The 61,645-nt window shown below is 45.3% G+C and overlaps 2 protein-coding genes across 2 annotated transcripts; one reads left to right on the top strand and one right to left on the bottom strand.

The window, feature by feature from the left end:
* Positions 1–5,600: 5,600 nt before the first annotated feature.
* Positions 5,601–7,120, top strand: T265_07384 (hypothetical protein; the record flags this gene model as incomplete). The annotated part of the gene is made up of 5 exons (XM_009172888.1): positions 5,601–5,901; positions 5,939–6,170; positions 6,213–6,332; positions 6,450–6,813; positions 6,854–7,120. 5 exons carry the CDS (start codon positions 5,670–5,672, stop codon positions 7,118–7,120), a joined length of 1,215 nt encoding a protein of 404 aa, XP_009171152.1.
* An 18,534-nt stretch (positions 7,121–25,654) lies between these two features.
* Positions 25,655–39,030, bottom strand: T265_07383 (hypothetical protein; the record flags this gene model as incomplete). The annotated part of the gene is made up of 2 exons (XM_009172887.1): positions 25,655–25,895; positions 38,924–39,030. 2 exons carry the CDS (start codon positions 39,028–39,030, stop codon positions 25,655–25,657), a joined length of 348 nt encoding a protein of 115 aa, XP_009171151.1.
* Between the last annotated feature and the right edge of the window lie 22,615 nt (positions 39,031–61,645).

Below are 61,645 nucleotides of genomic sequence, written 5' to 3'. Positions count from 1 at the left end.
GAAACACCTTACTGCCTTCACACTCCTGTCGCAGAGGACAGTTCGACTTTACCCCCAGACCGCCTCGTAGCACAATTACTCGTAGTACGGGGTCTCGCCGCTCTTGGTCCGGCTGCTCCCCTTTGGCCTTCCTGGCATGGCTGCACCTTGTGGAACGAAGTTCCAGCCAGTGTGGCGGGAGGGATCGCCTCAGCACTCAAGCCCGACCACCACGTCAAGGTGGCAGCTTTAGGTGGCGAGGGAGTCGTGTGTACATTGTTCGAAACCGGTCCACGTCAAGGTGGCAGCTTTAGGTCGTGAGGGAGCCGTGTGTACATTGGTAATTCGAAACCGGTATTCGGTAACCATTTGCATTATTCGGCGCGGCGAAGTTAACGCTAAAGGGGCTCTTCACCTGTCAGTCGTAAGACGAAGTGGCGTAAACTCGTGTCCTACGATTCCAGGGACACACGCGTCCTCAAACGTTCATCCATGGATGCAGCCGTGGAGAAGATCTAGTGAGTGGGTGGGTGCTTCGTGTCACATCCGCTCGTTTAGAGCAATAAATCCCAACTTCACTCGATACCTGCTCTCTGATGACGATATAATGTAGCCTAATAAAGTCGACAGCCCGGTCTTCCTCATCGAAACTATAAACCATCAGCCATATTAGCAATCTGACCAACAAGAGCGGCCTTCTGTGCTTCATCCGTCTCATCGTTCATGTCAAAGTATTGAAACCCATCTTCACTTCTGAAATCATGCTGACTGTATCCGAATAAATGAGCTAGTAAGATAGCCAAAACTGAGACGATTCGACTGTCCCGGATGATGACGATGATCTACCTGGAGACTGCCAGGACACATCCTTCATTAGAAATCCCAGGTGCACAACCGAAAATAGCTGTGTAACTGTCGCTTTACTGATTTGCCTACGTCGACCCACGCGAGCTATGGTTTTGAGATAACGGTTGTCAAACACCTGAAAACGCTTTGGTTCCGCTTCTCAAGCAGGCCAGTTCTAATAGTCACACAACAGAACAACCCATACTGCAGCCTGATACACACGTTACTTGATAATCACTGATATATTGCTTTGAGGCCACAAGCTTTTCAAACTGGCAAACTCAACCAAAGCATTGAAGGCTCGTGCACTTACCTGATCTGTCACACCGCTTCGAATGTATATAAAACGCTGCATGAAACTATCTCTCCAACGCGATCGGAGGAATACCNTCTCTCCAACGCGATCGGAAGAATACCTGCGATCTCATATAGGCTTTGTTCTGCGTCTGACGATTCCCTCGGCCAACCAAAACATCCCGCTCCTCACGGAATCGCACATACCGGCCCAATCACCTCAAAAATGTTGCCCTTACTTCTCTTGACTGTACCCAACCCCCAACTTGTTTCATTACCTGCAACTATGGGCAAACTCGCGTTCATACTGTTTTCGCCCGCCACTTTCAAATATTAATGAACGTGTCTTTTCTCATTTGATGTCACCCATGCCATCTTAGGCGTGACCAAGTCTGCTTTGAATAATGCCCACCGTATGTCACTGTCCGTTTTCCACAAAATTCCCGGTACCCACGAACCCCATGAGCCAACCTCTTATTCTGACCTTAACATGCCTGAAAGTATGCCACCCACTATTTGGGAATAAACATTATTATTAATAACTTGAGATGAGAAAAAAATATTCACCTGGCCCAAGCCGCCTCCAGGACGCGTGCAGTCTGACTTGTCAAACCATTAATTCAGATTTAATCATTTCGGTGAGTGTAGCGACCCAGTCACCCGCATACTTGACTGTTCAACTCACAGTCGCTCACTGGATCGCGAGGTTTGTCTTTTTTCTCATGCGCAAACACGTCGCGTTAATCTGACTCATCGGACATCCATTGTCTGCACCGCCTAGTCAGCGTAGCGACCAATCATGTGACGACGCGCCCACGTATACGCACTGGGACCTAAATAAAGGGAAACCGAACCCAGACAGGATACACAGACTCGCGCGCGCAGGGAGCAGGACGTCAACCTCTCCACAAGTCTACGGACAACCATGGAGTACGTGTAGCAGTCGAACTGCGGAAAAAACACGTTCCCGCCGTCCGGACTTCCACCAAGGGACTCTCATATACGATAAGTTCCCTTTTTGACTTGCTCCCATTCTCGCACTGTATTTATTTTTATGCGTCGCAGAAATACTAAAAGCACACATACACTTTCTGATTTGTATTATGACTATCACTACCTGTGCACTAATATGAGCACCCAGTCTGTGCTTTACAAAGAGGTTAACATTTTCCGCACATTTCGCGTTCTGACTTGTGCGTTGTCACTGTTGGGAGAATCAGCCCTGAGAGTAACGGGACTACATGACTGACAATCTAATAACCGTTTTTCGTTGAGACGGATTGATTTCATTGGTTGTTCTTCACTCGCCATTGACAGATGAGTTGTATCCGTACAACTTTTGACAGCCTGTAAGCAACAGTGATCAATAGAGCAGCTTGCTGGCACGTCCAATGACTTCTCTGGTTTGACCAAGCACACATGCCGATCAAGCGGCTATCCAGACGGAAGTCCAAAGTAATAAAGAGGCATTGAGCGACTGTGACCCACAAAAAGTTAGCGACGGAACAATTGAAAATCCAACTCCACAGTGCCACTTTCACATGAAGAACCAATCTTGATCTTGCAAAAGCACCAGACAAAATTAGGAGAGTCTCATCTGAGGTTAGTCGAATCAACCCTTCACAAATTAGAAATTCGAAGCCCAGCTACAACTAGAAAGTGGAAGTTCTCTGTTGGCGCCGTTGCGAACAGTATAGTTGGATTTCAGTACGATGCAGAATCCAATTTCACCTTCGAACCATGGTTTTGAAGATACGAAGACATTTTCCGACGGAATCTGCGGACTTAAGTGATGGTTTTCAATCATGACTGTCACTCCAGAAAGTGAGAGTAAGCAAGCCTCACAAATTTATTAATTTTATCCTCCCCACATCTCCGAAAGAGTTCTTATTTGATGAACTTTTACAACTTTTGAATGATAATTTCGCGAATCGTCTGCTTTACTGAACGTTCGCGACAACACTGTAGCCGGTTAAATCAGACAGTGGTGAGTATCTTACGTATGCAGGCGTAGTTAACCATTAGCGTGAAAGATTCAACCTCCAGCGTCTGCTTTACTGAACGTTCGCGACAACAATGTAGCCGGTTAAATCAGACAGTGGTAAGTATCTTACGTATGCAAGCGTAGTTAACCGTTAGCGTGAAAGATTCAACCTCCAAGAAATGACAGAGGGCCAATTTAAATGTCTCCTCCTTATCTGTGAGCTACAGTTGCCACGAGATGACGAAATTCAACTCGATTGCCAAGCAAGATTGAACAGTATCCACTGGCGAACCTAAACGGTTAGCACAGACTGCGTATGTTTGCTTAATCCCAAGCACGACACAGCCATGATAGGACACAATAATCTATCTCATTCCGGGCATCTGTACACGGTTTCGAGGACTATGCAAAGGCCAGGTAAAAGAAGCAATCGGTGGAGTTCAGTGAGCCAGTGTATTGGGGCGTGAATTGGAAAATCATCACAGTCGATTTGCATAATGGTTCAGGTATGATGTAATGGCCCTTCGGGATGTTTGACCACATCGACAGGAGGAGACTCGGCGGCATCAATCCTGGGCTATCAATACCATCCCCATGCCGGACAATTGCCGTCAACTCAATTGAAACCGAGTCACCCCTATAGATCATCCAGTTTCTACGTTAAATAAGTTGCACTGGCAGTTGAGATCTACGGTGGTTGATGAGCCTTTGCGGTCATCATGATGGATGGAAAGTGCACCGTCTTCCTGTGCCCAAGCGGAAATTTCGGCTTCAAAGGCTGCTGCCTGTCGGGTTCTCTTTCTGCTTGAGCGAAACCGCCCCGGTTTGAGGTATTTGTGCGTCGAATTTAGGCGAAGAATGTTTTGCTTGCCTCACAGCCCATGTATTCGTGATAACAGATTAGGTGCTATTAAGGAAGAACTCCGAATCTGCCTCGACATCCACAGAAGTATGGCATCTTTATCTGCCCTTTCACCAGAACGAAAGTCATTCCAGGAAACATCTTTATAAGCTGAGAGAATTTATGTGAATAAAATGAGGTCTCCAGCCTTCAGAAGCCTCTCATTGTGTCTTAAAATTCATGCAAGTTAAAATACCAAGTGTTGCGCCAAATCGTTCGGGTGCTTTTGGAATGAGTTTTCGCGACTTGAGAAGCCCGAAATTGAAGGAACCTATACGGAATAGGTTCTTGATACGGAAATTTTGACGATCCCGAAATTCAGAGAGAAAAATTGGGCTCGAAGATCTATGATACTGTTGATACAGTGGTACACAAAGATACGCAGCAAACCTCAATGTCCAATTCCGTGACGACAACAATTACACGAGTCCAATCGGCACAGTGTGGTGTGAAGGTCAGGATACCAAACAGTTACGAGCGGCTTATTGTCTCAGTAGCGACGGACGCAGAAGGGACGGGTGACATGAAATTTAATAAGAACATGCCACTGAATGGTTGGGCTTTGAATAAATATAGCATTCCATATTGAAACACATGAGCCTCAAAATTTAGCAGAAGTTGGAATGTAACACACAACAGGACGCCTTGGAAAAATAGAAAAATACTGCATTTGAAATTCGCTGCTGATCTCTGACTTGTATTAGCATGTCCACTCACAGAGCCACGTTTTTCCAACAAGTAAGATTCAAAGAGAGTCAATGTTGCCCAACCAAGCAACCGATGCTTTTGCATCTGTGTTGAAGAACTTTTTTCTTCAATGCAGTGTAAGAAATATCGATTGGAGATTCAGGATATACTGAATTTTTGATCAAAGTATATGCCACCTTGTCAAGGACAGGGGGATAAAACCGAGGATAAGTTGGCAAAAAATTCATTTCCTAAGACCCCATTGAGTAAGGATGAAAAACAAATAAGATTCCATATCAACAGCAGTCTTCACTTTGAGAATATGTCTGATTAGGGAGCATGTCCAGATTTCGAGAAGAGGCCTCTCCCAATCAATCAAAACTACAGTTTCTTGGGCAGTAGCTGGAAATATCAGCAATGGGCGTTCAATTTCTGTCAGTGTAGGTTCACACGGAAGTAGAAATGTGATAAATTAGTTTCGCACGTGTATCGGAATAGCCGGATGAACTAGAAATCCAGAATTCAGATCAGCGCAACAACTAGCACGTATGTATTTGAATTGGCGTATATGTACAGCATATGGAATATTAAAACAAGAGAATAATGAATAGAGCAACGAACAGAGTATCAGTCATGTCCCCCCCGGTAAAAGAATCTACCGAACTATCCCTCTAATTCCGCTCTCTGGAACCTCTGAGAGCAGAAAATCGAGAGCACACTAGTTCTTGGACCTGCATGACAAACAGAGGCTTTTTGCACTACGCGCCATTTGCTAGGTTGTATTTGTTGTTCGCTTGGCACAGTCAGATGTGCCATTTTGGAGGCTCCTGAAAGTTTCTCTAAAGGGACAACTACCCCGCACACAATCATAAGTCGTTTTTAGAAGAATACGACTGAAGTGTCTTTGCTTTGTTAAAGTCATTTCCGTGGCACTGCGATGCGCGCGCGTGCGGTACGCTCGATTCTCGCCTTCTAACCATGGCTGGGGTCGATCATGCTTACCAGTACTCAGTGGAGGTGAAAAGCAGGTTTTCATTGTTCTTGGATGATCCCTTGAGCAATGAAGATCCTGATTTGCTACAGAACCGGATTCTGAACCAGCGGCAAGAGCGGAAAAAGAAGGACAAGCCAGTCACCGCGGTCGAAGAACCGAAGTTGGCTGATTCGTTACAAGAAAACGAAGTAAAGCCAGATGACGCGGGTAGCAAAGGTAGGTTCACCCAACGTTTGCGCTCACCCTAGTACAGTTAAAGGTGCAGGAACACCAAAGCAAACCAAAACATCTCAAGCATCAGTCGTGGTCACCCCAAGCGAACCGGTCAGTGAGCTACCGTCGAAAACGTCTGAGGAGCACATGGAGCCTTCCGCTCCCCGAGGACGCGGAGCGCCACGTGGATTTGCTCGCGGAATGCGAAGCAGAGGATTAGGCCCCCGGGGGTTTAATGAGGGACCTCCTGCAGGTGACTTTCAAACACAAAGGTAACCTTGCATACTGGGTGGGTTATTCTTATCTTTTCCAAGCCGGGAGATGCATTTCGAACCACGTGGTCGTGGACGTGGCCGTGGAGGATTCTCAAGAGGTCGGGGTTCCGCATATACCGATCACAGGGAGTTCGATCGATCTGTGGGTTCGGACCGAGTGTAAGTTTTCCCGTTGGTTGTGATGAATTGTTATCCCTGTCCTATTCGATGCGGAAACGTTTTTCCTGATGCGTTCTACTTTGCAGTACGGACTAACACCGAATTCCTCGTTTTCAGGGGACCTCGTGCTGGTTACCAAAAGGAAGCCGCCCACTTTGCAGACCAACCGACTGAAGGTGATAACTCTCAACAAGCCCCTGCGCCAGAGGGCGGTGACGTTGAACGGTCAGAGGTAGAAGATAGCGAAAAACATGAAGAGTTGGTCAACGGAGAAGCGGAACCAGCTGAGGAGGAACCAAAGACTCTGACGCTTGAGGAGTACAAAGCGTTGCGTTCTAGCACGAAACCAACTGTGGCACTGGCTTCAAAAGGGACCCGTAAAGCTAATGATGGAAAGGATGTTTTCGCAAACATGGTTCCACATAGGAAGATCAACGAGGTTTCTGATGAGGAAGTTGAAGAAGTGGAGAAAGAGCCTGAGGTAAATTGTTCCTTCCGATACTCATGAACGCTTTAACTAGGAGGAGCCGGTATTCGAAATAAATGTGTCATTCACGGACAGGTTCTCCGAGCGAGGCAGAGGGTCTTACGGAGGACGAGGAGCCTTCGATCGCGGGCGTGGGGCCCCCGGGTTCCGCGGAAATAGCGGAAGGCCAAGAGGTGGTCGTGGTGCGCGTTCTGGATTCAGAGGAGCCCCAAGGGGACGGGGTTTTGCTAGAGGCATGGGCTTCGAACATCAGGTTGCCCCTCCAATATACAGTGACCAGGACTTTCCAACTTTGAAGTAAGAGTACACCTCACATTTGTCACAGGTCACTCTTCAATTTGGAGGCTTTGTTGGCTCCTAAAGGCTTTTAGTTTAGCCTTGACTGCTTCTCCTTTGCCCTTCCTTCTGAATAGATGCATAACTTAAACTTCGACGCCAACCATCCCGCGTCAGACCTGTAATTAAGGCAATCATATGTGGTTGCCCCGCTTTGTACATGAATAAATACCGTTTGTCAATGCGTGTATGTTTTCCTCATACGTCGCCCTCTAGTCCAGCCCACTGCTAGCTGCGGAAGTAGTTTCGACTCCTTGTTTCCAACAAAGCATCTGTGGCGTACCCTAATTACTTTTTGATAGTCGTTCAGGCATAGGATTATGAGTAAAACGGGTGAGGCTTTCGCTTCAAGAGTCATGTTCTGCCGCACTGACTTTTTAGCATATGGTTAGTACCGATGGGCTCGCTCAGTTCATCCTCTTGATTTGTTCGAGGTTTCCGAGCCTATGTATATCACTTCCTTCCAGGGTCTCGTTGCTGGACGAAGCAGTCCTAGATGTTAAGAGATCTCGGTAAAGGATTGACATTCTTTTGCGGACCTTGCACGGAGGTTTCCTTGATGTATGCAGTTGAGTCTCAGTCTTACGGTGCGCAACACTCATCTTTGGTGGATTCACGGTTATAAAACCCTCTGTGGCTTCGCGTGACTGGCGAGCAGCATTTGCTCCCTCGCCAACGCGTCTGGTGTCCAGCGTATAACGGCTCTTCTGGTATACGCTGAGTGGTGCAGGTCCGAAAATGGACCGGTGGTTTGAAACCATGCCGTTGAGCATTGGAAATTCACGGGCTCTGCTTGTCGGTTACGCGAGAGGCGTCTAGCACAACGAGGCGCTTGGAAATACGACTTCGGATTCAAACAATCCGAAGTGTTCGTTCCCTAAAGCTGGATGTGGTGCGCGGCTAGCGGAGAACTCCATATTGAGTGGGATAGAGTAGGAGAAGGAAAATACGGGAGTGTAAGAAGGGAGGCTAGTTTTCGCTTATGCGACGGCCAATGTAGCATGAGGGTACTGTTAGTTGTATATGAGCTGAAGTGCTGCCAGGGCACCAAAACCTGGACAAGGGGGTCAGGTTTCTCAACCAAGGCCTTCAAAAGCCGAGCCGGACCGCAAGACCGGGTTTGACGGAAAATGCAACTGGCTTACCATTTTTATGGAACCTTTCCCNAGACGGGTTTGACGAAAAATGCAACTGGATTACCATTTTTATGGAACCTTTCCCTACACATGTTCTAACCCTCAATCTGGGGGGTCAGTAGAATGTTCATAAGACCTCGAAGCATTGACCAACCTGGTATGGTGGATATCCCTCAGTACATTTCAATGTTTCACGGAGACATTAACCTGTACAGAATTTTAGGGTCCGCCGTTTTAGTGGCTGCAGTGAATCACCGGTGTATTAATGGTGATACATTGAGTTCTCGTTCATCCGTCAACAATAAACCGTTTGATGAAAAGAAACCTAGGGCATAAGTACGGCAGTTAAGCATCGGTGTCAATGTTGATGTTGCTGTACTTGATGATAGAGCATAAATCACTAATTGGGACTTTGAAGTAAGTCTATGCTAATAGTGTTCGTAACATCATTCAGCAATCTGTTTGGGAATACACGGAATCTTTGCAGGCGCTTGTTACTTCATAATGATCACTTTTCTGTTGGTCCCACGGGAGATGACTTCCCCGCAGAAGAAGCAACAAGATGAAACTTGGGCAGACAGTGAAAGCCCAGTTCTGATTAGACTATTGAGCAAATCTTGTGGTACATCAGCGGAAAGGTTTGTCCAGTTGACCGAAGGCGCGCGGGGTCACCAAGTCATGCAGTTGGGATGCTCCAACAGTGGGGGCGGGGGTAATTTAGTTTTTTTTCGGGAAGGCTGCATAACACCAGGTATAGCTGAACGCTACGGTGGGTTTCGAGGTCATATCTGCGTGGTAATTAACTACCTTCAAGTGGTGAGAAACATTTCGACCCGCGATACGTAGACGAGATCATTCTCGCTTTTGAATAGCGGGAACCGCAATTCGTATTCAATGGACCCAGTGCTCCACTTGCTACCGTAAGGCGATGTGGTTTCGAATCCGATTTCTGTCTCTCGATTTCCGTTGTCTAGGTCTTATCTGGTAGTATCCCAGCCCTCGTACTTCCTGGTGGCATGGTAGTTGGTCGCTGCAGCTGGACGTAAGGCGACGAAAGCCAAGTGACGTGGGAAGTCGTAAGGACTCAAATCTAGCTGATCACTCGCACTCACTAAGAACCTCTTTTTCCGAAGTACGTTTACCTTTTCTTCAGTCGCCTGGGACAAGCGTTCTGCAGTCAAGCAGGACTTCCGCCCCATCCTTGGACAGTGCGAAAGGTCATCCGGACCTGGAGCTTGGTGGCGCTTTAGAGAACCATGCAGTCATGAATCAACATCCTGTTGCAGTTCTGCGAATCCAGCTGTAACAGCAAGTGTGGCCACGTATGTTCGGAGTGTCCGATGCAACGTTCGAGGCCATCTTGCCCCTTTATATGACCAGACTACGAAGTACGAAAACACTAATCAGTAAATTTAATCGGGTCGTCAACTGTCGTCTTTCCGAATGGGGACCTCCGCAGTCATCTCACTAATAGTTAATTACACTGGCATTGATGGTCCAGTCGCCTTAGTGGCGCTTGTGCATCAATGCTATCGGCAAAGATTCCTGAATCTCGAACTAATTGAACATTCGTCTCCAAAGCTTGGCCTACATTGTCCCATTTCCAGGTGATCGAGACTAGCAGCTGGAACTGATGTGCCTATGGTACACAGTTTATAGTTGTCAAATAGATTGGTTGATTGACTGATTTCGGCCCTTGCCTGTATCGCTCATAGAGGGAGACCCGTCGTGCAGATCAGCGGGAGTAATTTTTGGACATTCTTAGTTTTCTTAACCTCTTCCATCCCCTTATTCTTCCGTTTTCCCCAGGCTTGACAGTCGGTGCGCTCGCTGAGTTTCAGCTGAGGCCTGATTGATAGTCGGCTTGAATTATGTTCAGGGTGGACGAAGACTTTTCTCTGATATCCAGGCTTCGTCGTTGTATGTTCAGGTTTTGAGCGAACCCGGTAGCGTTGTGCAGATGTAGTCGTCTCCACAGCGCCCAGGGCTCCCTAACTTGCCAAGGGCTTGTTCATAGCTTTTGAAGGTGCTAAGCACACAAAGGTGATATTGTAGTAGTCATTTCGTCGACAATGTTTGTTCTCGTTTTCGAATATCGTCCACTTTCTCCAGATTGACGGGTTGAGACCCACAGTTTTACCGCTACTGGATTTCGAAGGCGTATTCGACTCAGTTGACCGGTTTGTGCTTGCTACGACTGCACAGCAACGAATGCCCCGGAGGTATGTGAGCGTAATGAATCGTTTGGTTTCTCAAAATTCGGGGATGGAAAGTGTACAAGGGCCTCCGTCCGTCAAGGTGCCCACCCTCTCCGTTCCTTATTTAGTTTCATGATCGGCGAGGTAATGGGACAAACGTTGTCAGCTGTAGTAACCTTTCAGTGGTTAGCTGTCATGCCATCCGAAGAAAGCACCGGGGTCGAGGTGCAGAGGTCGGGTTCGAACTACGGATCTTCTACTCATTATCAATTAGCCATATCGAACATTGAAAAATCAACCCTGGTGCTCAAAAAATGCAAACGAAAACGATTGTCGATCTGGAATTCGCAGACATCATTCTTGTTTTTGAGAAGGCACGTGTTTTTGGATGAACCAAACAAAGTCATCCTGTCCTCTGGCACGCGGTTTGCACCGAGAAACCTTAAGTCCATGTTTCTGGGCGTGCGGTCACTGTGTACGCCACATACAATCCGAAGAGGCACTCGAGATTGTGGAGCGTTCTTGGGAGTTATGTTCTGACCAGGGAGGGGCAGTTACCCACCCGACTTAGTTTACTGGTTGGTGTTTTCGTATTTCCTCATACATCGTCCACCTCTCGGTCGCTTCCACTCAGCACAGGGCTGGGAGAAAGTTCTGTGAGGCAGACGGTCTTCTGGCATGCGGAGTACATATCCCAACCAGCGCAACGTATGAAGCGTGAGTAATTCTGTCATGATTTTTGTGTGCTTATTCTTATACTTACCATATATACTCGTACTGAACTTTTGTATGTACATTTCAGCTCATGTGTGCTTGTTCTTAGACAAGTAAAGCGTTGCTTATCTTCGAAAACCTGGACTCTGTTCTAACTCGTTCTCGGACACTTTCTAAACGTCTCAAATTCATCTGTCGCGGGAGAGTTCCTTCTTATGACCATCTGTTGTTCCTCAGCATTACTATTCCGATTTTCCCACCGGACTTGACTAATGCCTCCGTGACACCGATGATCAAACATATCTTCCAAATGTCCTCTGCACGTAGGAGTCACGTCGGTTTCGTAGGTAGGGGAGTTATGTCTGTCAGGCATGGCCTCTGCGTGCTGCCGATAACCTTCGTTCGTGTAAGGTGGTCTGGCGGATTCGTAAGGGGACAATAAGAAAATGAGCTTTTGCTTGTTCAACATGGAATTCAGTCGAAGAATGCGTCCTGCACCAGAAACTGCGTTGATTGAGTAATGCGTCCCACAAACCGAGGGGTGCTGTTTTACGCGCCTAGTTCTGAGTGGCGTAAACAGGTGGCCGACCCTTTACTTGGCAGAGAGGTATGCTGCTGTTGGTGTGACTAGCATTTCAGGTTGAGGAGCGCGTTATTTCTACTGCGCTTGGTTGGGAGCGCTGCAAAATATGGCTTCTAGTCTATGTCAGTGGCGTTCTTTTCGTTAATTCCTATCCAGATTGCCTGAATGAGTAAGAGTGTAGGCATCTCGGGATGATTCCGTTTCGCTATCACTAAGTCCCTTCCCCGTCCGATTTTCTTTTCGCAATAAGGTTGTACGTCAGCGAAACATCAGTGTTGACCACCTCCATGACTGGCCCTATTATTTCGTCAAGCGAAATCAGAAAGTGAGTATCGTTGGAGGCACCACTTATTGTGGGGAAGCTTGTACTAAGCTCATCACATGCCCGGTTGCAGGAGAATATGAGGACCAGATTATGTTCGAAAACTGCTGGGACGTCCGCTGTTGGGCGAATGTAGTTAAAAACACTCAGTCGAACATACCTTTGATTTCAGCGAAACCAAAATTTAGTTGTGTGCGCATACACCTGACGGAGTGTGAGCCTATGGCCAACATGCACCTACCCTGTCGGTACCCTCCTGCTATATCCTAACGGGTTAAGGTTTCGCGTGCTAACGTAAGACGTCGGTGACCACGAAACCCCTGTTGCAGTGATAGATTAACTGGCGCCCGTACGTTTACTTTATTCATTGCAAGTACCTTTTTTGAAGTTGGATAGTGATGCTGACGAGCCCAGTTGTCGAAAAAGATTCGTGGAAAATTCCTATATCCTTACCCAAAAGTAGAATACGATCTACGAGAGACTCGGGATTCAGTGTGCAAGGATGCTCGCACGTTCGAAATACAACGGGATAAACGCATCGGAGCAAGATGCCACCACTGACATTAATCCCACATTTTTTGCAAATCCAGTATAGCAGGACCAGACCTCGACAGACCACCTCCAGCTACGTAAGAAGCGACAATACAAACGTGTGGACTCCAGCGAGGAATGCACGATGGTCCCACAGCATACGGCTTGACGGCCTGTCCTTGAGTCCTCCAGCATGGATTGGGAATGAAAAACCGCCTGTGGCAGACGATGGCTGGGCGTATGTAGCACCTGTGTATTTCCCACATGACTGGTAGCTGATGTCGATGTGGTTATTTTGAGGTACAACTGCTGTTCAGTAGAAAGTTACAAAAGGTATCCATCATTATCATCACATTGGGCGTCTAAACTAGGTAGGCCATCAGTACGTACTTCTCATGAACTAAGGCGCCCTGCTAGTGAGTTGGGGCCTCTATGCGTTACGAAGTATAGGAGTTTTTGGTGTCAAGCGAAGAGTGGCCAGTTTTCGATGGATTGCGCGTCGCCGGGCTGCTATCGATTGATGCATACGTTTATAGACTGAGGTAGGGGTTCGGATGATCGAGAAATCGAGCTATAGTCAGTGGAGATTGGGAGGTGAATGAAGTGAGATATATGTGGATTTGGTAGCATTGAAGTTCAGCGAGTTCCAAGCATGACCATTGCTAAGGTCGGTGTACTGGTGTCATGCGTGATCTGAATTGAAGCAGATATTCGAAATGCTCTAAATATGGAGGGTTGACTCACCTGCGAAAGCACGGATGCAGCTAACGACAGGAAGTCGATAAGTGGGATGATTTGGTGGAGAGGACGGAACCTTGCGGCACTCGTGACGACCCTGGAGATTCTAAAGAGGGCGAATCCAAAACGAGTGGTTTGTTGGAATCTATGCGATCCGATTTGCGAAGTCACGATTTTTCCCTAGTATTGACGGGGCGGGACGGCGAATTTACTGACCGGAAGGTCTGTGGTTCAAACCCGATCTCTCGATTTTCCCTGTTTACGCTTCGGCAACCTGGCATTATCCCAGCCCTCGTGCTTCTTTTGGGTGGCGTGGTAGCTAGGCACTGAAAAGGTGTTACAGCTGAGCCATCTATTTATTAGTCCGTTATATCGACAGTTCAGTAGTCAGGCCGTCGTGCCATACTCAGTCGGGGCGACAGAGTAGATGACCATATGTCACATGTTCCGAGAAGTTACTAGCGGGACAGTGACGCCCAAACTTATTTTTGAGCTCGAGACAGCTCAATGGATGAGCTACGAACTCATCAACCAGTAAGTCTGTAGTGGGAACCCGACCTCTGCTTCACGACTGCTCCCGTGTAGAATTGGGCAACTTGCCGTCCTGCCTCCTGTTGGTGGTAGGGCAGCTATGCACAGAAAGTGTTATATCAGAACGATTTCCTATCATTGATGATCTCTCCGCAGTCGTTTTACCGTGTTGGATTACAGAACTTCGACAGAATAAGAGCCACAGAAATGAGTGATAGTTGTTTCGGTCAGCTGAAGAACCGCTTTTAGGAATGGTGAGTGCGTGGGAACCTCCCACTCTCGAATTCTGCTTCCCTCTGGGCCCTCTCAAATTAGCAAGAAGCATGCCAGTCCATTGTCTTCGAAGAACTACCATAGCTAATCAGTACCGATCTGAGATAGCCCATCAACTCTCCAGGGTAAACCAAAGCTGTGGTCGCAGTTAGCATGTGGATGAAGTGTGGCAAAATGTGAAGGGAGCTATGTCAGCGGCGTTCACTGCTGTCTGTCCGACCTCTCCGATTCGACCACACGACCCTTGGATATCGACGGGACTGCTATTCATGGTTGATGCCAGGAAATCCATACTAGCAGGCAACGAGTACGACGGCGCACGCCACATAGTGAAGAGTCTAAGGAAAGACCGAGAGCTATGGTGGACATCGAAAGGTGCGGGAAACAGTCATGCCCTATATCATCTGATACGATTGAAAAAGATGGCTCATCAGTTCACTCTCGACTGGGAAAATGGACCGACCACTTCGAAGAACAGCTTAGCTGGCCTCTTGCAACACAGCCCGTAGAGATGGGGTATTCGGATAAATGGAATGCAAATCTTGATATCCCGTCAGAAGAAATACAGTATGAAATATCCGTGCTAAAACGTGAGAAGGCACCAGGACGGGCTGGTCTGTATCCAGGCCTCTTCAAAGAAGGGGGAGAATATCTGGCGACCCATCTGACAAAGCTTGTTAGTGTTAAATAGAACGAAGAGAAGGTACCTGCAGAATGGGGCATGTCAACTGTTATCCCTATCTTGAAAAAGGTTACGCGGACGCTGTGTAAAATAGGTATCAGCCTATTAGCTGTAGCATCGAAGGTGCTCTCTGGTCTTGTCCTTCGAAGGTTGACTGAACACAGGGAGAGACAGATACGTCAAAACCAAGCTGGGTTCCGTCCTGCAAGAGAATGCATTGATCATATCTTCACCCTTCGACTGATTCTTGAACAGCGACACTGCTTCCAGCAATCATCAATGAATGTGTTTCTTGATCTGAAAGCTGCTTTTGACTCTGGACCGTCAGGCACTATGGAGGTGTATGTGGACCAAAGGTGTCTCCCATAAATTTTTGACCCTACTCAAGGCGCTGTACGCCAACTCCCGCGGCCGTGTGAAGGTCTACGGGCAGCTCTCACCTGAGTCCACCACATCAAGCGGTGTCCGACAGGACTGTCATCTCTCACCTTTGCTCTTCAATTTCGTCATTGATGCGGTCATGGAAGACTCTAATGTTTGTGGGATCGAAGTGCTCCCAGGGTGTCCGCTCACAGCTATCGAGTACTCAGGCAATATAGCTCTCCTTGGATCTAACCCTGTGGTAATTCAAACAATATTAAATCCAAATAATTCTACCTCACGTTTTGGCATGCGCTTCATACCTGCAAAGTGTAAAGTGCTACTAGCCTCACGTTTGCGGTTGAAATGATTTAGGTAGTATTTTGGCAGCAGTATCAATCCCGATCGCCTCGTGAGAGGTGGTATTTTCATCCGGATTGGGAAGGTCAAAGCAGCTTTTGTGAACCTGCGCAGGCGTGACGGGAAGGTCAGAGCAGCTTTTGTGAACCTGCCCAGGCGTGACGACTTCTCTGTCAAGAGTCGAGTTTACAATGCTGCGGTGCACTCCACATCACAATGTGGGTCAGAAACTTGGCCGCTGCGCGCCGAGAACGTCAGAAGACTCAGTGTTTGACCATCGATGTCTTCAGTGCATTGCTCGAGTCTGGTGGGAACACCGGATCAGCAGTGCTGGAGTACGTCGAATTGCATTCAGAAGAAATAACTCACCCTTGATAGATGAACTGATCGCATAGGTTGCGCTGGCTTGGCCACGTGGTGCGTATGCCATTCGACCGAATTCCTCGAAGGGCCCTTTTCGCACAACCACGTGAAGGGTGGAAACGAGCCAGAGGTGGTCAAACAATGACTTGGCAGCGAAGTATTAAAGCCGTTACCAGCAAACTCAGCTGTGCTGGTCATTGCCTTCTTCCTGGATGGGGACCCCGAGACGGGCCACATCAATGGCTGGAGACATTTTCAGACATGGCCCCGGTCGCTCCCTCAATGGCACTCATGCATCCAAGTTGTCTTCAATGCATAGCTCCCTTCCCAACCCAACCCCCACTTGACACTCCACTGACTGCTGTATTTACGCACCAGTTTATCAGCTTCAGCCTCCAGTGTGCAGATATCTGCCCCACCTCCCCTTCGTCGGTGAACGAAACTGTGGCAGCCAAAACCACTGTACGACAAGTACGCGGTTCTTACAGCTGACAGTGATGATGATGACTTTCTCCACTACTTATGAAAGGGTTGCAACCCAATTGTTAAGTTGGACGAACAAACAGCAAAATGGATGAGAAAGTCTCAAGAAATGTGACGATGAATTCTGGAGCCCAAAATCTAAACGAAACTGGAAGAACACAGTTTCGTCCAAGGTGCTCCCCGGTGCCTAGAGGCAGTAAAAATTGGCGAACAGCCCTAGTTATCGTGAGTGGCAGTGTGGGGTCGTAAGATAGACTGAAGCGGAAGTCGGGAGACGCTAGCAAGTGGAACAAACTTTTCGGCAAATCATCAGGTTTTTTGTGGTTAGGGTTCATGACTCGAATGGCCAAAGAGCTGGGGGGCTGGTAGGAGAATAGCACTTTCGGGTGACCGCTTTTGGGAAATTCCCAAGTCCGACTGCGATGGGTGTTCCGAAGGCTTAATCGACCGTAAGATTCGTCAACACATCCTTAGCCTTGTTGATGGTCAAAGTACAAGGTAACGTAGTCCGCACGGAATGAAGGTAAGGCAGTTTTTACACATTCGTTTCTTCTAACAAAACGAAGGCGCGTAGTTACTTCGCCCTGGGAATTAGAGGGTCGTATTTGGAGGATTCCCTCGTTAGGACCGCTTGTGACATTCCTGGCGATTTTCGGGGATCTTTGGAAATAAGTGTTTAGCGCCGTCCCTTTTAGCAGATGAGTAGTGTTAAAAACCGGTCAAACGGTGTTCGAAAAATAGCAGTTGTCAAGAGAGCCAATTTGAGCATATAAGTCGAACGAATACGATGATGGGTTGATGGTTAGCACAAGGCTTAAGGTCTGTGGTACGTCACTCCGGTGGTCCGGAAATCGGATGTGAAAGGACATAAATCAAGACAGCAGATAATAGCAAAGGATTAGGCCGAGAGTGCCGAAGTGAGATGCCGTGAAATTCGGGAAGCTAATCGTGATACATCCAATGTCAGCATAACTGATTAGGGTACATCTGATTAACGCTTTGGTGTTCGACTGGCCCCGCCTTCTGAAATGCAATATTGCTTCCGAATATGTTGAAACGATCTTACCATGCCATGGACACCCTTGAATAATGCTGGTTAGGCAGACCGAAGGCAGCTTAGGGCGGAAACGTATATAAGTACACCATAAATATAGACCGCGCTTAGAGTTGTACAAAGTAAATAGGACATGAAGGCCAAATATACGCGTTGAAAATACTGTGCTCAGATCTTGTACTATATAGCCACCTCTTTTTATAAACAACTCCTGAGAAACAGAGTGGTTCTTGTCAGACAGCGTGGTTGGTTGAGTCCAACCAACTGCAAAGGCAGCCTATTACAAAAAACCATCCGTCGCATTTTAGCATTTCTAATTCAATGTTCTCTTGATACATATAGTTTTGCAGAGGCAGCCTATTACAAAAAACCATCCGTCGCATTTTAGCATTTCTAATTCAGTGTTCTCTTGATACATATGCAACGTTTTGCAGACAATATTATCTTACCAACATTCACAACGACTAGCCGCGTTGTAGTCGCGACAGGCCTCAGAGAAAGATGTGACCGAATTGAATAGAAGCAAGAAGAACAGGATTTCCATCAACTGAGGAGTGCATCGTTCCGTTGCGTCATATTCCTCCGGCTAGCTGACTACTTTTTTTGCATATTTGTGCTCGCTGCTGCTCTTCCAACGGTGTATAATGAGCTATCCGAAAAGTTACTCAAAACTACTTCCCATATTTTGTTAAATTTGTTCGTCAACCTCGGCATTTAATGCACACCCCAAACCATCGTGAATCTTCCTATCGTACAAACCTCTAGAGAAAAAGTAGTGAACATGTGCTGTGCGGACATTGTCAGTTTTTTTGATGTCCCTCTGAAACTTCAGGCCACGGAGAACTAATTTATTGGTAGGTCTGAACAGATACACAGCTCGTAGTTTCGATATCACGGATGATATCAATACACCTAATATTAAGGTGCGGTCAACTTTTTCAACTTGCATCGTTTTTCGATCGTTGGTGCCTCTGTAACATGATAGGCGGCAGTCGATTTCAGCATGTTTGTAACGAAGTCGTACATAACTGAGTTCCTACTCATTCGGAGCAGGCCACGCTCGTCCATTCATTAAAGCACCATTTTCTAGTTCGTTGCAAGCTCAGAAAGAACAGAAAATATCATGGCGATGTAAAATGCCAGTAGCTAGAACTACGACAGGTGTAAAATGGCGTTCACCAACTTAGTGGCGCAATTGACTCATTGAAGGTATCGCAGATCGTTTTTTCATAAACTCAGGAAAAAAGGGCCAGTTTTGTCCGCATCGGAAAACCAAATGCATATTTTTACGTGTTTCAGTACGGTATTTTTTTGTAATCTGGTACAATCCCGCGGTTCAAATCTTAACCAGGCCATTGGGGGCAGCTTATCTAGCTGAGAAGTGCTACTTACTGAGACGATTTCAGTGGAGCTGCTCGTTTTATGATTGCGTTCACATTGTCACATACTATCCGAATTAACTCCCATTTCCCAATTTCACCATTTGAACGATGTCTGGGGTCAGGCGATTATAGTTCACAATTAGGGCCTTTTTTTGGAAGAGCACGATCTGTGAGAATATCCACCAAATTTATCTAACAACTAAGGAGCCTATAATCTTTTCACGAGCCTATTGACCATCAGATTGGGTCGACGAGCGAATACGTCTTTTTCTTCCCAGCTTCTTGGTTTACTCGTTAAACTGTCTTGTCTTTTTTCAAGCAGCAAGTTTTCACTTTACACCGAATGCTTGCTGTTTTTCCCCGACACTTGCAACTTTATATTGCATTCTCACTCCCTGGGCACTCTCAAACCGTTTTTTTTTTGGAAAATAATTCTCATGCAGTATAAGAATGGACTGATATTTCTGTGTGAAGGCTGGAGCATAAATTTCTCACATGGGCCCACCGGTCATCAGAGACTCCGGGTGCATATGCCGAAGTCCCTTTCAACATCGTGCATTTCATGCATCGCTTAGGTCGAGATCCGCTTCGGCCACCAATAATCCCTAGTCCTAAGCCAATTTGCTTGCTCGTTTTTGCGAACTATTCCCCTGCATACGCATCCATATCATTCGTGCTTGCACCAGTGTTGGTTTCTTAAACATCCTCATGGTCTTAGCGTTTCCCGGACAAGTTGTATGAAATTTACATCACCTCATGACTTTGCGTCCGAGGTTGAATAATCACTGTTAAGGAATAGGCTTCATTTTCGGACATTCTCGGGGTTATAATATAACTGCCTGACCCTTACAAACCGGGTTTCACATGATTCTTCAACGTTGGGAAGCAAGCTTAAACTAGAATGGACGAGGTCACTTTTTGGGATCGAGCTAGGCCGACCGCAAGCAAAACGCGACTAGTTGTAGTGGGATTAATCTTTGAACCCGATCAGAATGGCCTGATGTGAAGGACAGAAGTCCCTCCCTTTTTGGTTTATCCACTCCTTGTAATAATTGAATAAAGCTTAATCCAGACATTCGTTTTTGAAAAATCTCGAGGCACCTGAATTTTATTGGAGTATTACTTGCTTGCAGGCGAAGAACAATGAGCTTGAAACCTACCTCATTGGATTTCAGCTTAAGCATGCCTCTAATTTGAATTCGTAGTTAGCAAATCAAGTGACTCATCACAGTGTTTATCACATGCAAATAAACGCGCAACTTCGGCGAGCAATCGACTTTTTCACATCTGTAGCTTTCACCACATACCGACAACATATCGGACAATGATTCCGCGCAACCGTGCAGCTCTCGTAGATCAATCGTCGCACCGGTTTGGTGGACTCCGCATTTTTCTTCAGATCAAACTTCAGGATTTCGTAATACATAACGTCACTTTTCATACAATACTGAAATAGAATGCCCGTTTAACAGCAAATCGCACACCGCAACTACTTTTTTGGGTGAACTTTTAGAACCATTGCATACATCCATTACAGATTTCCCAAACCTCCCCTTGTTTGTTCGGATACTACCGATATAATTTTATGTGTGCAACACTTAACCGCAGTGTTGACTTGCTGATGACACGCTACTGCGACCAGCTGCGGTCAATTCGTGATTCAGATGGTCAGAAGGTTGCGAAAGTTTCTGGAGTTTGACTTTACGGTGTAAAGGACCGCGTAAGGTACGGTAAAATTGCCTAGCAACTGAAAGACTGGCAGATACAGATGTTAGACGAATTTACTAGGATCGTCTTCTGGAGTCTCTTCCAAATGCTCCACTGTCAGATGTGAATTCATACTGGGACGAGATCACCATATCTTTGCACAGTGTTGGGAGTTTTGCTTGTGGTACGGCGCTACCAGCTCACTCAAGCACTGGTTATAAGACCAAACAGTGGCACTGCTTAAATCTCGGAGAACTATCCCTGTTGGTCCCGAACATAACGTGACGAATTATCAGAGGTCAAGCGAAAGTGAGCGTAAAGTCTGGTGGACACAGCAAGCTAAGTAAACGGAAGGGGTCCAGAAAACCGGTAATGCCCAAGTATTATCACAGTTGATCCGCACGACCAGTCTCCAGAAACCTGTGAGCGAAACCATCAAGGATCTGACAGGATTGACCATCTTGAATAAAGAGGAACGCTCCGACTGGTGGGCTAATTGCTTCGAATAACAGTTATCGTGGCTACCAGCTGTCACTCACCTGGAGCCCACAGTTGACGTAGATCCATGGATGGTTAACCTGGAACCCCCTACAGCCAAGAGGTTTACGACTGCATATGTTTTCTCAAGCGCCACCGAGCCTCTGGACCGGATGACCTTCCACCCGCATCGTTCAAAGACGGGGGTGAATTCCTCACTTAGCGCTTGTCTGATCCGTTTGCCTGCATATGAGGAAGGAATCTGTCCCAGACAAAAGTGAGTGTGGTAAGCACAGGGGGGTCAGCCCCCCCGGTTATACCGAGGCTTGGTCGCCCTATGCTGATTCGCGAGACACTGACTTGAGAGCAGCAAGCGGGGTTCCGGCCTGGTAGTATTTGCGTTGACCACATCGTCACACTCCGCCAGGTGCTACAACAAAGCCATACGTACGGAGAGCTCTCCAAAGGCCTCCGTACCCAAAGCGCTGTCCTTCAGGGGAGCCCACTCTCTATTCCTGTTTCCTTTCGTGATCGATGAGATACTGAGACGAACGCTAGAAGGTCTGCAAAACCCCAGTGTTCAAATAGCCTGTGACGAAAACCTTGTCCATCTACAACGTGTAGACGATTTTGTTCTCGCCTTCGAAGAGGACAAGGTGCAGGTGTTTTTGAATGAACTGACCCACAAAATGTAAGGTCATGCTCGTGGACACGGAGTCACTAAACACTCCACTTGCATTCCAGGGAGAGGCACTCGAAGTTGTGGAGCGTTTCATAGTGATTTGATACGAATCAAAGACCACAGCAGACCAGGAGAACGCTGGACCAATGCAGGAAACAGCACGGTGGCATTTAAAATAAGGCGATTTTGGTGAAGTCTCAGTCATGTCAACGAGCCACTACGAATGGTATACCGGATACCGTTGGTTTCGGGCAAATCGGTCAATGCCGAAGGGATTAACTCGGCTGAAAGTACCAGCGGAAAAACGCCGGAATTGAATAGAGATGGATTCGGGAGTTCTGCCATCAAGATGTATTGTGGCATGGCCTCACACAGCAGCTCAACGGTTCGAGAACGTCGGGAGCGGCTGAATGACTATGCACACACCAGAATACGGGACCCAGCAGGCGGAAATAGCACACAACGAGCGCGTCAGCCTCCCATATTTAGACAAACTTGTCGGTTGCCAGTTTGATTAGCCGCAGCCAACGACTGACCTTGTGATTCATCTCGTTACACTGTTATATATATTGGAATCATCAGCAGTGTGCATCCCACGAAACTCTAGGGTTTTTAGGATCTGCAGCCTTCCGGCTAGTAGTTTGAACACTTGACCGTTCGGTTCGTCAGGAGTGTGATAAGCTCGCACTTTGGACGTTGCATCGATTACCCTTTAATCCACATCACGTGGTCATGTATTGATGGCCCCTTGAGTGACGACTACTCATATGGAAGTCTCACTCTTCAGGTGAATTATATTTCTCCTGAGCTATTTATAGATGAATTAAACTTCCATCTGACAAGTCGTTACTCGAGAGGCCAGTCTATACATGACCACGTGATGTGGTTTCCGTGACTGAAGGGTCAGTGGCGCTGTATCCCGTCTAAGTGCGAGTTAATCACAATGGTGATCGGCCACCCGTGACACAAAGTTCAAGTGTTCAAACCATTATCTGTGAGGTCGTGGGTTCGAAACTTCCTTAAGTTTCGTGGGGTGCGCACTACCAATAAGAATGAAACAGCCATGCATTGCTTCTCTGCTTTTCAGCACAAATCCATTAGCTTCACTCAATCTCACTATTAACAAAGACAGGGGTGTCTACTTCAAAAAGCAGGGCGGCAGAACCTTAGAATTGAGAAGGACGAGTCGCCAATCATCCAGTGAGCGATTCTGTTTCTTCACTGTCCGGAGGCTCACACAAATAGGCTGTCCAAGAGAAGAGGAACTGCTAGACTTGAAACAGTGAGGAATAACGAGGCATTCTTCACGAGCTCAAGTTGTCTGGGAATGACGATACATTTCTCAAGGTTACGCGGAGCAGTGATATGGCCAGTCTGACCCTCCTGGCTTGTCGGTGAGGAATTCTAGAATACACCGCGTCAGGTGCATATCGGTGGAGAGAAACTGGTAAGATTAAATCATGACATGGCACGATGGTCAACAGAAACAAGATGAGAGACACAGGAAAAGTTTAACTGGTTGGGACTTGGGGTGAGAAAATGGTCAAGATTGTGTGTGGTCTTGTTACCAGCTCGAAAGTGGATGAGCTGTGAGGGATCATAGAGAGGTTGGGAAATCCCCAGTGCACGACTACCTGCGTCGATGCCAGTTATAAAAGATGTTCGATCGATTCACTAATTAAATTATAGACATTTGGGTCAGAACCATTCGGGATTTAACAGAGGCAGCCACAACTCTTGTTCGCCTACAAACGAATGAACCACAAGGTTTGAAAGCCGAAGGTACAACGATCGAAATATCGGGCCACCTTTGAGAAACTGAACTCAAGTATAAACACCAGCTTTGAAACCAAACTGGACAAGGGTGACGTTTGGAGGTGGGAAACGTTGAAATTAGGGAAGTGAGGGTTGCTTTCAAGAATATAACTGGAGTACATGAAGATGACAGAATATGCCGCAGTTTAAATGACACATCGATTGTCGCAAAACACTGGAACGATGTTTGCGGTATGCGAGACCTTGAGATGAAGGTCGGATTTCCAATGTTCTCGTGTCTTGTCTGCTTGAAAAAAGCCAAACCCGGCATCCGAATCCAAAGGAATTAAGGTGATGAACCATAAGGGGCTTGTCCTACCTCCGATGGAATCAGGGCCACTCTCCTTCACTCACAACCGCATCTGCATGGGGAAATCACCTACATGGTGTATCGGACTACATTGCGGACTGCATTGTTGAGATTTGACTAATTCAGAGGAGAACATGGGACACCTCCATGTTTCAGAACTCCAGCTGAATTCGGCGGAAACCAGCAAATTTGGGATGACCTGATCAGGTCTTTATTGTACCATGTACTCACTCAGCCCTGCAAGTTAAGGTCTTCGGGACGTGTACCACACATGCCGGGCTAGTTTTTACCGGAAGATGTCGTTTTCCGTGCCTAATTCGGAGTGGCTGAAATTTAGTGGACAAAATATATAACATGCCAGAGGGAATTGGCGGCCGCTGATGTTGTTCATGTATCCCGTCCTGGGCTTGGCCGGAAACATTGGTCAGTATAGTGGCCAACCGGTGGCAGCGGTGTTCATGCTGTCAGGTCATCTGGCTGATTGTTGGAGATGTAAGCACCTCGAACGTTTCTGGAAGACTAGATATCCCTCCCTGTCAAATTTTTCCTTCCATCACGATGCTTTATTCAAATAAGCTGATATAATCGTACATCAGTGAAGCACTGGTATTCTCGTCTGGTATTGCTGTCAGTGAGTGCGATCATTCCAGTGAACATTCCAACACAGTACCACTGTTACATGATCTGGCCTGCTCTCCGTTTGTGACGTTTACCAACCCTTTTCGTAGGTGATACAAAGTGACACCTTTCACAGACAAAATGAAGGTAAAGGACTAGGGGCCTCACCCACTCCTTACACCGTCAAGGTGCAGTCATATAGTGCAAGAGCCATATCAAATACCACGGCAAAGCGCGATAGCGTTCGGAGTCATTTTTATGTGATGATCGAGCATGGTTGGCCTGCGTATCGGTGTGAAAATTCAACGGCGGATTTTAGAAACCACATAGTGTTGAAACGCGGCTTTCATGAGTGCCACAGCAGTCGAATTGCGCACCCTCAAGGCTCTTGTGGTGACCACTGTCATTCAGTCATTCGAGTTTGGCGTGCCGGTTTGTCTGATGACGTCACACAGGAGTGTAGGTGGTGGGCAGCTCCATAGGTCTCGAAGCGGAGGGTTGAATTTCACTGACAAGCCTTCATTAAGTTACTCCTCTGGCTAACGCAACATCATTGTGGTTCTGCTATTCAGCTATCTACCTATGCCCACACCATGTGATTATGAATGATAAACTTGATGTCACACTTGAGCGTCAGTCTTAACCGAGGTGACAGTTCCCTTTCACAATCATTTCATGTCAGTAGGACTGCAAGACGGAAACTGCACTTGTCCGGTGGGTTGCGTAATCCGAGCAGGCATAAAATTGTCTAATTCGATCGGCTATTTCACGAAGGATCCTGCACGACATCATCACATCAGACAAACTGCACTTTTAAATTATGAACCTTAAAGCACAAAAAAACTTGTTTGTTGATCTGTCCCCCAATCTTGACGGTTAATTTGCGAACGTTTGCATGTTAATTGACAAGCTTAGCGAATAGGTCAATAGCCACCTGACCAACAACCAATAAACTCACCGGAGTTACAAATCTTTCGACACATTGTGGTACACAAGCACGTCCATCGTAACACATCTATTATTCCGACCCTGACCACTGGACACTTCATGGTGTACTTGTTTAAACTCGAGATCAGAACGACAGATACAGTGCGAGGCAGAATATGTCCGTTTGTGTTACCGGGCATGAGAGTTGTACTCATTGATCCTCTGGATAATGGTACCAGCAGCGCTCAGATATCTATGCAATACGGCCAGCCTCGCCTCTGAGTTTAGTCTGTGGTGTTGAGTGCTTTTCCGTTGTACTCCCACACTGTTCTTTCGTGACCACTTTGACGTATACACAACGATCGATTCTCCATCCAAAGTACACGATCGCGGCCACTTCCGGAAGCAGTTTAAACGTTTGCGCGGATGGTCGATTAATACGGCCTTTATACTCGACAATACATATTGCTGCATTCTTCTTCAAATCGTGACAACTTTAAAAGGCGGGCCACAGTCAAGTTAGATTTTGTCTCCTTAGTTAAGCCACCCTTTGTTATAAAACCGAAATGCACAGATTGGTTTAACGAAATTCCAATTGAAAATGACCAGTTCTTAGCACACTAACGTCAGACTAACGTCAGGACTTAAGAGCGCATAGAGAGCTGTGTACTGAGACATTTGGTGGATATCCGAAACAACCCTTGAGGCCCCTGATTTTAAATCACAGGTTATCGTTACACTGCCATAGAAGGCCTGCAGTGAACTATTCAAATATAGTCAGTGACCGGAAATCTGTGTGAATCCCCTTGGGGAAGTGCCGCGTGATTCCTTGTGTAACCAGTTGGGAACAACTGAATGCGTTCTTTTGTGAACAGTGTAAGCAAAGGATTGTTCCTAAAATCTGAAGCTAATTTTGCTTTCGGAGTGGAAGCTTTCACAGCAAGACTTCCAGCTTTTTGCAGCCTTGCTGAGATTTTGGGGAAGACATGGATTTATGTATGTCCGTAGATGTGTAAGCGTTAACCATACCGTGCGCGTAGTATAAGGGCTGATGCAAAGCTCGCCGATTTACCTCATCCTTAACAGCAAATGCGATGCCCTCTGAATCTTAAAGGTCAAATGAAAGCTATTCGGCTTTGTAGCTCTGAAACTATCTTTTCATTGTCGTCGTGTACCACGCTGTTGTTGCTCTTGGTGATTCAATGCAACGCAGGAGCTAGCTGACATCAACAAACATGTAACAGAATGATGCATAAGAAAGACTCAGCCTCTAAATTGGAAATCACGGCGTATTAGGCCGATTAATATCGATCATATGCCCGAATGAGCGCTGTTTTATTCGTAATCGCGGTAAAATAGTCTGATCTTTTAAACCACACACCCGAAAGTAGTGGATGTCTTGGCGCTTTCCTGTTTGGAATCCACGTAAGCTAATTTTTGAGAGTTTTTGTACCTTAACGCAGAAGACGACCGGACTTGAGTTGATGTTTACACTTCTTGGCCTACCGTTTGTACTGGGCTTGTATTTGTGAAGGTTGGTAATTGTACTCTGTTAGATTTGTTGATGCGTGGCTTATAAAGATATATACGGAAAAATTTCCGGAAGTAAGGCGATTTGTACGCCATCATGATCTTCAACGATTGGCTTGCGAGCGCGTTCCATCTTCGGTGGTACCAAGTGAGGCAAGTCGACACCTCACCCAACAGGGACGAAATTCTTTGTACACGGACAGTGTTTCCGTGTTTCAAAGCGATCTACTTCCTTGTACACAGCCACACCGTCTACTTGTAACATTTGCTGTGTAGAATATGGGCAGCATCAAGTAACACTGCTACTTCAAAGGAATAGTCTGTCTGCACACTACCGGGAAAGATTTCCCTGTCGTCGCAGCCCCGTAGAATCATTCTAGCTTACTCATGTATCCCACTCATATGGCAGCGTTGACAAGATTCTTGCTTCAGTAAAACTGAATGACTCTCGGTTGGTGTGTGGTCAGCAAGTTTCCGTCGGATCTGAGCTCATTTTCGAGGCCTAACTAGTGCAATCAGGATCCGGTTGACAAGAAGAGAGTAGTAAGTCTACCACCAAGCCCGCCGTGACCGGCGACCATCAGGAATTCCAGGTAGACGAAGACAGTAAAGATGGTCATGAGTGCCCAACGAGTGGGTAAGTAAGACTACAACGCTGAAATGCTGAGACTTAGTCTCGAACAGACAACTGCACCTATTTAGTCTGTCCATCACTTTGGCCAGTGTGGCTTACCGGTCAGACTGTATCAGCGATTGAACATTGTAAATTAATATTGAGTGAGAGCATGGGAATGCTATCTAATTGTTAGTTTTTAATCATTGGTATCAAATTGCTGAGCACACGTCGTCACACGGCGGAACCGAACAGGCGAAACGTGTGACGAGTACCAGTATGGATCAATCAATCAGTATGGATTTGATTGATGCAAATCACCGGATCACTCCGGCTGAGTCCTTCAGCTAGAGTGCCAACAGGTCGTTCCAAGTCTGTCAGATAAAACGCGCTTGCAACAGCAGAGGCGGTTTTCATCTGATTACACGAACCAATATTGTCACGTGATCCCACCAACCTGATCAGCCACGGTTTTGAATCGATCCCCGTTGAGTGACATAAATAACGCCTTTTTATCGTACTATTTACCGCCTAGACTACTTTTACGCAAATATTCAACTGTGTTTGCCAGTCATGACTATATCGAAAACAGTTGTTCGTATTTCCAAGTGTAATGTAATAACGTGCATATCCAACAGCTACTGGTTCGTACTCCACTTCGTTTTTCGAATCTATGGATGCTGAACATACTACGTTTTGAATTACACCCCAAATGCAGGTCGTGACATTCATTTCAGATTTCCGTGTAATTGTTTTGGGCTTTGAGACTAAGTTTACATAACCATGTTATGGATAGTACGTCAATTTTCGGATATTTTCGCACAATTTTAGCAGTGATGTGAGCATGATTCCTCAGCGTTATTCAAGAAACTGACATGAACTGTTTTGCGAGATAATTTTGACCACGAGATTGTGGTGGCGCATGATATACACTCGCCAGTTTCATATATCTGCGATGGCCACAAACCTTGCATTTTGACCAGAAAACTAACTAAAGTTACTGTTGAAAAATTCCGAAAACCCTGCACATGCCAAATGATCTGGTAACACCACTGTCAAACCAGAAACCGATAATCTTTCTCGTAGTTGGCATATACATTCTATTTTTGGGGTACGACCAAAGGTTCCGACGGACATGAGGATTCTTCATCAGACAAAGCCTGTGACATCAAACATCTGCTGGTCGGTTGCTTTGTTCACTCAGTGACTTTCTGTTCGGTGCACTTCGCGGCCCAAAGACAACAGAGGCGCACAACTTTTCGGTGAACAAGTCACGTTGACTTCTAAACAAAGAGATATACTTTTGAATGAGCTTTTTCAAGGCGCCACGCTATCAACAGTTTATTTAATTCTTTACATTCTTGGTAGAACGCTACTCATAAGATTGCTGAAATCTCTTCGACAACCTACCACCGGATCCACCCTGCTTGAAGATCATCAAATAGGCGCAGTCTCCGAGTTTCCACCACCCTCATGTTCTGTCTGTGCCCAAGCTGTACACGGTTCGAGAACACGAGGATTGTTCCACCTGAATAGCACTTAAGAAAACAGACCCAAAAGTGACAACCCGATAGCAACGACCCGGGAAAAAGTGAATTGGTTCGGAGCTTGCTTAATTAGTTGCTCGTTAAGCTGTCTTCGAGAACCTGAACCTAGTAGCCTACAACTGTGCAAGTACAAATTAATAACGGGATACTTTAAGTCAAAAGAATCGAACACCGTGCAACCCACTTTCCACTTGAGCGGATCAGCTGCTCTGGAGATGTCCGTTTTTCGATTAACTGAAATCTAATGTTATAGGACTGACACTGGTAATACATGAGGGAATCCGAGTATGTCCCCAAAAGTGGTCTCCCTATTTGAATGGCTTTACTGTATGAGAGACAAGTGAAATGAATTTCTTACATGTGTCTGGGTCGCTGAATATGCACAGTGACTCTCCTAGAGAATAAAAAGCTCGTACACTAGAACGCGTAACCTAACATCGACTCATCAAACTGGCACACACAGTACGGTTTGTTCTCGCCACTGAAGACCAGCGCAGTTAGAACATTAGAACAACCATCTTCAGGTATCCAAGTTACTTTGAAAGTGATAACGACCCCTGAGAAAACTTAGGCTTACTGTGTTGTGCCAGAAGTAATCAATCCAACCGAGGTCACAAACCGGTTCCGATCCATGGAAAATCCGACAGGAATATGCTTAACCCCACGAGACACAACAGCTTTGTCCCCGGGGGGAAGCATCAACTTGGTATTTCATCAGCTGACCTACAGGGAGGTACCTGGTTGGACGATAAATTCAGTGACACATGTTTGGTGATTTCAACTGTCGACAACAATCTGAATGAACATCCTGAAACCAGTTTATTTTAATCTTTGGCTGTAGTCAGTCGGTAAAATGGGGGGTGATCGCTTGTTCAGATTCATCACTGACGTGTCTCATCCAATTAGAGGTGAAACAAAGAAGGTAAGATCGAAGACTTCTTCGATTACAACCAGTCTGCAATACAGACCCGAAAACTAATCGATAACAAGGGTCATTTCCAGAGACTAGTACGAATATAAACATACGCACACAATTGCTCAAAGTACTCTCACTGACGTCACTGAGCAACTCGTTACACAACAACCCACGTCATCTGGATTGGTGGTGAAACGTTTACATCCAAACTCTAAAACTCGCAATACGACCAAATACGTGCCAGCAATCATGAAAATGCTGAACAGCTCCAACCAGGAACAGAACGAACGAAGGGGTAAACAATATCCCTCAGTGTGACTGAAAGTTCCAAATCAAACCGTTTTGACACGTCATAAATATTTAGACAATCTGAGCAAATATAATGAAGCTAGGTTACCATCATAAAACGGGGCATATCACTCTGGATCCATAGATTGCTGGGAAGTGTCTATCATTTGCATTTGTTTTGTGAGAGGTTCTAGTAAGTCCAAAGAACATCCAAAGAGCCCTTTAAGTCAATGCATTGTCTAATTAGCCCATCTTTTTTTAGTTTATGCCAGACGGTAGGAAATCTGTCCACCTGGCAATTGCTTTTGTCAGCTGAGCGATGTGATTGTGTACGTTTGGAACAAATACAGTTTTTATTCCCTCCGAAGAACTGCAACATGCCTAATGCAACTACACTCGCTTGTTGCTTTCTGAAGTCGTAACTGAAGAGAAGTGTAGCGATGTAACCAAAATTTTTGGCGTTTTTAGAGTTACGGGATAATGGTGAGACTCAGAACCTGTTTTATGGCAATGACTGTCTTTGAACCAACCAGATATAAGCAACGACACAAAACAATAGTACCAAATGAGCGGACCACATTCATTTGAATGTGGATGTGGTATTGACGGGAGACCTGGAACCCAGCTGAATGTCTCGTAATAAACCTAGATGATATGCAAATGAGTGTATTTTTCGAGCTCTGGGTTCATGTAGACTATAAGGTTGACGAAAACTCGGGGACTGCGCCTACCTGATGAGCCCCAAGAAGGGCGAAACTGGTCGTGGGCTGTCAAAGAGTTTTCAGCAACCCTGTGAGTAGTTTCCTTCAGGAGGCTCTTCATCTCCCAAAATACACAGAGCATCAGTACAGTCAGGGGGATGTCACTGCGCCTAGCCCAACCACAAGAGTCTTTTCGCTCATATTACCTGTAGGTGAACTTTGCGAGTCATTGAATAAGCCACATTTGAAACTTTTTTCGGTCAACACTCTGTGACATGAACCTTTTCATTGATCACCAGCAACATGAGCCACATAATGTTACCGCATAAAACTAATGGTTAAACCGATTACGGTAAGTTTGCTTGATCGTGATCCTTCACCTCTCTAANAGCTGTTTGATGAAAACGATGTCGCGTCGGTGCGTATTTGAATCCGTCGACTCCACTCTCTTCCGATCGTAGGAAATCCAGTAAATGCCTACGTCAATAAAACCAGTAGAATTATCGTAGTTCAGAAAAGCTTCAACTTTCTGCATACAGGTACGGAACGTTGATTCACTGTCAAAAACGCAGAAGGGAACTTTTTAGCATATGCACTACATTCGCTTACTTTGGCATCATAGCTAAAGCTGCCGTAACCATGTTCATGTCTATGGTTCTTTCAACAGATAAACTGTACCCTCATAAATCGGCCTTCTTTGGCTGTTATTTGAGCTTAACCGGGCCATATTAGACAAGAACATTCCGTCTTGATCGAGCTCATCACTTAGTGGATAAACAGTTGTTTCAAAATCCCCTCACTTCTGACCAGTTAAAATTGCTTTGAACAACTGAACGCAGACAACCATACCAGCCAATCAATTCATTGAGCTATGAAACAGAGGCTAGAGACAGCGCAGTTGATTGACCTGATAAAACTGGTGTACTAGTGATTGGGTGTTGCAAAAATGCTGGTATCACTGTATCAGATATTGTGAAATATCTGTGATGTGTCAAAGTAATCTATACATGAAAATATTCAAGTTTTAGGAGGTCATCTTTGAACGGCACGTCACACAGACTGAAATCCCACAGGAAAAGCAACTTATCGTCTCGTTGCAGCTTTGCGAGCATTTCTCCGTAACTACGTACGCATAAGTAGAAGAACTTTGATTAAATGAACTTCGTGCAGTTTGGATTAAATCGAACATACGGTTGACGAGTACTGGGCGACTATACCTGTCTAATGAGCACCAAGAAGGGCGAAACCGATTGTGGGTTGTCGATGACTTTTCAGGATTCTTATGCGTATTTTTCTCCATGAATCACGAATTGTTTACCACCAATATCATCGACGGTTATCCAAACTTTGAACTCGGCCAGTGCTAACATACTTTACCATACTGTTAGGGAACACTGGCATCCTTATTACAAAAGCAGATGGCCGAAGATATAAGGTCCCTTGGGTGATCTTGAAGTCTTCTAGACAACAAAAATGTACTTGTTGTCCTCGGTCCAATGGTTATTTATCAGCCCAGCTCCCAAAACAGATGCTCTCATGTTTGCTGGGTTTTTTTTTAATTTACGTTCTCTTGCGGTTATTGCGCACTCCTCCCACAATGGTCTATTTCCTGTCATAAGTCTCATATCAGACAAAAGATGGCGGTATAGTCATCGGTGGTGACGATGTGGCCTATATTAAGAAACCCAATAATTAACCGTAGTGCTATGTGTTCCGTCAAAGGAGGGTAGCTTTCATACTTTTTTCAAAGAAGTCGAGATGTGGGGTACCCTATATAGTGCATCATTAGGCGCCAACGCATCCACTGATTAACGAACAAAACATGTAGCCCTATCACTGTTTGTATAGTGGGTGGCCGTCTATTGGTCACGCTTGCACTGAGCCTGCCAGACTACGCGATAAGAAGACGGATAACCCTGGAGACGGCTGCATTGTCAGGGCAAAACATACAGATCTTCTGCATAAATATATATATAGGATGACTACAGGGCCAAATACGGTCGTTTACTTGTTCGTTCTGTGCAGCCAATGACGGTGTTCCGGTCGTGAACAGCTTCAGTCCCACTCCGCTGGTCTTATGTTGCTTAGTCGTGTTTGGTGGGCTCCGCCAACGCACCTGCTTTCTGGACGTGTCTTAACGATGGTGACCTTGGGGATGCGTCATCCTCTGCACATGTGTTTTTTCCATGTTTGGGCGCGTCCTGACACAACTCAGGATATGTTTCATCAGGAGAAAATCGGTGTCCGTTCTTCAGTTTCCGGGACGGCTGTGCATCATATTCGTCACTCTACAAGAAGGAGCACACTGATGCTTACAGTAAGATCCATTTGCATATCGATGAATGCCGTAAATTAAACGGCTGACAGTCGGAAAGTATCACGACTGCCATACTGTAACAGTGTGTGAAACATTGTGATTGATGACCAGTTCGGCTGCCTCCAACGTAGTGCGTATTCCAGACATGCTTTTTCAACCCAAGTCGAGTATATTCGACCGACCTATGGGTTCAGACCTCCACTCAAGCATCCACCGTTCAGGTTACCTAGCTAATCGTATTGTATTTCAGACTGCCTCATTTATCAATCGTACTTCAGCAGACGAACTAATTTGCTGAAGCCTGAGACGCATTTGCGATTCCAAACAGCTAGTCCTGGTGTCAGAAATCCCACAGTAGGCCGCGCACATGTGCAAATGCATTCAGATTAAACGGATTCGTCGGACCTCATCTCACGAACCTACCGTCGATGATTCACTATTATAGGCCATGGGGTAAGGTAGGCGAGTTGCTCTGTTGATCGATCGATACACTCACCCATTCAGGCCGAAGCTAGAGTGGCGTTTGTAAGTCAGTCACTCATTTCTGGACCGTTTCGGTGGCTTTTATATTCCGCTCTCCAGGGTCCATTTGGGAACTGCATAACATGACGATGGGGCCAGTACACGTAACGCACAAATCATACAAGTAACTGAGATGAAACCTGAGCCAGATTGCGTACAACGCGATGAAAACACAGATACCAAGCTTCCGGTAGAAATATTGCAAAGGCTGAACCGGAATACCGTGCCTCTCGAAAAAAACTTAAGAGGTTTAGTGTTGAAACCACCGAAGATCAATAAAGCTGCTCTGAATCTGTTCCACGTCATTGCAGGTAATCAGGCAGTCTCAGCATTAGCCGTTTTACCCGCTTCTAGGAAAGACTGTCTGATAGCGACCGAATGCAGGGAACGAGTCGGGTGAAAATCTCTTCGCAGAATGAATGGTTCTCAGTAAAGATGTAATGGTGAAGTTCATCATTTTCGAACAATTCGATCCTCACCAATGACTTCCGTCAAGCCGATAGCCATCATCTGTCATTCTAACCTATGGGTTTGTCCAAATGTGCACTGTCGTTACGGGCATTACCCACAAGTGGTACCTAAAGAATAGCGTTGTTTGCTGAACGATGATCAGCGTGTCCTGTGTGGGCAAACAGTGCCCGTGAAAATGCAACAGAGTCTATTAGAGACTGACATACGAATGAAGTTAAATCGAAGTTTTCCATGTTCGGAGATCCGTGTTTTTTGCACAGTGCGGGGTTTCATGGGAAAATTGAATCGATGGGCTTCAATTTTCCACAGGTAAACGCGGAATGTACCATATTTTTGTGGGACCGGCTTTATTACTTTGCACTTCGTGTATCAAAGCAAACCAGATTTATCGATCATCCTAGTCAGGAAGGTCATAGTTGTCATGCCCAAACCGCGAAAGAATTATTGCAAACTTTTGTCTGACCATCTGTCTTGGGTTCAGGCTTTCACTGTGAGACTAACGATGGGGCCATCTGCACATCTGTAAGGTTCGACTGTGTTTCTGAGGATCAGTTTATAGACTAATGAACAATCTGCTATCTATCCACTTTAGCAAAGTCTTCCCTTCAGTAATCCCGCTCCCCCTCTAAATTTAACAAACGACATCATAAACCCGACTCACTCTAATTTCATACATGTGATCCATCATGGTTCAACGAAAAAAAAACTAAAAAAACGCCAATCCCAACAACGTGCTGAAATTAAAATCCGACAAATGCTTTGGTTGTTGAACACACACAGTGATTCCCCTAGGGAAGGAAACGACAAGTTGATATACGTGGCTAAATATCCCGTCATGTGACTGATACATGCTATGGTTCGTTCCCATCATACAATTGAAACAGTGTGATGAGAACACTAGAGCAAAAAACATCGTGTTGAAATGGAAGGACAGTGGATGCACCAGCTTCAGGTATCGAGGCGCGTTTCGCACAACAATCACCGGTGAAGAGACAGGACAACAGTGTTTGTCTTAGTTTAACTGTATTGTCATAAATCAGTAATTTAACCATTGTCACACATCTGTCTCGGTCTATTGAGGCAAGCCAGGAAATCAAGCCAGATATCAGGCTATACACATGTCGCGACCCAGAGGGTCACGCAGTTTGTCTACAGAAGGATAGTGGATGGCAGCTTTGGTGTGCCTGGGTTGGGCATTCATCGGCACACCATGGGTGAAATGCTTTGGGTTGAGAATAGTCTAAGTTGACACAGTGAAGTAAACCAAATTTCACATTTAGTTGCAATAAGTGCTCGAGTTTCCATCAACCTCATGTTCTGATTGAACACAGATCGACTAATACACTCATTAGCAAACCAATTTGATTTTCATGAGAGACTCAACTGAATTCATCGTTCATGGCACTCTTCAGTTGAATGTGCTACACAACGTAAGAACAAACAACCCATGCGGGTGAAGTTAGACATTAGAATATAAGGAAAATGATTGCTGGCAGATAAGAACGCATTTACCTTAACCCGCTTGCGAAGTGTGACCTTGTTAGCTATACTATCACAGTAGAAATATGCAATGGTAGAAACCATGAATCCAGGGACTGTAGTGTACAGTGATAGGTTAGCAATCTGACGGTCCGTTTATGGGAAACATGGAGAGGGATTGACACAATACACTGGAAAAACTCCACGCACAAGATAAGTTAGGCAACGTGTGGTTTTCGCCCAATCGACTTTCGAGAACGAACATGCGAATCAATCAATAACGGGTAGAACAAATCCATCAAATGGATATAACTGACGCAGACCAATCAAGTTGGTATCGAAATTTGAATAGCCCTGAACAGCGCATCTTGACATACCGCTACATGACTATGAGGTATAGAATTGAGTTTCGGTGAATTTGCGCGACTTTTATCTCCTGATGCCGCTTTGTGGCAGATGGCATGAATTACGCAAAGTTCAAGACAGTATATACTATACGGCTGCATGAATTCTCAAAGTTATTTGACGAGATAAAAGTAGTCCAGATTGACAAGTTATCATTTTTGGCCACTCCAGAGACGCAGCTGTCGATCTGATACTGAGGATGATGATGAAGAAGAGGTCCTTTTACCTCGGCGTTTCACTAGCACAGCAGCATCACCTCACTGGATATCCCTATTTTTGAAATTCCTGCTTTTACGGCCAAACATTTGAAGGTCACACTACAGTTTCATGGATTCCGTCTGGCACTGCAAACCATATCACCGTAAGTCCGAGAGAGTGCAAGTTGTGCTATGGTGGATGGCGAAGCGAGATGATTGGCTAAGCGCGGCTTAGCGTGTTCAGCCTGATCAGAAAATAAACAATATTTTACCACTTCACCATGGCTTTAGAGACAGACAGAAATCCCATGGGCACAGAAACATGAATTTATAGCAATTCACGGAACGAAAACTGTAATGCGGATTAGTGCGGGAAAGTTAATTTTCATGGTGCTAGTTACTCATGAGTAGTCTAAGTGACTTCCTGGTTCGAGTTGCTTTTCCCTTGGATAAGAAGCAGTGTCATTCAGTGTATGTTGGTAAGCCAATTGAACGCACTTATGAAGTCCTCTATTCCTAACCTACGTAAAGAAGTATCCCTCATTATTACTCCAACTCTGATGGGTTGCTGACAGAAATGTTGCATGCTAACTTACGTCAGTTTGGGACATTTCTCTTCACATCAGTCCAACGCCTATAACTGTACGAAAGGCAAGATGAAATAAGGAGTAGAACAGAAATAAGCTGTTTTATGAGTTGCATCAGAGACGCACCACATCGATTTGCAGTTTTTTTTCCTTTTGAACACTCTGAGGATGGGTTGGACAAAATACGAAAAAATTTCAAACACGTCACACCAGATTGCACTCTGTGTACGGAAGGCAGTAACCGCTCGGCCAAGGGTCAGTCACTGGAACAGCCAAAATGGTCTTGGTTGGATGGAGACGTCTGCATCGACGATTAACTAGGTCGCTATCGCAATGTTCGACTTTTTTCAGTAGATGATGAAAAGCTGAAACTGGTGAAATACACATGGGACACCGTATGAAGCCCCCAAAGAACAGACTATAGCATATGGGAGCTTCCTTTATCACCAGCAAAAACCCAACCTTAAAATACGTCAAAAGGATCAAAACGTATGATAATGAACGCCTGCGTTTTCATGTGAAATTTTTGAGGTGAGCAAACTTTGTATCGCAATACTGGAACAATCTATAGCAAAATTAATTTAGACTTTCCTTGCGCTCTTAGTTGCGCAAGACAATATTCCACACACACAAAATAGTCTCAAAAAGCCACAGTGTTCCGTTGCAGGAATGACTGCAACATTGCAGACGAGTAAAACTGCCCCCGAGGGGGGCATTGGACACATAAGCTCAATCGTACCATTGTGATTATTGTCTACATCGTAACTAGCAAGAGTTTCAAGAGGTGTTCCGAACAGGAACGCTTAAGGCCAGCTTGCAGTCACTGCAGCCGTGATTACGAACTTAGATGTAGCAAGAATAACTTTATTTTATCCAATAACAGCACCCAGTTGTCTGCCCTATCATTCAGGATAGCCTCATGGGAGCAGCCTTCATTACTGTACTGGGATCCAGAAAGATAACTCTTCATATTATATCTGAGAGGTCACTAGAAGAAACCAAACAAGAATCGCATGGAAATCCGTTTATACCTAGAGGGACCTAATTACTGGAAGAAACCCAAATGGACTAATCAGAATGCTGACTTAGGTCTCCTTCTAACAGATGACATGTATCATCAATACAGTCATCAATAGGCGCTTAAGGCACAGCGTAACATGGGACCTCACGTCCGACTTCAAAGCATTGCCTAGTGACTACTCTAAAGCCATAGCTGATTTGTATAAAGTGCGGGAACTCTTTCGGTTTCCCTTGCCATTACCAACGGATGTTTGTATCTAGTCGTGTGTTTAGAAGCTGAATATTTCCATTAAATTGTGATAACAAACTTGTGGGCTGGAAAATCGCTCGAGTGGTTCACTGTTCAGGCGAATCCATCAAGAACTGAGGAACAAAGTAGCTCCAAGCGGTGTCCTCCAGATCGGTGCGACAGCCCACTCATTGGTTCACGATAGAGGAACCCTGGGATTCAAAGATCATTATCCCCTCACAAAGAAGCGATGAACGGTGTTGCATTACAGAAGCCCTAGATGGTGTTCCAAACCCCGCTTAGTGTGAATAGTTAGCCAACAGAACCTGTTGTCACCAAGAGGCCTCCCTTGTTCGGTCTGAGGTGAGACTCTGTCGCTTCTCTGAGGTGGCGCAGGAAACTTGACTGTGATACCCATGTCTTTCCCACACACACTTCTCTGTCACCATTTTTTAAGTACAGGGAACTTCGATTTCACGTCCTTCGCATGTTAGCTCCGAGGCGACACCGTGTTGTATTTTCGTAAGCCCTGTTTATCTACACACACTATTCTACGATAGCGGAATCAGCTGGGACATCCGATGAAACAGTTTGGCAAAACGTTTGATGACTTTTGGCAGCAGCATTTGTGGACTCTCACTGTGAGACAGCTTTTTTTGCAGACTTTTTGTTATTCAGTAGTCAGTCCTGGTTAATTCACCTTGGCCAGGAGCATTGCGATTGGTGCACACTGGGTAGTTTGTGTTTGGTGGGCACTTCGTCGGTGGAGCGACGATTGAGTGTTCCGTTTGCCTCTTCAGTCGTCATTATTTGACCAGCATCTCAAAGTTCACTTTTCCAACCTCATTGCCGGACTGAAGGGCACAGAAACAGTCGGAAAGGGTGTGAATAGTAATCAAGATTTGTAGCTGTCTCCAAGGTAGAAGCCACCCATGACCAGTGGTCAATACATTCCTCTCGGACACCAAGGTGAAGTTTGAACTTTGCACGCACCGCATCCACTCTCGGTCTCTGCCCCATGGTGGGACCCACAGTCCTTGACAGACAACGCCCATGAGATTCTACCAGGAAGTAGTCGATTTGGGAAACAGTGCAACCACCACTGAAATGCCAGATGACTTGGTGCAGCCTTGGATTCTGAAAAAGTGTTAGACATCACAAGTCTATCGGACACCATTTCTGCAGTGCTATCCTAACCCGACTGTCCGGACGCGCCCAGACATGGAAAAAAAGCACATGCGCAGAGTGACGCATCCCCAAGGTCACCATCGGTACGACAGGTCCGGAAAGTAGGTGAGTTGGTGGCTCTCACCAAACACGGCTTAGCAACATACGACGAGCGAAGTGGGCCTGTGAGTGTTCACGACCGGGACACCGCCATTGGCTGTACGGAGCGAACAAGTGAACGACCATATTTGGGCATTTAGTCATCCTATATATTTACGCAGACGCTCTGTATGTCTTGTCCTGACAATACAGCCGCGTCTGGGGTTCTCTGTCTTCTCCCTATCGCGTGGTCTGGCAGGCTCAGTGCATGCGTAACTAATAGACGGCCACCCACGATACAACACCGACTTTCTCAAAAATGACTAGTGGAGTCGTTTGAAACTCCATGTTCCAGCGTTCTCACTTCACGTTCTAGCCACCAGCGACCGTCGTCATATAGCGGTTGAATGTACGGTTGGCCACTCTTTATAACCAATCGTAGACGTCGTCCTTGATGAATAATTATTGGCGTAGACGGCTATAACAGTTCAATGGAGAACTTCTAAAACAAGCAGTAGTGATTCTAAATGACATTTGCTCTCATGATATCAAGGTGTCTTGGACGCATCTGGCAAAAGCAAGAACTACATGGTGCAAGCTTAATTTATCCTTTGGACTGCTTGGTACAGCCACCAGGGTAGCCCCATCATTTGTAATTTGATATGTTTTGAACCAAAATAGAGAATCGTTTCTCCGCAAGGCATGTACTGCAAGTCTGGTAATCTAGGAGACTGCGTACGATGAAACTCCAGGTTCCCATGTGAAACAGAGTAGGGATATTCTAACTACCCATAGAGAGCGCGTTCCTGATTTTTGGAGATGAGGAGGACTCTGCTTGCACATTTGTTACCGCAAGGCCTGAACCAGCACCACCGCCGACGCCATAGAGTGAATAGAGCTTGGCATTCTGAAAAGAGTCACAGACTAACAAGGAGATATGTGCGTCAGTGATGATCCCAGAGCAACATGGCTTTTATTCGAGGGTTTACGGCTATCGTTTGTGCAACCAAGTGCAGGTTGCGGGGTGGCAGGGAGAAAGTGTCGTCAGAAAGGCTGCTTGATCATTGGTCAATGTCATCCATCCACTCCGTCAGATCTGGCGTTTGTTCGAGTTCGCTCCTCCAGCCCTTGTACATTCAGGTGCAATCCACTGGACAGCAAGATTCCATGGTTGCGGATGACCGTCACACGCTCTGTACTCTTAATTCTTTAGGACTAGATACCAACCAGGAGTCCGTGTTCTGGTGCCAGTTGAACTCCTCACCACGTTTCGATATCATTATTGGGCCCATGTGGCATCTCATAGGAGACCTGGGTGACAGCCGAGATTCCATCAGCTGTCCTAGTGGAACCCCTTCCAGAGCCTCGTTAGCATAATGCAACAGAAATCGCATCGTGGCTTGCACCGTCACACCTTGATGAGGAGCGAATAACAAACTTTGTGACGTACTGGTCAACTTCATCCTCGTAAAAACAGTCTACCATGACTCCTGAGGTAACTCATTCGTATTGTTATGGTGGTCGTATTCTGGAGGAAGCGTTAGGCTATCTTGTGATTACTCCTCAGAACCACAAGGTCATATTTGAGGAGGGATGGCTCTGAATGAATGTTTTCAGACAGAATGAGCATCTGAGCTGCAATGAAACTAACGCCACTCAAACAAGTGATAGAATTTCCGAAAGTCAACTAGCCATCTATCCTCAGTCCAGTAGTGGACTGCGTCCATACCATAATTTAATGGAATTTTCAAAAGATCCCTGGAGAAACAAACAAATTTGCGCATATGAGAGAATTGGTCGTAATTTGCTGGAAGGGGACCAAGAATTCAGCTCTTTTGCAGGGCACATTCGTTCGTACTGTAGGAGATTCTCTAGTGGAAAAACTTTAGACGAAAGAAACACTGTGCATCCACAAGCCGGATTTTCACTGCTGTTTTCAAAGCACAGGAGTGACAAAGTTGCTGTTCATCATAATGAAACTGGTGCTTGCTTTTACAGTCCGTAAAGTGACCCTTTTTAATTGGGCATAAGTAAACCCGAAAGTGTTCTCCCTGAAGCAGAAGGCTTCCGGGTGTTCGAGCGCAGCTACTCTATCCTGTCTGTCATAAAGCTTTCCACTGAACACAGTATTCAGTCAGTTGGGGAATTTATCAACCGTATTTTGGTTATTTCATTGAAGCTTAATCCGCCCAAATGAATTGAATGTGGACAGTCACGTGGAGTGAATGGCGCTGTTTGCTGCTACAACGCCAAGGCTCCAGTCCTACCGGTGAACCTCATTTTGCTCCTGTTAACTTCGAACCATAACTGTCGTTTCGTGCACACGGAATTTACAATGCTTCCGCTATCTCCTGATATGTTATCGTCATGTTGCACATACCACACTTAATGATAGGGCACCAAAATCAATTTTTGAATTTTGAATTTTAAACGCTTGCCTTCTTTCAAGTTCGAGTGGTTGCCTTCCTATCCTGGAAGCCGGGCCCCTACAGTCTATTAGAAATCGTGACGTGAAATTTCGTGCGACACCCACATATTACATAGACTTCACAAATCGGTTCTTTTCTCCCATGTGCATTTGCGTGTTGGGATTTGGTCATTGGACTAGACGCACGTGAACTCCATGGTAGAGTAAGCAGCAAAGGGGGTGGGTTCTTCTACGTTCGATTAGTAACGGGCTACTTGGTCTCAACCGTCTTGGTCCCGCAGACACACCAGCCTATAGATCCCATACATACTTCGCTTTAGAGATCGCTGTTGCTCTGTTAATTCCAAAATGACTTGGTTATTGGCACCGTCATCCGGAAGATGAGGTGTGTTCAGTACGGCAGCTCGAGTGCTTCCGTGGGTGCTACCCAGCTAGTGATCAGTAAGCCAAAGGAGCGGAAAAGGCGGCCGGCTGCACACACGATTCCCAAGAGGGAAGTGTAACCAACACATTACGGGTTGACGTTGTGGTAGTGTAGCAGCAACGGATTGTATCCGTAATTAGCTTTTGGCAACTCAACCGTGATAATGCCATTGGAATAAGCTATTCCCTTAATGTGCAACCGGGCTCCATAACAAAGTTCAGTGTGGAAGATCTATCCACCGACGTCTGTGCTGCAGAACCTCCGGCAGCTGCCATTATCGAAGTTCCGCATGGCTACAAATTGAGGTTGAAAATACAGGAGTTGTCGCACATTTCCGCTGGCTTGGACGAGTTATCTGATCCGGGCTGCCTACAAATCCTTTTCCAAAGTCACCTTCTATACAATACAAATGTACTGAGATTTTTTCACCCGTCACCTAAAAAAATCTAACCGGTGAATGATCCAGGGCGTTCAACAACTGCAGTGTGGAGCACAATTTCATCAAGTGCTCGAAAATTCTGCGATCGTTTGTGCCAATCTCGCATATCTGAGTGCATCATCCAAGGAAAGTATGTGAGTTTCACACTATTGATGAGGTTACTAATAATTCTTCGATAGACCATGTCCTGCTTGGGACTTATCAGTAAGTGAAGCCCTTGAGCTACCGTCAACCTCATGTTCTACCGGAACCCAAATCACGCTCGATTCGCGAAGTACACCCATTCGCTCTTAACGGAACCTCAACTAAATTCCAGCTGTATCTCTCGTTTATGCTATTCTTCAGCTGGGGTTCAGTCGAATCTCTTATGAAAACGCATTTTGTGTATATGTGGTTCACCTTGCCTCTCCTACGTTATCCTTCAACCACAGCATATTTCTGATTAGATAAATGCCGGTGAGAGTAAGGCCGTGTAAACAAAACAACCAAAAAGTCACTCAGCTCCTTCTCCGGCTTCTGTGTATTTGAGCCACTATGCATAGTTAAGTAGCGAACTATATGTTCTCTCACAAACTAGGGTTGTGGTGTCTATCACAAAGCTTAACACGGATTTTCCCAAACTTGGCTGAAAGTGCATTCAATTCAATGAATGGAGCTGTGAATAGGTTTTAGAATACAGTTTATTTTATCTCCCTAATTCTTCACAGTCGACAGCCACGGGACAATTCAAAGAAAATTTTTGTTTCAAGGAAATATGTTTTCTTCCCGTATTCTAATGCCAGAACATGTCGTTATTTGATTATCCATTTTGTCCTCTGGAAATGGGTCGGTACACGCTACTCGACTAAGGCGGCTTGCCTCAGCCAAGCCGCCAGAATGGGACAAACGGATTTGTGAGACTAAATTTCACTTCGATTCTACGGGCTGTTTTTCTGACCACCAGAGGTGGAGTTGACAACCCAGCTTAGTTTAGAACGGACTCAGACCAGATAGATACCGTATTAGTGCATGGCTGAGGATGGCCATAATACAACGCAGGAAATAAATGCACTTTTAACTGTCTTTCATGTGGTTGACAGTAGTTTACAGAAACGATTTGCAGCATGTATAAAATAAGGGACAATATTAAATGTGGAGCAAGTCAAAAAGGGGAGTTATCGGATGCGAGAGTCCCTTGGTGGAAGTCCGGACGGCGGAAACGTGTTTTTCTCCGCAGTTAGACTGCTACACGTACTCCATGGTTGTCCGTGGACTTGTGGAGAGGTTGACGTCCTGCTCCCTGCGCGCGCGCGAGTCTGTGTTGACTGGGTTCGGTTTGCGTTTATGTAGGTCCCAGTGCGTAAACGTGGGCGCGTCGTCACATGATTGGTCGCTACGCTGACTAGGCGGTGCAGACAATGGATGTCCGATGAGTCAGCTTAATGCGACGTGTTTGTGCGTATGAGAAAAAAGACAAGCTTCGCGATCCAGTGAGCGACTGTGAGCTGAACAGTCAAGTATGTGGGTGACCGGGTCGCTACAACCGAGTCGGCAAAACTGGGTCACACAAGAGCATTCATTTCAGTCGTTGATCCCTGCAGGCCCTGGAGTTGTCATGGCCACCTAATCAGTTGAACAAGGCTGTTGTGGCCAGCGCAGACGATATTGGTCACATAGAGGTAACATAAACGAACAAGAGAGCACTATAAGCACATGGCGATTTTCGGCCAAGCGTAGTTTTATGTAAGGAGCACCCTGCGAAAGGCATCGGACCGAAGGTAACCGTCCTGTCATAGCAGGAGAACCACTATACACTGCTAGATCGATAGATTTGAATGACATCGTAATAGTAGGAAAATAACCAGGAGGTAACTGACACTAGCATACGTGATTATTAGCTTTTGCATCTGGATGACCATGAACAGTGAACAGGAATAAGACAACCGTCAAATTGTCGAGTTTCCATCGGCCGCTGTCGGACATGAGGCATCTTATTCGTCTCAGCCTTGACTTTACTCTGAATAATACTTTTTGAAGTCTCTTTTTTTGAATTCCTATAAACAGATCAGTGGAGTCCAAACTTTCACCAGGCCAGTAGACTCCAGTCTCGAAGAGACTCCGCTGGTAGGATGGTGAATCTGCCCGAAGTATACAAAAGTGCAGATTTGACTTCCAAGATTGTGTACTTGCCATTCAAAAACCTGTACATAAGTACAGCAATAAGTATATACAAGGTTAACACTAACGCAAGATCATCAGTTAGTCAGATAATTAGAGATGGGCTTTGTAATTTCAACTTGTGACTGAATGGAGGGATCCAGTTGTCATTTATAACCATGAACATCACTCTGTAGGGTTTATCAGTCAAATTGGAGGATGCGATTACAACGTCTTTCACAGGTTGACTTCAAACTAGTCAGCAGTTCCAAATACAACTTCCTTGCTATGAAAAGGATTCTTTTAGCCAGGAAAGTTGGAAAGATTTATAGGAATTTCCCTTCCTTTGTTATTCTATTAACATGCCACTTGATTGCGAATAACCTAACCGCATTTCATAAATACCGCATTCTAAAAGATTTTGAAACAAGAGACTGTTAGTTCAGTTCAGTTTGATTGAGAACCCTATTACAGTTCTGTGCACAGCGACCATACTCGACGATGCGTGTATTGTAAATTCACGCGGACCCCTTAATATACATACTTTAATGCCTTCGTTCCACTGGGAATTCAACACAACATGCCCGAGTAGGTTTGCACAGTAGATACTCTGGCGGTACGAATGGATTCCCTCATGAACACGCTTAGAATGGATGGTCATCCGGACAAATTTCTTGAGAAACCTTTCTTGAGAAATATCCTATCAGGAAGGTCAGATTCCTGAAATCAACTTCTGAACGCCCGGAACCTATTGCTCCACCAAAAGCTCAACTGGAAAGCCGGCAAGCATCCGGGCCAGTCAATCATTCGATCAATCCAGTAAAACCTGATGAGTGTTCTCTGCGCCACAGAAGCACGACCGAATGTGATCAGCGTTCAGGCTTTTCACAGAGGCACGATCGATGTTGATGGGTGATCACTAACGCCTATCAGACAGCCTGGATCAATGTCAGAAAGTCCCCTTTAAATAGCGTGGGGCCGTTGTAACTTTTGCACTCGCTCTCGCTCTCGCACTCACTCGCTTGTTCGGAATACAGCTGTTGTGTTCCCTTCTGTGAGTCTTTTCTCTCCGACACTAGGCACTGGAGCGGGTCAGCAGCAGATACCTCAGATTGACGAATCAGCAGATATAACATATCCCTTAAACAAATACAGTATATCTCAAAACCTTTACACCTACGACTGTCTTTCAAAGGGGAATCAGCCGGTGAGATTATTGTCTGAAGACTTAGTAAAGCTCTCACTGTGATCGAGTTAAAAGTCAACTTCACCACTCGCCCTCTCATCAGGCAACACTTAAAAGACAAGCTCACCTGTCCTACCGAATCTGTGTATTTTCCTAATTTACCTGCGCCTGTGGAGACATATATTGGTTGAGCAACCAGACGGTTGTCCAAACAAATACACGGACACAGTCTGGTGAGTTTTCTCATGAGTGTGTTATCAGTATTCACGGTTAGCTCATCCGCGCGATACAGGACATCAGATGGGCGTTTCATCCAGGTTGCTGACAGCGACAAGGTCGATTATTTTAACCGCTACTAAGACAATTAGCATGCATGTTTAGAAGCTCTAAACTATTATTCAGAACTGATTTGCGCAGATGACGGCATTCAAGTGGAGAGAACATACAGCATCTTAATTCCACGCGACTCTGAAACATCATGTGAGGTCTGAAGAACATTTTGAATTTGTATTATTGATTTTCAAGTTCGATGATCCCCGATTAATGCTGTTGATTGATTTTTCCTATGAAGTGTCCTGCTCTTCTGATATGTGTGACGCAGTCCAATGAACACATTACTGGTTTCTAGCGCTTTCAGGCACTCAGACCACTGATCATTGAAGCTGCCACTCTGGGTGACTCTGTTGACATTCTAGTTATCACTCTACATCGGTCCACTTAATAAGCAAAAATACTCCCAGGAAGCAACAGGAAATATATTGTAAAGAGCACTTCCTCACCAATATGGAGTGTTTTTTCTGTCCCAAAGGCGGAAAATCAGAACGAAAACATGCTGCTGGTGTTAAGTAGCATGCACAATGGCCTAAATGATGGAGTTGACAGCCCTTTTGCTTCTACTCTTCTGCTAACGGTCAGTGAATGGATAGCAAAGGTGAGCCCAGTCTGACAAACAAAGTCACGTAGGAGTTTTCCAGAGCTCAGCACTGTGCGAGTTGCACACGTCACTTTGCTACTTGTGAAATCCGGATGTCAATAGCTTCTCTGGCAGACAGAATATCGGCCTGTTAACCCGGACATGCTCATACGGACTCAGTCCAAACCACCTTAGCAGTTTGTTTAGTACCCACGAATCTCAACACATAATATTTCAGGCTTCGCCGTTACTTTCGTGAATCTCTGGAGCAAAAAATGCAATGGGACACAGTACACAATTTTCACAACCACATGGGGTTCATGTCACGATAGTTGCAGAGGATCCTAGTGGCAATATTAAATCTAACATGACCTTATGACATGATAATCCCCCCATTCGTTTGCTTACTCCCTCCATGTACTTTTGATCTCCACATGCTTTAGTCATCTGTACCCAGCTTGCCGCAAAGGCCTTCCCGCGCATGTATGTGTGCCCAGCTGTTGAGCCTGCACCGCCTTGTTTTGTCATGATTTTCGTGTGATCGCACCGCCAATGAGAATCACGGGGCTAGACTCGGAAGAGACGCTACAGAGACAACATTCCACTCGCCGTCGATTGGTTTGCGGACCCTGACAACGAACTGCACTTGATGACGTCACGAACGTGGGCAGTGGAAGTTTGTTGTGCAACTTTGCTTGCCTCTGTGTCAATAGCACCATAAACCGAATTCTTCCTTTTAATATTCGGGATAGTCAAACCTACGTGTGACTCAAAGTTCCGTATCGGGTGCCTCAACAGGTAGTCAAGATCAGACACTTTCACTTACCTTGCCGCAATACAAGGTGCGTTCATTGCACAAGCAAGTGGGCGAATGGTGTGCCATCAAAGCCAGTGAGAAAATGAAGGTCATACGCCATCGCACCGAGAGACTGCGCTAATGATAATATACCTTGCTGGCACAACGTACTACTCATAAGGTTGCTGAAAATCCCTCAACAGCCCACTACCAATTTCTCCCTTCATGGAGTTCACCAGGTAGGTTTGGTTCCCGAGTTCCCGTCAGCCTTATGCATCACTTGAACACCAAATTTTACGCATTTGGCAAAATTTACTTATCTTAGGGCCATAGTGGTGTTGACAGATTCAGCTCAATTTGAAATTCTTCAAAATATACCCCGAGATCTCGAATATCATTTTACGCATTTGGCAAAATTTACTTATCTGAAGGTCATAGTGGTGTTGACAGATTCAGCTCAAGTTGATATTCTTCAAAATACACCCCGAGATCTCGAATATCGTGCCAAATCAAAAGTGCGTAGGCTTTTGTGCAGTACATTCATTTGAGAAATGCCACAGACGACAGATTCAGGTAGGCCTTTCCCTAAATCATCAAGTTCAGCCGCAACCAAGTATTTCCATTTGTCTTCATTTGATGAAGCCGTGAAAAATAAGCCATCTTTCATTGATCTCCCCCAGACACCACACTGGTCTGCTTCTAGTGCTGTTATAGAGTGGCAGCGGAACGGGAGTGAGCGGGGTTGAACAAGTCGGTGGCTGACTCGTTCCCGATGCCTGTCCATCACATAGGCGACAAAAGACCGATTATAGAACTGAGAGGTACCAGACTGACAAGGTCAGATTGCAGTGTGGTGTGTGGGTACAGTGTCAAGCTCCGATGAGATTGGGCGTGCGAACTGGATGAAATCAATGGGTGGGAAGAGTGAGTGATGGGAACTGCGCGAACATTTTAATAAGTCCGTCACAGGCGCTGGACAGTAGTCCCCAGGGGCAAGTGCAGTCCCCATCATCGTTCAGGTGCAGGTACGACTGTCACAGGTATCCTGCCCGTTTCTGGCATTTTCTGAAACTTAGATGGGCCAACCCACCCATGTGATGTAATAGACAGTCCTCTTAAGTGTTCCAAGCTTGCTTACACTTAAAGTTGAAGTGTAGATGAGAATATTCGTTCAAACGACCCGAAATGTAGCGTGGAAACTACTCTTTGTCTGTTTGAGTCTGCTGCTAGCCAAAAAAAGCTGGATCTGATAACTGATGGGCCCTAATAACCTGCAGATTAGGCTACTTTAAAGGCTGAACACCGTATTACATTTCCATTTTGGGTTCCTAAAATCGACTAGTTGCTGAGGCGTATATGACTATACAGTTTCAGGCACCTCATGGTGTTTAAAACTAGGATGGCCAGAAAAAATCGATCTTACTGCGACCATCACGAACGATTTTCACCGCATACCTGAGCAGCCGCTCCGCATGTTAAAGATATCAAACTTTGCTTACCATTCGGGTCATCCACTCTTCAAGGTGACAAAAACGGTGAAACTAGGCAGCACCTTTTCACAGGTGATGAGGAAATTATTTGACACCTATTGAAATTTAAAGCAAAAGCCATTTTGGTGACACTGTGAAGGATTAAGTCAGAATCAGTGTAATGGGGTCTGACTGAGAGGGTCTTTGGAACTAGCCGACTTACCTTCGTCCGCTGTCCTATTACCATAAGCTTGACGGAGTCGGCGCTACGAGGAACGCACAAATATAGTGGTCAGAGGGGGGAGCCTACAAGGATTTCAGAACTCATTTTATCTAGAGTTATGTTGCGTGCAATACTTTAAAATATTAATGGACCATGTAGTCCGCATACAGCTGGTAGTCTTCAATAATTATTCTGACCGAATGATGTCAACATGATCAGCTGTAAGGAAGAGGGCAGAGGAAACTACAATGACATATATGGAGTACTAAATTCCGCAGGGTTATCTGCCTATACAACTCCTACAGTCTTCCGCGGCATCTCGTTGTGGTCTACGCACGCACACACAGTCAAAAAGGCTCCCTCAACGGAGTCGCAGCATAAATGCTTCTGCTAGAACTTCCAATTCCAACTGCACTGGTAGGGATTGGTAAGTCAAAGAAGTTGATGAATAGTCTCACTCATATTAAGTGAGTTTGTTAAAATGGACCACGAAGGCGAAAGTGTTGGAGGGAGGGGCGTTGTGGATGGTAACGATAGCAGAAACTAATAGCCAGGCATCGAGTTGACTCGTGATTCTGTTTCCCACGGTGTAGAACAACATCTTGATAACGGATGAACCAAAGGCGAAACCATCCTATACATGAATTGCGATATCTCGAAAATCGTAACAACTGAAACATGAGGCGGCCTGTGCAGCACATTCAGTGGCCTGGAAACATGAACGAGAGATTCAACTGGGTCCAATGTGAGTCTCTTGAAAAGCCGAATTTGTTTGCAATTGAGTGTATTTCGCTAGATTTCGGTCTCAAGTGAAACATAAGTTTGACGGAAACTCGGGGACTGTGCCTACCTGATGGGCCCCAAGAACGGCGAAACCGTTCGTGGGCTGTCGAAGAATTTTCAGCAACCTTATGAGTAGTGTATTACGAATATACATGTATTGCGATATCTCGAATACCGTGACGACTGGGATATCAGGAGGCCTGGTGCAGCAAATTCACCTGCTTGAGAACATGATAAACAAAAGATCCAGTTGTGTTCCAGCCGAGTCTTTCGAAAAACCAAATTTGTTTGCAAATGAGTGTATATAACATCCTTTGTAACGTTCTGAAATGACAGTTATGGGGAGGACATCCTAGGCAGTACACTAAGCTTGCACATTTACACGCGTGGAACATAGGAAAATATACCGGACACGGCCGTAATCAATGTGTGGCTTTGTTCCAATGGGAAGAAAGCAGTTCCTATTCCAACTGCTTGAACTGTGATAAGAATGCGCTGATGTGGAAACCCTGAAGTGCGTTAGATATAAAATACATTTCTGAATATCTTCCCTCACCCAGCCGAAATGTCCATTAAAACACGCCGCAACTGAACCACTGACACCCATTTTGAGCATCTTAAACACTGGTATAGAACTGTTATTCGTTAATCGCACCGGAAAGTGCCCTTCTCTGTCTGCGAAGCTCGTGAAACCTCGAACTGTGACCAAGCGTAACACACTGCATAGAAGGCTAATGGAAGGTCTTTGAAAGCCCACAAGTGGTTTCCGTCTTCTTGGGATTCATCAAGTAGACGCAGTCTCCGATTTTCCGCCAACCTTGAACCCAAAATTGAACACAACTCATCAGCTACTCTGCTTTGCATACAAATTTGGTTTTGACGGAAAGAAGACCAGCACAAACGAGGTACTTGGGTGGATTCAGTTGAGTCTCTCATCGAAACCAAATTAACGAGCAAATGGCTCATGCTGTGGCACTTGAACTTTAATTATTAGGTGTGTCGTAAACAGATTAAAACACATCCGTAAGCGCAACCACATTATCCAGCTCGCGTCGCATCTATCAATTTCGTAGTAATTAAATTGGAAACTTCATGTACTGTCAGAAAAACCATCACACTAGGTTCAAGTTTTGTCCTAACTTCTGCTGCTTTGACCGACGTTAAAATTATGCAGTGAAATCTCGTTTTTCTGATTATCCCAAGGTTTGGAAATAGAAAATCACATTACCGGTACACGGTGATGGTTATACAGTTCTCCTTCTGCTTTTCTGAATTTTGTAGCGTTGGCAAGGGTCTGGAAGGCATCCAGTTGACAACACTGGTGAATCGGTCACACTGTCTCAGACTTTTTTAAGTAGTAAGTGGATGGTTATGATCTTTCAGACGAGTGGTAAAAAACGAATACAAAATGTTTGCAACAACACCCAGTTTGGAACCTGCTTCTCTGTTAGCCAGCTGCATGTACCTTCAGACAAGTGACTTGACTTTGGTCGCCACAGGGCTTTACTTTCAACGAAATTTAGAAGTACGGATGCGCAGGCAAACTATCGATGATTCTAGGCTCTCCTCATGCACACAGTGCTTATCTTGGCTGCCCTGTGGTAATCACGTATCCTTCCACGGTTGAAACACTTACTGGACAGGCTTGCTGATGATAATCTTGGCAGTAACGGCCCTGAGAGACCAGGATCACTAACTTGTTTGATTTCAGCTGCGGCATCATTTTCCACACAGGGCTTGTTTTTAAAGTGTCAACGCTGTTACTCCTGTCTATCTGCGGAGCATCAGAAGATGCTGATGGATGTCAGGCCCGTGTTTCATGAGTAGGCCGTCCTAACTCAAAGCTTTTTGAGCAAATTTGAAGTCATCACTAGAGGGTTACTGGACAGTCGACGCAAGACCTGTTCGGCCGATTGATTTCAGTATTTATCTGACCCGTTAGCCCTTAACTGTCCAGTCCTGTGTGTCAGCGCTGGAGTTGCTCCAGCAAAGGAAAATAAAATCTGCTGCGCTTCAAGTAGACTGTTCCAATAGGGCAACATATTGTCGAAACAGAGCTCCAAATGGTTGATCGGATGTTCAACACGTACCGCAAGAAATGGGATTTTAGAAAGTTGGGAAATCCGTGGAAGCAAGCACTGTTCTTAGTGAACTAGTATTATCAGGCGAGTGGCACTTTTGTCATGAAAAGAATGTTTGATTTTGCATAGACCTTCGGAAAAAGATTAGGAAAGCAGTGGTCCGAAGAGCCAATTCGGACGGCATTTTGCATAGGAAAGGCATCTGTGTTATTCACAAACACCTGATCGAGTGGCGCTGATTGAGACTCGTTGGGGAATGTACAATATTTTTTTCAACTAAGGGGATTCGGGAAGAGAAAATCTTATCAATGCAAACTGCTACGATATAAACAGCACCATCCAAACGGGTAATTAGATTTATGGAAATGGAATGAACCACTTCAGTGAACCCAGATGCTGATGCGGTGTGTATATTTTCATTTGGGATTGAGCAGCAGTTGCCAACTCTGTTATGCCTGTGTTTAGATTCCAAATACGGAACCTGGAGTGACGCGTAGGCTCGACAGTCCCGAATATCAAAAGAAAGAGTTGGATTCGAACTTCTACGTAAGTAAATTTACATAACAAACCTCAGTTGTCGACGTTCGTAGCGTCCACAGGTGCACAAGTCTGTCACTGACCGGCACAATGCAGTGGTAACTTTAGCTTTGTAGTTTGGGCTGCGGTCGTCCCTTCCGACGTCAGTCTCGTGATTCTCGTTGGTGGCGCGGTCAAACGGAACTCATGAGAAAACAAGTCAAGGCAAACTCAGAAAACGGGACATGAATGCGCATGGGAAATCAGGTCAGTTGCGCACACACACAGAGCACACACACTAATCCACGAGTGTCGGACGGGATGGCCTTTGCGACAAGGTGAGTGATGGGTACAGATAAGCGAAACAAGTGAAGATCAAAAGTACATAGGCGATTGAATGGGGGAATATTCCATGAGGTCGACTTAGAATCAATAGCCTCTGTTATCTTCCTGTGCTCCAAGTTGGTCAACACATGAAATCGACGCATCCATCCGACTGTCCAAAACTGAAGAGACATTTCCTGAGTATCTTCGGATAATGTGAGCAAATTTCTACAAAAGTCCAGTTCAACGTGTCTGTAAGCTTGTGGAGTTCGTGTTTATTCCGCTTACTTCCCAGGCTGACGTATCTTACACAATTCTAAAGTGGCAGCTCCGAAAAACAGCCCGTATCGACTAGCATTTCTAACTCATGCAGTGGATAATACTATCAAACTGCTGATAGCCCAACAGTTTAGGTGGTGCTGATGGGGAGCCATGATTATTACAAACACGCAAGGGTAACTGAAATGAGGCAATATATCCTCGGTACATTATATGAGCCCAATAATGTGGGCATTCTATTGCATCACAGCTGTTTGAAAACCGTGTGTTTACGTGACAAAAAACGAGACAACCATGAACTGCACATCTGCAGTTGCCCTGGATAAGAGGTGTACGTAGCCTCAGACTAAACAACGGCAATTGACATACCAACACAACTGTCAGAGGGCTATTAGCAGTGGGGTAAAACAACCTTCATACGTCTAACTCAATTTCTGCCTAACCCTCGCGATACAATAAGCTGTTTTCGAAAGTCCGTTAAAAATTCTGGATTATTCTTTCAGTCTTTTGTTCCTTTTTGCCTAGAAGCAAGATATTAGACTTCGTACTAAGGAGTGAGAATTTAACCAAGAGCAATATACTAGCAACACAACTAAAATGCCATATATTGTGTTGTTTTCTTGACGAATAGTAGGGGGAATGGCGTAAATACGGTGTTTTGATATGATGAGATCTAGAAAAAATCAAGGAAGATTTTGGCTAATTTGCGACATGTTATGATGTAGAATATCGTATAAAAGACGTTGAAGGAGAAACAGCTCAAGACACCTAATAATGTTAGCCACACAGGACCTGTATATATAGCATCTGAAGAGTCTTCGGCGTGACCCGATACAGACCTTTCGAGTAGCCTGATGATATTACGGTCCACAAAATGGCTGAATGCACTGGATACTGTGCTGTTTGCACTTTTTACTCCACTTCTCTTACGATTCGTAGCATACGGTTGTTAATAGAAGGAGGCTTTGGAAGAGCATTTCGTTCAAGCAGTTACCTCAACAGATTGATTAGATGTGTGTGATCACCAGAGAAATATACTCATTTGCAAACAAATTTGGTTTTTGCAGAGATACCTGGAAACTAGCTGGATCTTCCGTTTATCATGTCCTCAAGCAACTGAATGCAATACACCAGGCCGCCTCATGTTTCAGTTGTTACGATATTCGAGATATTGCGATACATATATAGACGTAATACACTGCTCATAAGGCTACTGAAAATTCATCGACAGCCCACGAACGGTTTCGCCGTTCTTGGGGCTCAACAGGTAGGTGCAGTCCCCTAGTTTCCGTCAAACTTATGTCGCCCTTTGAGACCAAATTGCACGAAATTAGTGAAACATTATTGAGTTCCACTCTGCTAATCCGCATTTTGGAATTAATTGGAACCCCTTTGTCAAGCTGTTCTGATCCCATTAAAACTATCTATCTCTTCAGATTCTGTATCAGTGGCATAGATGGGTAGATGTTCCAAATAGAATTATTGCTAGAGAATCAAATTATGTCATGACAGAATAACTCATCGCATCGATTTTTTAATACTTTAAGTGCTAGTACAATGCGCCAACCGAATTCCGCGCTGCTGATCGACCGAACTAGGAGTTTGGGTTATGCTTCTGTGTCTCCAATTTAGGTTCCATGCGTGCTGTCTATTGGCGCTCCACTAATGTTGCCACATGTATCTTTCCGTTCAGGCCACGGTGGCAGAAACACTCGAGTTACAAGGTTGAGCTCACAAATGAGGCAATATCACGAACAAAAGACGCAAGCAAAGTGTGCAAACCGCTCACGTGCAGTCAGCACTGTTGTAACGTTTAACAACAATGAAGAGTATGTATGATAAGTAGGCTACTGGGTACTTCAAAATCAAAACGGTCAGCTGGTGCGACGCTAGTCAAACGCGCAAACGATTCAGCTTGCAACACGGGAAATCCTGTGATGTGTTTGTCTAAATATTTTCGTCACCGAGTCTTGGCACCATCACCCAGTATCAGTGAAATGATGACTAGTGTTTTCCAAACGGATTGGGTGGGGGGGGGGTTACAGAATCCTCATTTCTTAGATAGGTTGCTTAGTTTAGGATAGCTGATACTAGAATTCGAACACACGGAGTTCTCATAAAACCGGTGCACTTTGGCGTTATATTGTTGAAGTTGCGTGTTTGGCCATAGATCATGGCTTGTCCTTCATGTGTCCGAGTTGTCTCCGGATCATGATCGATCGGCATCCGTTTTCTGGATCTCAAAGCGGGCATTCTGAACTTAGTTTAAAACAAACTAAGTAACAAAACACGGAAGAATTTTTAAAACAACTGATTGTCTACTAAACTCTTCAGGAACAAAACAAGTATGAGTCTGGATGGGCCGCGAATAAAGCATCCTCAATTCAGAAACCCAGGAATTTTATTGCTAACCTGACAAGCCAAGAGGTGTGCCTGGAACGAAGAGGGAGTTGCAAAAACCAAACGGGGGAGTGAAACAAAACCCAGAATTGTAGACGTTCAAACGACTGACACGACTTACAGTCTGCTCATCTGACTGGATCAATAAATGACTGACTGGCTGGCTGATTGAATGTCTGACTGACTGACCGATGGAATTATGGGTTAAGCGTTTCGGATGGAAACATCTATAGGTATGGAGACAAGTGGTCTTCAAACTGGAAGTTAGTGGTTTGCTTTGAATAAGTGACATAACGGTGTTTGGATCAATCAAAATATCGAATGACTGGCTGATTTATAGATCCAGCTGATCATCTGGTGTACAACTGTATCCATGGCAATGCCCGCCTGAAGGTGGAAGCGAGCTTGTCGGCCAAGGTTCCGACTTAGCCTGTGGGACGGTTTCCTTAATTGCCAAAATGTTGGGGGTTTTGGAATTTTCAATTTGAATTCCATCCTATAGCTAAAGTTAGTCTAGGTCGGAAATTGAGGAGCACTGTACAGCTGTTTCATCCTTACTCAGAATCCTCAGCACAGTGTGTGTCCAGACTCATCGAAGGGATTCGAACACGCAACCTGTTGGTTACTAGTTGAAGACCGAAACTTTCAGAGTATCAAATGCTGATCAGCAGTGTGTCACTCCTCGCTCACTCAAGGAATCCACATCACATGGTCACGTATTGACTGACTACTTGAGTGGCAACTTCTCAGGTGGAAGATTCGCTCATCATGTGGCTTATTTCTCCTTCAAAGCTGTGGTGTGAAATCCTGGATTGAAGTGAGGATAAAGTCTTACCCTAACGAAGTGCGAGTTATTCATTCTGTTGGCTACGTGCTCTTTCCCCAAAGGATTTATCATTAGCTACTAACCGGCTGGTTACCGATTCGAGCCCCCCCCCTCTTGGAGATTGATGAAAAGCATCGTACTGATGGCTCGAAATGTAAAATTCCTCTCGGGAACTCGACTGACTTTTCCTTCAGAACACCCCGGACCGTGCTTAACGTTTCAAGCTGGACTGCCCTGTCTGTTCAACTATATCTTAAATTGAGCTTTGGCGAATCGAACATAAAGGATCCAGACAAAAGAAGGCTTAAAGTTCGGGCCTAACCTCGCTAAACTTGAGTGGTACTTGTGGCGTGGCCAGTTAATGAGCGTTCTCTCACTATGGAATCGATAGACCCCTGCGCAAGGTACACGGGAGTTATGAGCACTTTCACAAGAAAGCAAATGTATGATTCGACAATTGGGACTCGGCTGGTACTATGTTATTAGGGCCTTAGACGTGGGATCTCATCGCAACCAGGCAGCTCTCTTGATATCATCTCTTGGGTCCATTGAGACAGGGTGTTCAAGTACTTTCTGCGTGCGTGCGTGCGTGCGTGACATTTAAGGCCCCTGACAAAACTGATTTGCACACTAATCAACTAAAACTGCGGTCAAACGTGATTGCAGTCGACCGCGTCAGAGTGTATTTTCCGCCAACCATCACCAGTGCTACACGGTGAGGATTTCGCCGGTAACATTCCACTAAAATATCGAGGAACGTCATGATAATCGGTTTCGGACAAATTTACCTACATGGTAGCTCCAATCTTAACATGGCCCACAAACGGTGGAATAAACTGAATGTATGAATGCGGTTTCGAGATTTCTAAAGTTCACGTTCACATCACACCCGAATGAACAGTCTTCCTAGTGGAATTATTCTCGTGAGTCCACACCAGCTGGGGGGGAGCAGTGGACTCGGGTTTCACTCTTATCCTTGGCTGTACTGCAGCTGGAACTCCGGACATTAAAAATGCGGGGCGAGAGTGTTACCACTACTCCACCAGCTCACGCTGGGCGCGTCTGAATTTTCACGTCATAACAGGCGAACGTGTTCTCGCCTTGGAGACGTGATTGATTGGCCTGATGACTTGAATGACGACCCAGTAACTGTCCCGGTTGTGCCGACCGATGAAGCCGTATGCAAGGACTTCCATGTTAGGTAGAGCTACGGACATTGGAAACTTGCTGGGTAACTCTGGTTTGGTTACAGATGGTCGCGAGACATGTAGAATTCAGGCTCTAATGGGAGCGAAACTCGAGTTCATTGCTTCTGGTTTGGGCTCATCAGAATAATTGCCCCACGAGGACTATTCATTTGAAAGTGATGCGAACGTGAATCTATGTGTGTTACTTGGTGGTTGGGGCCGTGAAGCACGGAGTTCTTTCTAGCTGTTAAATTAGTTGGGTCAGACATCAACATGCGTCAAATCCCATAAACACTCCGGACTTTAGGATTGTAGAAAGTGGCACAATGTGTCCAAGCGTGCAACGAACGCCCGTATGTCTCAAGTGAGACAATGACTCCGTTTTATCGACTGGTCTTGTGAGAATGAGTAAAACTGAGTGACTCGTCATACAAAAAATGCGACTTGAAGGAAGGGGCCAGCAAAACGTCTTCACTGTGAGCCTAGATTTGGGGATGTTTACAGGAGAACATTCGTCGTCATGCCCGGTATTTGCTGATAAACAAATTTTTCTTCGCAATTCTTCAGGAGTATAGAGTAAGTTGGAAAGCGAAGTACACTCATTTGAAAACAAAATTTGGTATTTCGCTAATTTCGTGCGATTCGGTTTCAAGTAGAGCATAAGGTTGACGGAAACTCGGGGACTGCGCTTACCTAATGAGCCTCAAGAAGGGCGAAACCGGTAGTGGGCTGTCAAAGAATTTTCAGTAACCTTGTGAGTAGTGCATTATGAATAAGTTGGAAAGTCTTTGTTCTATTGTTGGACTTCGTTACGCCCCGAGATCTCACGAAAGGCGTCACCGTGTGCAATCCCGGTGAGGAGGCCATGTTAGTGTTATCATATTTCCGAGACAGATTCTTCGAAGTAAAGAAGCATTTACGAATTGCAGACGACATTATGAAGATTGCCGAATCACCTCGAAATATTTCTGGGGAAAAAACTTCCACTCAGTTGCCGAAAAATCAGCATTACCGAACTTTCCATGGGTGTCACACGACACCCTTTTCCATAAAAGAAACCGTTCACTTACTGAACGTGCACAAAATCAGATTCTTGTCACTTGTTTACAGAAGCACAAAATAACTGGCAGCCCTGAAAATCTTCGAGAGGTAGCACAAAGATCGTCCGTCATATCTCATATCATATGTGGGGTGGATGGTGCAACATCACGGCACATAAATTTTTACAAGGATAACAATGGCGTAGCTTTTCGTAGGGTAGCACAATTCTGGAGGTCAGCAAGCCTTTGGCTGGGGAATAGAAACATATGAACTACATTGTAGTGTCTCTTATCGAACCATTCAAAAACGGTGAGTCTGTTTAGGCGTAAAAAGTATCCAGATAAGTGCTTACTCATCAGTCTTTGAGATCCGCCCTTTGACTATGGACGGAACGAAGGCCGAACTAGCGGTTGTTTGGTTTTCCAACCGTGACAAATGCGGACCGCGTGATTTGGGAGCACTTGTGGTGTTTTGTACATTTACACCGGTGTCTTTGTGTTCATAAAATCACGTATTTCGTCAATTGCATAATCGTTTTTTTGAATACGAAAACTTGTACAGAGAATTCACGCAATACAGACGTGGTCACGTGCTTCGACTCTCTCTTCTGATTTCGCTCGCCCTTACAGCGGTCATTCGCGAGTCTCTCTGGTATCAAAACATTTCAGACTATCTTCGAAATCTATTATATGTGGGAAGTGTTCAGAAGAAGACCCCTGGACAACCATGATTGGATTATTGTTTATTCGCTGACCTGGGCCAATGGCGGACCATTTTACAAAGAACGATTTTTAGTGAGTTTGTTCCATGTGACCTCCTTAATATTGTGCATTCAATCTAGCGTTAATATTTTTATTCCTTTGCCACACACTCCTGGTAAAGTAACTTATTGGGTAGACAGACCACTACGCACTGTTGCTGCCAACAACACAGAAACAACTTTGGCTACGTGGAGGAATAGTTTGCACACCGGGCCACCAAGTATTTTATTTAGAATGACTGTAATTACAGAACAAAGAGTCTAGTTGACTAAATGTATGGTCTGCCCGGTGTTCCGTGATCGACATTGAATGGACATGCCCTCAGTTCCCCGAATTCTCCTGAAAGTGAACGAGAAGATCCACTGAATTACATTGCAATAGAATTATTGATCTTCTGTAGGAAAAACTATTCTTCGTGTGGATACGAATTTAGATCACAATTTTTAACGATTTTAGTAAGACCTCCATGGAGTGCTCAAATTGTTTACTGCAGTACCCGTGCACCCGTTCCAGAAATGCATAAAAATATACTTTGTAAAAAATAGGCGTATATTGCCGTGTAAAAGTATGTTTTCAACTCAGTTTGCTGTTCATCTACATAATTCCACCTCAGCATTTGACCAGTTGGAGATGCTTTATGTTGTACAAATTCGTAGTTTGATGAATAAACTAGACTCTCCAACAGACACGATACGTCAATACCATATACAAGGTAGTGTCTAAAATGACAGGACATAGGGCCACGCCTCGGAGGCGATGGCATGTTCATCTGGTTTGGAAACTGGGTTGCTACTCACTGAAGGCATAGCCTTGATGCACGCACCACTGACTGAGCGGTTGGGCAATTTCTGCCAGTATCATTAAGAATTGGTGAGTGGTAGTGCTGGCGCCCACAGGAATTTGCACACAGTGCCTTCATAAGGGATATAAACTTTGAAGGGACATCTCTGATCGCCAGACACTGTCAGAGTTTCTGACGATCGACAGAATCAAAAGCAGCTTTCAGATCAAGAAAAATGACCAACGTAGGACGTCTAAAGGAGTGGCGCTGTCCAAGAACTTGTCTCAAAGTAAAGATTGGTCAATGCATCCTCGACCAGAACGAAACGCAGCTCAATTCTCACGAATTTGTCTCTCCCGATAATCCATCAACCTGCGCAAAGTATTGCCAGAGAGCGCTTTAGATGCGACAGATGTCATAATTGTTTTCACATAACTTTATTGCGTTTTTTTTTGAGGAGTTGGATGATCATCAAGGAGCTCCATTCGGCTGGTATACTGTTTTCCTTCCAAATCTTCTGCAGTATGGCTGTCGTTGTTCACCAGGACATTGCCACCTTACTTGAAGAGAGGGGTGAAGACCATCCGAGTCAGTGCCTTGTCGCGTTGGAGAATTGTTATCTCACACTGGATTTATGTTGTTGATGGTGGGCTGGTGTCGAAGTTCCATTCAGGCCCGCTAAGTTTTCCCAGGGTTTGTGTTGAAGGATATCAACTGAAGTAGACTTTGAAATGTCCAGCCCATTGCTGAAGACACTAATTTTATGAGTAAATTGTCGTTCACTCTTTTTCGAGTATCCTTTAGCTAACACTTTATTCTTTTAAGCGGTCGATCGAATCAGGTGAACTGGAGCGTGGCGGTTGTCTGCAGCGTTCTGCAGCACCTGGGCCTCCGAAATCCATCAGCGTTCTTTGTCATTTTTCAGGCTGCTGATTATCCGGTGTTTGAGGAACCTCACGGTCACTGGTTGTTGATATGATCTTCCGTATAGCAATGAGATCTGCTGGTCTCGACGACATCCGGTGTTCATGTGATCCAGTCAGATGGCTTGGGCAAACAGTTCTGAAAGCCTACAACAAGGTTTGTTTGCGTCGCTTCTATTCAACCTCCAGTTAATCTCTGCCATCTACATGACTATGAGTTTTAAATAACTTTCTAACCCG

This window comes from Opisthorchis viverrini (genome assembly GCF_000715545.1).
Source record: "Opisthorchis viverrini unplaced genomic scaffold opera_v5_167, whole genome shotgun sequence".
Classification (NCBI taxonomy): domain Eukaryota; kingdom Metazoa; phylum Platyhelminthes; class Trematoda; order Opisthorchiida; family Opisthorchiidae; genus Opisthorchis; species Opisthorchis viverrini.
The sequence above is the reverse complement of the archived record's forward strand: the minus strand, read 5'-3'. Positions and strand labels throughout refer to the sequence as shown.